We start from the raw sequence: 72089 nt of genomic DNA, 5'->3' as shown, positions 1-72089 counted from the left end.
CACCACTACACAGCGATCCAACATGTCTCTAAACACCTTGTTAATGAATGATTGAAACATAGAGGGTGCATTTGTCAGGCTGTAGGGAATTACCCTGTATTCGTAGTGCCCGGTGCTGGTGCTGAAGGTGATCTTCCATTCATCCCTCTCTCTGATGCGCACCAGGTTGTAGGCACTGCGTAAATCCAATTTAGTAAAGTACTTAGCACCGTGCATCTGTTAGATCACAGTGGGTATGAGAGGCAGGGGATAACTGAATTTAACAGTAGCCTTATTCGCTAATCGCTAATCGATACAGGGGCGGAGACCTCCCTCCTTCTTCATGAAAAAGAAGCTGGAGGCGGCCGGAGAGGTAGACGGATGGATGAATCCTTGGGCCAGTGCCTCCTGGACATAGGCCTCCATGGCTTTGGTCTCTGCATGCGAGATATGGTATATGTGCCCCCGCGGGAGGGTAGAATCAGACTGTAGGTTGATAGTGCAGTCCCATGGGCGATGAGGGGGCAGGCACATGGCATGAGTCTTCGAAAAGGCCACCTGTAGGTCCCGGTACTCCTCCGGGATAGGGACGTGGGTGGCCTGGTCCGGACTTTCCACGGAGGTGGCACAGATTGACACTGAAAGACACCTCCCTTGACACTCCTGCGATCAACCAATCTCCTCTCTGTCCACGATATACTGGGGTTATGCAACTGTAGCCAGGGGAAACCTAAAACTACGGGGTGTGCAGGAAAGTCTAAGATGAGGAAAGTGATGCTTTCATGGTGGGTGGGAGGAACTGTGAGGGAAATGGGAATCGTGGTCTGGCACACCTGTCCTGTTCCTAGGGGATGGTTGTCTAGGGCAAGAACTGGGATAAGGGGCTGTAAAGGGACTAGAGGAATGCGTAATGATACTGACCGGTCTAGGAAATTGCCTGCAGCACCTGAGTCCACTAGGGCAGGACTCAGTGGGGGGGCCAGGATAGTCAGGGAAGGTGACAGAGAGGAAGACGAGCTGGGTGGTCACATCCTCACCTACCTGGGAAGGTGCAGGAGCGCTCCTCGGCCTGGTTCTCCTTCTGGGACAGGTGTTCCAGGGGTGGTCCAACTTCCCACAGTAGGAGCAGAGGCCCTGTGTGTGTCGTGTGTGTCGTGCCCACCTCCATGGGCTCTGTCTCTCTGGAGGTTCCTGGGAGAGACCCGAACCCCCAGGATGGGCGAGAACGGGCACGCAGGAGATTATCCAGGTGATGGCCATGGCGATGAGCTGGTCCAGCATGAGGTCCTCATCGCGACAGGCCAGCTCGGTCTGGACGTCCGCCTGTAGCCCGCTGCGGAAAACCGTCAACAGGGCCTGGTCATTCCAGCCAGTGGATGCAGCCACCGTCCGGAAATCCAGAGCGTACTCCGACGCTGTCCTGGACCCCCGGTCCGTCCCTCTCCCAGACGGCGTGCGCCCACTCCAGAGCGCGGCCTGTCAGCACCGAGATCAGCAAGGCCACCTTGTCCCTCTCGGAGGCTGTCCCTGCATGACAGGCCAGGTGGAGGTCACACTGCAGGAGAAACCCCCTACAATGAGCTGGGGTGCTGTCAAATCGCTCCGGGAGGGGCAGGTGGACGTTGCTGATTGGACCGGGTGACGTAGATGGTGGTGGGGTGGCTGGAACGACCACGGGGAGATGGGAAGGTGGTGGTGTAGCCTGCATTTGTCATACGGCCCGGAGCACCTCGTCCATAGCAGTCTCGAGGCGCTCAAGGCAAAAATTGTGGTTGCGGGATGTCCTGCTGCTTCCTGTTTTCTTGGGTCGGTCATTCTGTCACTTGTCTAGAGAGGAGTAGGCAGGAGGCAGTCACAGGTTTAGAACTACTGAGTTTATTTAAGCATCATAGATCAAAGCGGGACGAAACCCAAATGCTGTTGTACTCAAAATATATCTTCATGAACAAAAAGGCTCAGGGTGAACCCAAAGTGAAAAATATAAAGTACTCATGAAATAGTAGGAGAGATTCCTCTCAAGAAAACAAGTAACATTTGCAATGACGTACAAAGACAAATGGGAGTATATATATACAGTGATAGAGTGGGGATTGGAACCAGGTGTGTGTAATGATGACTAGACATGTCCGGGGTTGATGAGCCAGCAGTAGGTTCGGCAGCAGCTAGAAGCCGGCGACGCCGAACGCCTGAGCTGGACAGGAGGGGGAGCCAAAGCGAAGGCTGGTGTGACAAGACCTATGAGCACCAGCCTGACCCAACTCGACCCATCTTCTTTCTATAAGCATGTTCACAACATCTTCTTGGTGATAACATTCCTTCAGTCCATATATAACATAAAATCAGTAATTCTCGCAAGTTGAGTAATAAACATAGAAACAATAGATGGTTAAATATCGATACAGGAGGCTAAACAGAGGCTGAAATTGTTGCTGGTCCTTGTTTTCATCATCACTAAATGTTTTCCACAAACATAACCAAGTGGGTATGGCCCAGATACATTAATGAATAGAGAAGCAGTGAAACCATATTGAGATGAATGACCAAGCAAGCAGCCCAGTGTTAATTGCGACATCAAACAAACATGTTTTAATTGTCCAGAGTTCCAGCCTGGTGATAAGTGGACACTGAGTTGGCCCTATCTCTAGATTGGTCTGTTTGTTTCTTTTAATTAGAGCTCAAGACCCTACAGTAAGGAGCCCACACTGGAGAGCCTCTTTCATTGGTTGGAAATGAAACACACACCTGGCATCAATTGAAACTTGAATCATCATATTAATCTAATATATAATATTGAAATGTGAATCTAATATCATATTAATCTAATAATCTGATATAATCTAATATCTTCTGTTTATTATCTATCCTGATTGCCTAGTCACTTTTACCCCTACCTACAGGTACTGTACATATTACCTCAATTACCTCAACTACCTCATACCCCTGCACACTGACTCGGAACCGGTATTCATTGTATATAGGCTCGTTATTGTTATTTTATTGTGTTACTTTTTCCTCTTTTTTTTGTTGCAAAACGTTCTTACTTTGTAACGCTGCATTGTTAGGAAAGGGCTCGTAAAGTAATCATTTCGCATGTGACAAATAAAATTGTATCACCTTGTGTCTTGTTTTTCAGTTTCCTGTGTGTGTGAGTGTGTGTGAGAGAGAGAGAGAGAGAGAGAGAGAGAGAGAGAGAGAGAGAGAGAGAGAGAGAGAGAGAGAGTAGGAAAAAGGAGACTTCTCAGTAAAACAACAGGTCACTCCTTGGGATCAAATCCTCTCCTCAGCCTACATCCTCTTGAGTCTGACATCAAATGAGAAAGTAGGCAGCTGAGAGTAACAGGAAGTGATGTTTACCAATGCATGCTTGTTATTGGATGTTTCTTCCATGTAATCCACTGCTTAGGCCTTATTTTGAAATCAAGAGGGGTGGTAATTATCACACATACGGTCACCTATCTTGAAAATGGTAATTTATGATTAGCGTCATTATGCGCGGGTGTCATTTTACAAAAGCCTCCCTACTGGGACACAAAAGACTCATTCAATGCCATAGCTCCATTGAGTGAGGGAGAATTATAGCACACACATTAATTCATTAATATGGACCAGGATTTATTAGATAATTATAAACCTGCACAGTTTTAATTCCACTTAATGAGGAGCTGCATGGTGGGTTTCCTACTTGGAGTGAATATTGGATTGTTAAAGAGCACCCTTCTTTCTCAGAGATTTGGGTCTGGTGTTCTTAACATTTTCAATAATGAGGATCAGCCTGAAGGAGCAATTTTCAGTGAACTATTGTACAGTGCCTTTGGAAAGTATTCAACCCCCTTGACTTTTTCCACATTTTGTTACGTCACAGGCTTATTCTAAAATATATATTTTATTTTATTTAAAAAATACATAACATCCTGTTTCCATTGATCATCCTTGAGATGTTTATACAACTTGATTGGAGTCCACCTGAGGTAAATTCAATTGATTGGAAATGATTTGGAAAGGCACACACCTGTTTATATAAGGTCCCACAGTTGACAGTGAATGTTGGAGCAAAAAACAAGCCATGAGGTTGAAGGAATTGTCTGTAGAGCGCCGAGACAGGATTGTGTCGAGGCACAGATCTGGGGAAGGGTACCAAAAGATGTCTGCAGCATTGAAGGTCCCCAAGAACACAGTGGCCTCTATCATTTTTAAATGGAAGAAGTTTGGATCCACCAAGACTCTTCCTAGAGCTGGCCGTACGGCCAAACTGAGCAATCGGGGAAGAAGGGCCTTGGTCTTGGAGATGACCAAGAACCCGATGGTCAACCTGACAGAGCTCCAGAGTTCCTCTGTGGAGATGGGAGAACCTTACAGAATGACAACCATCTCTGCAGCACTCCACCAATCAGGCCTTTATGGTAGAGTGGCCAGACGGAATCCACTCCTCAGTAAAAGGCTCATGACAGTCCGCTTGGAGTTTGCCAAAAGGCACCTGAAGACTCTCAGACCATGAGAAACAAGATTCTTTGGTCTGATGAAACCAAGATTGAACTCTTTGCCTGAATGTCAAGCATCAATTCTAGAAGAAACCTGGCACCATCCCTACGGTGAAGCATGGTGGTGGCAGCATCATTCTGTGGGGATGTTTTTCAGCTGCAGGGACTTGGAGACTAGTCAGGATTGAGGCAAAGATGAACGGAGTACAGAGAGATTCTTGATGAAAACCTGCTCCAGAGAGCTCAGGACCTCAGACTGGGGCGAAGGTTCACCTTCCAACAGGACAGCGACTCTAAGCACACAGCCAAGACAACACGGGAGTGGCTTCTGGACAAGTCTCAATGTCCTTGAGTGGCCCAGCCACAGCCCGAACTTGAACCCGATCGAACATCTCTGGAGAGACCTGAAAATAGCTGTGCAGCAACACTCCCTATCCAACCTGACAGAGGTTGAGAGGATCTGCAGAAAAGAATTGGAGAAACTCCAAATACAGGTGTGTCAAGCTTGTAGCGTCATACCCAAGAAGACTCAAGGCTGTAATCGCTGCCAAAGGTGCTTCAACAAAGTACAGAGTAAAGGGTCTGAATACTCATGTAAATGTGATAGTTTTTTAAATATAAATTAGCAAAAATGTATAAAATCCTGTTTTTGCTTTGTCATTAAGGGGTATTGTGTGTAGATTGATGAGGGGAAAAAACTATTTAATCAATTTTAGAATAAGGCTGTAACGTAACAAAATGTGGAAAAAGTCAAGGGGAATACTTTCTGAAGGCACTGTATACTAATCAGTAGAAGTTGATGCCTAATTGGTTATTTATAAGACATTCCGGATTCAAAATATAGCTAGTAACATTAGATTGCATTTTAAAAGTACAATTGACCAACGAAACCTGACACCAAGTTCACTTTACATGTTTTCCTTATCCAGCTCCATTTCCTGTTTACTTGTCATGTTTTGTGATGGCGTCCTGGCACTGGTAGAAAATATCAGCATTATATATCATCCAGTCAAATCCTTTTTCCCATAGACAACAATATCTATCATGATAACTGACGCCATGCTCCATAGCTCTGTTTTTGTGAAGAGGTAATTGAGTCGCTAAAGTTTAATTGTTCAATTACTATTAGCGGTGAGCAAAGGGGCACGGATGCCCCCCTCTACACTTTACCTACTATATTTGTAATGGTACGCAATTAGAGGAAGGACCCTTTTGCTAAACTAATCCTGGTCCAGGCTGCTATCGCTAATGAAAAGCCATCATTACCCAGCCCACAGCAGTTGTTAGTGGCATATTATGGGTCACTCAAAGGGCTAGGCTAGCTAGCAGCATTGCATTAAGACAAATGGCATATCTACTCATGCCATACACAAGAGGGGGGATGGGGTAGCCATCATTCTCATTTAATCTATAAAGCTCACATGGTGAAATTTGATTTATCAATCATCTTTTCGATTTTGAGTACCGTGACGCTATTGTGCTTATGTACTTTGATAAATGGAAATCATTGTGCTCCCGCTAACACAAATAGGTGTTTACATTTGGGAGGAAAGGTCTCAAAATCCAATGTTTTTTTCAAATGCATAGTTTGGTCTAGCATAGAGTATGGATCAAATCAAATTGTATTTTTTATTTTATATAGCCCTTCGTACATCAGCTGATATCTCAAAGTGCTGTACAGAAACCCAGCCTAAAACCCCAAACAGCAAGCAATGCAGGTGTAGAAGCACGGATCTAATCTATCCATGCATATTATCATCTTTTATCATCCTCATGGTTTAATATAACTTTGGAATTTTGCTTTATATTTTAACAACCCATCTTTTTATACTTCTAAACCCATCGTATACACTGTTCAGTCAGTGCTTTAGACATTCGTAACCACATGGTTATTGTTACAGTACAACACGTTCTGTGCTGGCACCAGTGCTCCTCTAATTGCAGTATTTATGTAGCTGAGATCCTGAGTGCCACAGAAACCTCTATCTCTGTGTTGCTCGGGGTTAGGCCAGTGGAATGCTCCGTCACGGTGATCAAGTCTCCGTTTCTGACAGTCAAAGAGCTGATGCTAAGAGGCCAGCTCATGGAAAAGCACATGCGCGAATATTCTCTCTGTGCGGGCGACTTACAAGATGCAACAATCACCAGACATTCCTCCTCCTGCGCTGTAGGGACATGCGTTAATGAGAAGTATCCCTGTCCACACGACTCTCCTGACAGCCCATCCCCAGTGGGAATTCTTGTCGCTGTCATTCAGGCATTGCTGAGAGCTATTAGCAACCCAATGAATGACTGACTGACTGAATGACTGACTGACTAACTAACTGAATGGCTGGATATATCAATTAGGAAATAGCTGACATGTCTGTGATATTGTGTGGTTTCACTGTGCTTCCAATCCCTGTGCTTTTGATTCTTTGTGCGTCTTGGTTACTTTGGTTTTGGTTTGGAAGCCCTTTGAACCTTTTTTTTTCTTCAAAAGACAGTTGTGTGTGTGGTCATTTTAAGGAGGTCCTCTGACACAAATAAGATGGGCCTAATTTATATTTTGTCGACAAAGTACTGTATCCCATATCAGCAGAGTTGCTCTGTTGTTGTTTGCATAATGTGCCGTTCAGTGTACATGTAGGTAAATAGAGATGCAATGTGAGATTACCCATGGAAGGCTAAAATAATCAGATTGTGAAACCTATGTCTTGATTTATTATACCGTAGAGGTAACTGTAATGACAACTGTGAAGGAGCAACTACTTGACTTGACCAGGAAAACTCAAACTACGTACCATAACAAGTCAGACATCAATCAGAGAGAACTACACTGAAAGTACTATAGTGTCTAGTTCACATACTACAGTAGGCCACCTACCTTCGAATAGAATCTGCTTTCTGCTACCATGGACCGTTAAGGGCTGAATACTGAACAGCGTACATATTATTGTTGTGGGCACAGAGATCTTAATAAATTAATAAAACAGATTATATATGTACTTCTATGGTTGCGGATCCATAAACAACATAGAATCACACGTCCCTTCTCTTCTGCTGTACCTATCAAAGAATAGAGAAAAAGTCAACTGTTGCCACCTAGAGGCAAACTGAAGAACTGTTAGACCTACTAGACAGCTCCAATCATCCTTGTATCATATCCAGCACGTCTGGTCTACCTGTTTTTTAAACTTAAACTGAGAGGTCACTTGGTTGTATGAACTTATTTCTTGTTATCGTTCATTTCAACTGTCATTTTGTCTGGGAGGGGGATTGAACTGGCTTCCCACAAAGTAACTGTCACTGCACATCCAGTAAATCAGTTACATGACTTTGAATGAGAATGGTAATGAATAATCAGTTGATAAAAAAAACACATTATAAAAAGAATCACTGTTGTAATTCTCACAAGGTGAGAGTAAGGTAAAAATGTAATTTGTTTAACGGCCGGCAAGCGCCCGGCCACCTAGATAATGTATGCAATATTCCCAATGAGTCGTTCATTGTTTGAAGCTGGGTAGGCAAATCTCAGGCAAATAAAGTTTGTTTTTCACAAACATTATTTCCTCATTTGGTGTCAGCATTAAGATAATAATATACTCTTTTGCATGCATATCTGATGTAGAGGCGCTCGAGGTGTTCAAATCAACATCTGCTCATTGCCTTGTCGTTCAGTCCAAAGCAGTTCATTGGAAAATATAAAAACAAGTATGAGGGAAAAATGACGCACCACACACACACACATGTATATATGTATAGTGTATATATATACACATACATACATACATACATACATATACACATATATATATTTTTTTGTTTATTTAACTAGGCAAGTCAGTGTGTGTTTGTATATGTGTGTGTATGAGTGTGTGTGTGTGTGTGTGTGTGTGTGTGTGTGTGTGTGTGTGTGTGTGTGTGTGTGTGTGTGTGTGTGTGTGTGTGTGTGTGTGTGTGTGTGTGTGCGTGTGTGTATGTGTGTGTGTGTGCGTGTGTGTATGTGTGTGTGTGTGTGTGTGTGTGTGTGTGTGTGTGTGTGTGTGTATGTATAACTGATACCATTATTTGCTCATGTAGTCCTTATTTGCATTAACACTGCAGAGCAATAAGGTATCAGTTATACTGCAAGGCCGTGTTTTCACATCCCCGTAACAGCTATTGTGAGAATCCACTTTCTATTCCATGCATCCACAGAAATCACATATTTGGGGGCTCGTCCGAGATCAAACTTGGGCTGTAACAAAGACCAATCACAGGTTCTGGTAATTAATAACAGAATGCACTAAGTCACACCTACTGTACAACAGTATGATGTGTCTCTGAAAAGAAGTCCTTTTAAATAGTGTATCCCTGTTGAAAGGTGCGGCACCTACAGATGCCCTAATCCCTTGGAAAATAAACAACACATAACCTCAGTGAAAGAGTGATGGAAATAGACCACGTTGTCTGCCTTATGTTATGGTTGTGATACTTCTGGTCAAGTATCCCATGCAAGCCTGTGGAGTTTCCTGAATGTGTAAACAAAACTCCAACTGTAACAAGGACATAATGTGTGTCATACAGACCAGGCCTGGTTGACAGGTACTCAATAAACAGTCAAACTTGTTATAATTGTGCTCATATCAGGTCCATAGCCTTGAATAGAATTATAAAAGAGAACAGGAAACCAAAAAGTAAATAAGGCAAAGACACTGACAGCCACCTGCGTTAAAATGTTTTGCTATATAACCTACAATTAGTAAATATGAATATGTTTCTCTCATGTGAAAGTGTTTCATACTATTAGCATTGTGGCGCTAGTAATTGAAGAAGCTGTCTACTTAGTTGTGATGGGGGGGTTAGGGTCTAATAGGGCAAGGGGGGTTTGATCGGGGTCTGTGTTGTTGCCAAACAAAGCCAGGGGTGTATTGGCGCGTAGACAATAGGCCTGGCCAGGGCTGAAAGGCCTTTTCTGCGGATCCCTGTTAGCTGTCTATTATCCCCAGTCTCCAGGGTGCTGGTAAATAGGGGGCATGTGTTAGGCAGACATTTATCATGTAATTACAGCTCTAGGATCAGCTTCTGATGGTGTGTGATGATTACTAATAATTACTGTGCATTTCACGCCTCCAAAAGACCCCAGATGGGGTCCCAGGGCGTCGATACAAAGAGAGAAGGCGGGGAGGGGAGGGGGGGCATGTCTTATGTCCTCCCTCCACCTTTTTAGAGGTTCTCATTAGCTAAATGAATTGAACCATATGTGTCCAGTGGCTAATTAACTGCATGAGAGGAATAAGTAAGTAGAAGAGAGAAAAAAAGAGGGAGGAGAGAAGATCAAGCGAAGATGTTTTAGTATTTTTGGGGGGTATCTGTACTTTACTAGTGTACTTTACCATTCATATTTTTGACAACTTTTACTTTTACTCCACTACATTCCTAAAGAAAATAATGTACTTTTTACTCCATACATTTTCCCTGACACCTAAAAGAATTCATTACATTTTGAATGCTTAGCAGGATAGGAAACTGGTCCAATTCACACAATTATCAAGAGAAAATCCCTGGTCATCCCTACTGCGTCTGATCTGGTGGACTCACTAAACACAAATGCTTCATTTGTAAATAATGTCAGAGTGTTGGGGTATGCCCTTGGCTAGCTGTAAAAAAATAAAACAAATAATATTTAACTCTTTAGAGACTAAGATGTTTGTTGGTGGGGTAAGCTTACATGCGGAATTGTTTTAAGATGGTCATACTATGGATAATTGAGCTATTTGATGTAGAATTTTAGGACCCTTTTAGGTATCAGAAAAAAAACTATATTCTTTTTTTGGATAAAATATAGATTTTGGCCTTTTAAAGCCCACGGAAACGCATTGAATAAGACATTCATAAATGGCAAAAAGGACAGACAAGATATAAATTATAAGAAACAAGGTTTTGAAGTGTCTGTTATAAATCTAGGAAATATAATAAAAACTCCGGAAATATATATATATATATAATAGATTTTTTATACATATTAAACCCCTTTTTTGGGGTAAGCACAAAACTACCTTCATACTTCCATTAGTTTCTTTAACCGGTACTGGTTACCTTCAGACAAGTCCAATGACAGTTGTAGGGGTCGTATAGGAAAATGGATACCAAGAGAGTCTCCCCGTTTTCGCAAGATGACCGATTTTCTGGGTGTCTCATGGTCTGACAAACACCGCTCTGGCTCTCACCTTTCACCGCAGATGCGGGAGTGCGACATCGGCATATTGAGACGCATCCAATGCAAAAAAAAAACAGATATCTCTAGCTTAAAGTGACGGATTTTGATGGGGATTTTTTTATTACGTTACTTAGATTGATGCACCGGTGCGTTAATATTAGGAATATGAAATTATTTATACTTTTACTTTTGATACTTAAGGATATTTTAGCAATTACATTTACTTTTGATACACTTTTACTCAAGTAGTATTTCACTGGGTGACTTTTGCTTTTACTTGAGTCATTTTCTATTTAGGTATCTTTACTTTGAAAATTGTGTACTTTTTCCACCAGTACACCATGTACAGTACACAAACTTTAACAAAAACGTTTTAATATTAAAATATCACAGACAATCATCCTCCTAAGGGAAGATACAAAATATATATTTTTTAAAGATATACAAAAACTTAAACAGCAATAACCATGTCGCTTTATTTCATAAGCAGCATACATTTATTGTGTGGTAAAATAACCACCCTGATCCGTTGGCATGCTTTACGGTATCCCGACTGATATACAGTCACACATTAACCATCATATCTGAAGCGCTGTCTGAATGGATGGCTCACACTGGGGTTTAAATAAAAAAGAGAAACACCCTCTTGTGAAAGCAGCCTTCTCGTTTCTGTCACAGTGTGTGAATGAGCCTGTATAGCATGGGGAGCAGTGTGGGTGAATTACAGTGGGCAAGCATTGTATTTCTGCCTCGTAGGGACCAGGGTAAATCAGAGGGGTCAAGCAGCCGCAGATGTGGCCCGGTACAGAGGCCTGGGAGATGGCTTCTGGTTGGGGAGGGTAGAGGGTTGTTGAGGGGAGTTGTATGGAGGGGTTGGGGGTGGTGGATGATGGGGGGGTTGGGAGGGTTGTTGGGGGGGCGGGGGGGGGGGGGGGGGGGGGGGGGGGGGGGGGGGGGGGGGGGGGGCGGTGTGTTGCGGTGACCCCACCATGAACTGGAGGAGACAAATCACCAGCAGGTGCAGCAGCCAGCCTGACAAACCTCTCCCTGAATGTCGCATTCAAGTTGACTTACTTTTTCATCACTGGGGGATTGTGTGAGTGAGTGCGTCCGTCCGTGCATGAGTGTTTTAAATCCAATAACCCAAAGTATCCCCTCTACATTCTCTCAATTACCTTGGCCAGAAAACAGAGGGGTTGCTAGTGAGGACCACAAGGGCTTGACTGTCACAGGTTACCTGGCAGGACAAAAACCAACAGAATCAGGAGGTGGGACCATCCTGTTTAATAGAAACAATTTGCTCTCCACTTCCCAGTGACACAGATAGCAGACCATTTGTACCTGCTGGCCTTTATTGGGAACAACAGAAAGGAAATGTACTCATCCCGGCAAAGGATAAAGTTCAGGGCTTTTTGTTACACATTGGTTACCTTAGCCTCCTTGCCCACCCCCTTCAACAAGCACAGCGGTTAAGTAGTTCAGGTACCTGGTACATTCTGTTAGATTAAAGGTCCTTGCTTCTGGCCTGAGTTGAATTGCTTCAGCTGGGGTGGAAGAGAGAAAGGGGGAGGTGGTGGGGGATGGATGAAGGCGTGGGGTGGACGACATGAATGGGCGTCTTGTGTGCGCTCAGGGGGGCGAAACGCAGTGGGACAGCGGCCGGCTTCTCTCTACACCAAGGTCCTGAAAGAGAGCCTATAGAGTAGCGGCGATGCCTCCACCCCCCACTCCCCTCCGTCCTCTCTATCCCCATCCCCAGGTTGGAGAGAAGCTGTGTATTTCTTTGCAACAAGGCGTGGGTTAAAGGGGTTAAGGAAGGATGCCTATGTTTCACAAGGTTGATTTCAAAGGCCTTTTGAACTACAGGAAACACATGCTGTTGCCCCTATGGAACATGGAACTAAAGAGGACACACCACAGAGAGGCAGGAGGTAGTCGTGTAACTGTGTACCAGCGTGCACCTGCTCTACCCACACTTTCACTCATTCGCAGAGGGTGGGGGGCAAGACCCCAGGGGCAACAGAACTGATGGTGATTGACATCTGACATTGGTAGTCTTTTGTATTAGATTCAATGCTGATGCATTTGATATGGTAACAAGTTGTGAACAAATTGGATGAATGTCTTGAACATGCTACTATTGATTCTACGACCCTATGCACGTTTCTCTGTTTATCTCTCAACATCAGTCATTCTTTCCAGGTAAAACACACAATTAAACAGAGCGCACACACACCAAACTATCCAAATTAATGTTTGGGTGATGATTCATCTTAATGCAACATTTTCTGGTTTAGGGACTACTCAATGGATGGTAGAAACATTTGGATGAAAGTCAATGTTTGCGGTGAATGTTTGGTTTAGAATGAATAAGATTAGAGTGGTTGTTTGGGTTTATACATCAATCAGTCATCATCAATCATCCAACTTTGGTAATCTTGTTGCTGGAGAGAAACCGATGAAGACCTCTGTCCCTCCATCTCTCTTCAGCTCCCCCCCCCCCTCCCCCACCCGCCCGCCCAGCCTTGTCCTCCCGTTCAACCTAAGATTGGTCGAGTAGCACCGTTGGTCAGAGTTTGAGCGGGCCTGACTACCACCAGCTCATTCCTAAGGTCAGGGGTCAAGTGCAAGTGTTGAAAGTGAACTCTGCCCCTGGGATCAGATTCCTATCTGGAGAAAACAGCTCAAAGATGGGACAGATTGTTCGCTAGAGATTCAGGAGATTAAACGTTTTAGATCTTAAAATGACAAAGCACTAAATAAAACATGGTGAAAATATATGAAAAAGTACCACAACTGAGCGATAGGACTGTATGGACTATGCAAAGGTAGAGCTCACTGAAGAAAGATGTCTCCTTCCCCGACAGTAACCACACGCCACTCTCAGCGTGACATGAAGTAAATGTTCAGTAATCCACGTGTTAATCTTCTGCCGCGCTCAGCGCAGCTTAAAAGAAACCGATACTCCTGCGACTACTTTAGGAGGCGATTGTGTTACCTTCACAATTCAGCTCCCCCCTTCCTGTTTTTACCTTTGGAATGCCCGATGAAGCTAGCCCTACTGTGTGTTTCCACCTGTTCTGGAGAGGAGGGAAAGGGGGAGAGGATGGAGGGGGCACAGTACCGTTAAAAATACTTTGAGACACTTCTCTCAAGGCTTCTCTCAAGACACAGAATTATCTCAGAAAGTCTACATACCCTACATACTGTATATAGTCTACACGTGTTTATGTAAGTGTTCTAATAGAACAACACTAACAGAGGACAGTGCAATAACTTGTTCACTTCCTTGACTGCAAATGGCAATGCACTTTATTTAGTGTCATACTGATTGCACAAGGCCAAAGCGGGTACCACCAAAACGTTAAACACTTTATGTACTCTCTTCTTCACCCCTCTCCATCCACCCACGATATGACCACTCCATAGAGATGGAGACAATGAGGAGTGACTGGAGCCATTCACAATCTGATTTTCTTAATAAACTGTCATGGAGAGTCCATAACAGGTGAACCAATATGACATTTGAATATGACAGCATTTGTGTATACAGGAATGAAAGGGCGGATTGAGGAATCAAATAAACGTTGGTTGAACAGCACATGGGGAGATTGAGGCAGTTGATAATAAACTGGCTTTCAAGGAAACAAATGACACACAGATAGTGATATCATTGATCAATATTCTGAAGAAGAAAAAAACACTTACTTTGAATGTCAGCAAACTTTAGCCATATTAGCTATTAGCATAGTGGCTATTCCAGTTCCTTCTCACTGATACTGTAAAACTGTGTTTTAACTGTTCAACTTCCAAAAGTCAAAAGTTGCCACCTGCAAAATGATCAACTATAACTATGGCATCAGTGGCATGTTTCTCAACCCCTAAAGTATTGAACTGTTGAATACTACACAACAACCAGTGCACAACCCACTGACATTAGACAAGCTTGGTATAGCTTCAATCATGGGTGTGGCAACAGCTTCTGTGCTTTCAATTTATTTATTTTTTATATAAAAAGGTAAGAGTTATTGGCCACCAGTTTACTTAAAATACTTTCTAAAAGATACCTTACTTCAGGGGGGTTCAGATAGGTACTTGTATACTGTGACATGTTATTTGTTACCAGGGAGTTCCTTCAGAGCCTCTTTCACCATCCGGCAGGCAACATAGCAGAGCACTGCCCCCTAGCCAACAGGAGGGTACTGTACTATCAATCCCATCTGGGAAAAGAGGTTATAATAACACCTTTAGCCCTGTTTATACCTGGTGCTAACATGAGACCGTTGTCCTGATTTTGTCTTCATTCTGAATGTGCCCACATTTCCAGATATGTGACTACATATGGTATTAAAATGTGTCTGTTATCCGTCCACTGTGTCTGCATTGTGACCAGATTTCCTGGTCCCTTCCTTTATGCAAATTATTTCACAGCTATTTTTTCAAAATAATATTTATTTATTTATTGTAAGATACATATTGATGTAAGCAGTCAATGTGGCCACCTGTCAATGATTTCAGAGAGCGGAATAATGATGATTTAAAATGTTTTTTTTCTGTCCAGATCTGTCTGCACTTGTAAGATATCCAGACAAAATGCGTGTCTGACTACCTCTGGAGGTGAGCAGGGTGATCTGATCACAAATCAGATCTTAATGTGTTTCTTGATTGTCTACACCTGTCTAAAAATGTGGGCACAATCAGAATGTGGAAAAGATCAGGACAAAGGATGCAAGTTAGAACCAGGTATAAACAGGGCTTATGTGCAGGTTGATCTGTTAGAATTGGGAGATCTATGTCAATGCTTCACAGACCATTCCAATATTGCAATCATATAATCCTACAGTGTCAAATACTTTAAATACTTAGAATTTTGGAAAATGTTCATATATCTTTATACAGATGACCTACCAATGACTAGTAAAGCTGTAGGGCGCTCCAAATTAATTGCAGGCTTTCAGACACAAGGCTGTGGTTGTGGTTGTCACCAAACAATAACATATTTATTTTCTTACTCTAAATGATGTTTCATTCCGCACGGGGGAGGCAATTTGTCTGTCATTGCCTTCCAAAGAAGTGTCCCAATTTCCCCCGCCCCCTACCCCATTAAACTGACAGCACCCTTATTAACCACAAGTGAAACGAGCTGCCTATGAATTTGGCCACTGTTTCGGCCGGGCAGGGCGAGCCTCAGTGATAGCAGCATTGACGTCGAGATTTCTTTTTCAGTAATTAATTTGATAAATATATTAATTATAACCTGGGGATGACAGTCCAATCAGATTGCTAGGCGCCCAGACCACGGGGGCCCCTATGTAGTGATAAGTCGTCTCAGGTTCCTAGAGCTGTCAACCCTGGGGCTCGGCCCTCTTATCAGCTCCAGGCCCATTCTAAGGGTAATTTCCTGTGTGTCATAATTAAATGGTGGCTTTCTGATGGCGAGTGACTCCCCCTTAAAACAGGATCCTCTTGGGTTTCATGCAGGGGGGATAATTTAGGATGGAGAGCACCCACTGACTGGATCATGTCACATGTGTACTACTGCCTAAACTAACGCCAGAGTGGCGTTTCTTTCTTTCTAGTCCTGGCAAGAAAAAAAATGTTGGGGGAAGTTCTCTTCCGTGCTGTTGAACCAATCCAGTAAATGTGGAGGAGGAGTTAAGATGGATCGTCATCTTAGCCCTGTTTATACCTGGTTCTTACTTGCGTCCTTTGTCCTGATCTTGTCCACATTCTGATTGTGCCCACATGTTTTGACAGGTGTTGACAATCAAAAGACACATTGTGATTCGATTGTGTTCAGATCATCCTGCTCACCTCCAGAGGTAGTCAGATGTGAATTGTGTTCACTGGCAACCCGTCATTCACTACTGTTTTGAGCCCAACCTATTGCCTTTTTTTGCGTGTTATTTTGGCATTAATATGTGTCACATATCAGTTTGCAAACAATGTAAAAAATATATAATTGAGTTAATAAAGTCACATACAAACATGGTCTCTCTTTTGCTTTCTTGAGTAAGGCAGCTACAAAATGCAGGTGTTTCAGCCTAGCTCAGTGCTTTCTGTGGTAGTGGGGCAGCCAGCGGAAAATACAGAGCATAGGGGTTGGTAATGTTCTCTAGTTGTGCCGTGATTGGATCAGTGTTCTGTCACTCATGGGGACACTGCCTCACTGCAAAATCTATGGGTAGAGCTCGAAAATTCAAGCCCCTTGGGTGCTGCCGTAGATTTACATTAGAAGTGACCATCCAAGAAGGCTCAAGGTTATTGGCCACAGATAAAATGACGTCAAAAATCATTGAAGAGAAATTATAGATAAAATGTATCGGTGCTCTTCGGCCATTTGACATAAAAGTTTCATAAGTTGGAAATCGCAAATTCAACAATGAGTGGTTTGGAAGGAATCAGTGGCTAACTGCAAGCATTGCAAAGCAATCACTAGCCTGCTATTCAGTGGACAGGGTGTGAGGCCCAAGTCTGGGTTTAAGGGTCTCTTTTCCAAGCTAAAAAGGATAAACATTCACACGCAACACCATGGGCCAGAAAAGGTTGAATACATTGGCCATGACTTCTGCTGTGTTCAAAACAACTGGAAACTCGAAACTGGGAAAACTCAGACTTCAGTGAGTTCAAGACAACTGGAACTCTGGAAAAAAATGGTCTCCGACTGGGAAAATACGCTTTGAACGGTCATCCAACTCGGAATTCCAAGTCGGGAACTCGGGCCTCTTTCTAGAGCGCCGACCTGAAGATCACTGACGTCATGATTCAACCTTTTTTCCCCCAGAGTTCCCAGTTGTCACCCTAAATCTAGAGAATACCAGACTTTGATGACAAAGTTTCATGACAAAATTTGCCCATAAGAAGGACCGCCGAGCCACCTTCCTGTTCAAGTGAGCACAGCACAACAATGTGAGTCCAAAAATGTATTGTATGCTGCAGCAAAAATGATGTAATATACCTAGGAGATACAGTGCATTCGGGAAGTATTTAAACCCCTTCACTTTTTCCACATTTTATTACGTTACAGCCTTATTCTAAAATGGATCAATTGTTTTTTCCCTCATCAATCTACTCACAATAACCCACAATGACAAAGCAAAAACTGGTTTTTCTAAAAAAAAATCAAATTGATAAAATATTTAAAAAAAGGAAATATTACATTTACATAAGTATTCAGACCCTTTACTCTGTACCTTGTTGAAGCACCTTTGGCAGCAATTACAGCCTCAAGTCTTTTTGGGTATGATGCTACAAGCTTGGCACACCTGTATTTGAGGAGTGTTGCCCATTCTTCTCTGCAGATCCGCTCAAGCTCTGTCAGGTTGGATGGGGAGTGTCGCTGCACAACTATTTTCGGATCTCTCCGGAGATGTTAAGACCGGGCTGTGGCTTGGCCACTGAAGGACATTCATACGCTTGTCCCAAAGCCACCCCTGCATTGTCTTGGCTGTGTGCTTAGGGTTGTATTCCTGTTGGAAGATGAACCTTCGCCCCCAGTCGGAGGTCCTGGACGCTCTGGAACAGGTTTTCATTAAGGATATCTCTGTACTTTGCTCCGTTCATCTTTCCCTCTATCCTGACTAGTCTCCCAGTCCCTGCCACTGAAAAACATCCCCACAGCATGATGCTGCCACCACCATGCTTCACCGTAGGAATGGTGCCAGGTTTCCACCAGACGTGACGCTTGGCATTCAGGCCAAAGAGTTCAATCTTGGTTTCATCAGACCAGAGAATATTGTTTCTCATGGTCTGAGAGTCCTTTAGGTGCCTTTTAGCAAACTCCAAGCAGGCTGTCATGTGCCTTTTATTGAGGAGTGGCTTCCGTCTGGCCACTCTACCATAAAGGCCTGATTGGTGAAGGGCTGCAGAGATGGTTGTCCTTCTGGAAGGTTTTCCCATCTCCACAGATAACTCTGGAGCTCTGTCAGAGTGATCATTGGGTTCTTGGTCATCTCCCTGACCAAGGCCCTTTCCCTCCGATTGCTCAGTTTGGCCGGTACGGCCAGCTTTAGGAAGAGTCTTGGTGGTTCCAAACTTTTTCCATTTAAGAATGATGACGGTCACTGTATTCTTGGGGACCTTCAATGCTGCAGACATTTTTTGGTACCCTTCCCCAGATCTGTGCCTCGACACAATCCTGTCTCGGAGCTCTACCAATAATTCCTTCCACCTCATGGCTTGGTTTTTTCTCCGACATGCACTATCAACTGTGGGAACTTGTATAAACAGGTGTGTGCTTTTCCAAATCATGTCCAATCAATTGAATTTACCACAGGTGGACTCCAATCAAGTTGTATAAAAATCTCAGTGATGATCAATGGAAACAGGAGTAACCTGAGCTCAATTTCGAGTCTCATAGCAAAGGGTCTGAATACTTATGTAAATAAGGTATTTCTGTTTTTTATTTTTAATACATTTGCTTTGTCATTATGGGTTATTGTGTGTGAATTGATGAGGGTAAAAAAAAAATGTTACATTTTAGAATAAGGCTGTAACGTAACAAAATGTGGGAAAAGTCAAGGGGGCTGAATACTTTCCGAATGCACTGTATGTGCACAATAACTAAGAAAGCAATACTAAGTGTATGTTGTGTAGTAAGCTGTTAGTAGCCCATGTATCTCACCCTAATACTTTGGTCCCTTTCCCCCTCATAACATAGCCTACTGTTCTCACTTGGTGGTGCACACGTAGTCTATAGCCTGTTTTAGAGAAATGTCATCATCGAATATTGTAAGAGCTTTCATTTTCTGCTTATATGCCCCCTTTATTTATCCTACGGTTCTGACTTTGTGTACAGGGAGAATATTGTAAGAACGGCCAATATTCTGAATTCTGTCGCTGTACATTTCAAAAGTGCTGAACAAGTAGTCATATTGACTACGTCCGTCTTAGCTTCTTTCATTAATGACTTAATTGAAATTACGGATTGCCTCTTATCCGCTCATCTTTCCCTTATGCCATAGTTTGTACAAATCAATTGTCAGTAGAACCCACATTTGTTTAAGCAAGTCAGCCATATTAGCTATGTTTTTTTTAAGCAGTAAATGAGGCTGAATGAATTGTTCTGCTGCCAGACAAGGCTCCGCTGCTAGCCAGGTGTAGCAGTGGTAAGGATTCACTCCATGGTGCTGAAAAGAAAGCTCTGCCGTTGGGACAGCTTTATGTAGGCCCTAACAGTTTGTGGGCATCGTTTGTCACCGTTATAGCGCAGTTAATGGATTGTTTCGTTTTGTGTTGTGTAGTGGCTTTGCTGGCATGCATCTAAAACTTTTTTTTCCCCACTAAGATTTACATGCTAAAATCGCCACAGATTGTGTCTGGATATCTTACAATTGCAGACAGATCTGGACAGAGAAATCATTTAAATCATAATTAATTATTCAATACGTATCTTACAATAAATAAATATTATTTTGAAAGAATAGGTGTGAAATAATTTGCATAAAGGAAGGGACCAGGAAATCTGGTCACAATGCAGACACGGTGGACGGATAACAGACACATTTTAATACCATTTGTAGACATATTTCTGGAAATGTGGGCACAACTAGAATGTAGACAAGATCAGGCCAAGTACCCATGTTAGCACCAGGTATAAACATGGCTCTTGTTAACGTCCAAAAGCGGAAGTCGCATTTCCATTTCCCCTGAAAACCCTATGCATCCAGTTGTTTCTGACCCGCAGAGGGTGCCTGCTGCCCAACAGGTTATGAAAGTAGACTTCATACACTTTGAGAATAGGATACGAGGTCCTCCAATCCAAGTGATTCTGGGATATGTATAAGATTTTAAAAAATTGCTTTGTATGTAGTATCACATTAACTTTTTTTTCCATTCGCAAATACACTTGCTTAAAACATTCGCCAGGGACCTTGTTACCTCACTCAACAGGCTATGTAATATCATTGGACATTGTCTATATTAATTGGATATATATAGAACTACTGTAAATGCGGCTTACTTTGTAAAAATGTAATATTTGTATAGAGGCTCAGTTCTCTATAAAAAGTGGCCCTCTCTTTATGAAGTGGCCCCCAGGAGCCCTCCACCCATCCTCTCTGTCAGTGGGGCTTGTCTGACAACCGTCTGGACTTTAAAAAGGGGTGATAACTTAATTTCTACTCATGTCAACACTAGCACAGGGGCCAAGATGAAACTGTGGCTCTTTTGTGCATCTGTCATAACGTCCTACTTATTGCGGCCTCAAGAATGACAAATATTTAAGTGGCTTTGATGTCCGGGATCATGTTGAACTGCTCTGATGGCCCGCATATACTGGACTCCAGGGGCCCTCATCTCCTCCCTGCCAACCCACTAACACACATGCACACAAGCCCTGTGTATGATTGGAATATGTTATGTAAAATAAACCGACGGAAATTTCTGTCACTTACAGTATATACAAATATAGAGCCATAGGTCCAACCCAGGTTGTCAGTGTTATCGTGTGTGTGTGTGTGTGTGTGTGTGTGTGTGTGTGTGTGTGTGTGTGTGTGTGTGTGTGTGTGTGTGTGTGTGTGTGTGTGTGTGTGTGTGTGTGTGTGTGTGTGTGTGTGTGTGTGTGTGTGTGAGTGAGTGCGCTTCCCTTCAGCCAGTGGCCATGGCCTGAGTCGAACACAAGTGGAAGTCTTGTGTAGGAGCAACCCTGGGCCTGGGGGCGTTGACAGCAGCTTATATCTGCCAATCTCACTGTGGATATTGTTGCAGTACTGGCAGACAGACAGCCAGGGCTTGTGGATAGACAGATCCCCTCAGTCAGCGGGTTATCATTTCCAATTAAACCATGGCCCTTTCATCTAAACGTACAGTCAACTCCCTGGCAACTCAGAAATGACCTCTCATTGTATCCAGAGGCCAGATGATTGGCAGATCTTTTAAGCATTATAGTTGTAGAATATTTTATTATCTTGACATCAAATAGTTTAGAACTTGGGGGCTGTGGTGGCTAAGGTCTATACTGCATGAAGAAATATACATTTGATTGACACACTGATATTTCCTGTGAAACCTCAGTTATAATACAACAGCCTTCTTGTCTAATTTTGGTCTGACAGCACCAATAAGGACACCAGTGTCCCTATCAGCTACAGTATAAATAAGAGGAATGCTCACTGAATTCAATAAGTCTCTGTTGAAAACAGCCTCACAACATTTCATTTCCCTTCTTAAGATGGCCCCTGCGGCAAAGCAATGGCATCCGGATGAGCAAACTATATAAATGCAGATTAACCCCCCAAGTCATCATTGCCCAATCAATCATCAAGTGTGTGTGTGTGTGTGTGTGCGTGTGTGTGTGTGTGTGTGTGTGTGTGTGTGTGTGTGTGTGTGTGTGTGTGTGTGTGTGTGTGTGTGTGTGTGTGTGTGTGTGTGTGTGTGTGTGTGTGTGTGTGTGTGTGTGTGTGTGTGTGTGAACTCATCTTATCATGAAATGATTCCTATCAATATCCCATTTCAACATGTGAGAGGACTGAGGTAGTCAAGTACAGGCATGCTCAGTACATGGCCATTCACCTAGACTCTCAATTTGTTGGCACTGGAAACTGAATAACTCCATACTTTTTAACTGGAATCAACTACAGTACATTGTCAAAATGTGCCGATACAGAATAACAAACCACAAGTGCATGTGTTGTATTTAAAAAGTGTAAAAGGTTATGTATATTCGTGAGGCAAGGACCAATCAAATAACATTGACGCAGTACTCTGCTGTTAAGGCAGGACAAGTTACAGTGCAGAACGAGCTGCAACTGATACCCCCACCAGCAAATCCAGTCCAACTGTTCTGGCATGTGAATACACTTTGCGATCTGTCTTGTTTTACAAAGAGAGGTTTTAAGTGCAATTCAACTCACAATTTCCTCCTTTAACCCTACAGTGAGATATCCTGCAGCCTTCTAGAAATGTACCCCCTCTAACCCACACCAACTTCCTGCTCAAAGACACAAAAGTGGACACTATTAAAGCAGTCAAGAATTCCGATAAGTGCGGCATTAAACCCAATGTCAGACTTACTCCTTTCCCATTTTCTTAATCTGCTTTAAATCGGACAATAATACTTTATTTATTCAGAGTGGAAGGAAGGTACAATTGTCCAATGGTGAGATGTGGTTGCGCTTTAAAGAGTGCAATTCATGCAGAAACTAATCCTTTGGAAGAGAGGGATAGAGGAGAGGGAGAGAGAGGAGGGGGGGGGGGGGGGGCAGGTGGGGGGAGAGGGGCGGGTGAGAGGGAGAAGGTAGGGGTAGCATAAATAAAGCGAGAGAGAAAGTTACCTTTACCTGAAGTACTGTAAAAGTACACCCTCAGAAATTCTAAGCTAATCTGCTTATTTCGAATGGTTTAGAAATTCTATGAAAGATTAGGTAAACAGTGTATTTGATTAATGGGAAGAGAAGTCAATTGGCCATGGAGCGTGAAGTAAAACCCTCAGTTCACAATGCTCCATTCATACAGCACATCCTACCCCTCACTGGAGGGATAATAACACTATGGATGTTTGCTTCAGAACTTTTTTTATACTCTCCTCTCCTCAAAATACGATGTAACACATTTTTGAAGGACTGATAGTTATAGTGGGAATCTTGAACAAGTGCCAGAACAAGTAGTTATGTAACCCAGACCTACCTCCTCTCCCCAGGCCTACCTCCTCTCCCCAAGCCTACCTCCTCTCCCCAGCCCTACCTCCTCGCCCCAGGCCTACCTCCTCTCCCCAAGCCTACCTCCTCTCCCCAGGCCTACCTCCTCTCCCCAAGCCTACCTCCTCTCCCCAAGCCTACCTCCTCTCCCCAAGCCTACCTCCTCTCCCCAGGCCTACCTCCTCTCCCCAAGCCTACCTCCTCTCCCCAGGCCTACCTCCTCTCCCCAAGCCTACCTCCTCTCCCCAAGCCTACCTCATCTCCCAAGCACTACCTCATCTCCACAGCCCTACCTCATCTCCCCTGCTTTAAAGTTAGGTAACCTAGGTCTACCTCATCTCCCCTATAGCTCAGTAAAGGATAGATAACCCAGCCCTACCTCCTCTCTGCTGGCTCAGTTAAGCAGTAAAGTTGAGGTAACCCAGGTATACTTCCTCTCTGATGGCTCAGTTAAGCAGTAAAGTTGAGGTAAACCAGGTATACTTCCTCTCTGATGGCTCAGTTAAGCAGTAAAGTAGAGGTAACCAAGGTGCTTGCCCTCTAACTGATTCCTTTCCACCAGACCGGGGATTTGTGGCTGCCTCTGCAATGACCCATTCAAACTTAATGTCATCTTTACTTTTGAGAGTGAAATCCCTAAGGACCAGGACGTTCATATGGCGGGAGACGAGAGGGGGTTGTCGGCTAGCATGACTGGCCTTTTCAAAGGCGCCTTTCACCTCCTGGGCCAAGCAGGGAATGTTTGGGCACGCTCTCACACACATACACACTGTTGCAGACACACACTCACTCACGCACACAAAGACATTGCTGAGGAATGCATGTTTCAAGTGGGAAGCCTTTTAATTGCTGTATACAGTAAACATGGTAATAGGTTTGTCTTGGTTGCAGCATTTCACTTTCATGCATTGAGTGCATTCTTTGCAGAGAGGCTACACAGACTCTAAACCTCTTATTGACCTTGAAAAATGATACTACAGCTTTTCTCATCAATGAATTAACATTCTGTCACACCTAAAAAGCATTAAAATGTTATTACTATTCATATTCTATTTCATTGTACTCAATAACACACACACACACACTTTCACATGCCTGGAAGTCACAGTCCACAGGATGCCACAGAGTCCACAGTAGCTGCTAAACCCTCTCTGTAGCCTGAGGCAGTGTAAGGCAGAGTAAACCCTCTCTGTAGCCTGAGGCAGTGTAAGGCAGAGTAAACCCTCTCTGTAGCCTGAGGCAGTGTAAGGCAGAGTAAACCCTCTCTGTAGCCTGAGGCAGTGTAAGGCAGAGTAAACCCTCTCTGTAGCCTGAGGCAGTGTAAGGCAGAGTAAACCCTCTCTGTAGCCTGAGGCAGTGTAAGGCAGAGTAAACCCTCTCCTATCCTCCCTGCTATCTTTCACCTGCTTATTTACTACTCTACAATCCCTCCGGTCCACTCACCCTCCCTCCTTCCATCCGTCCTTCCTCAAATCCATCACATAATCCTCTTTAAGGACATTACCTGCTAATATATCCAGTCATAAGGTATAAAAGCTCAGCTATTTCTTTTCCGCCATAGGCAGTTTGCTAAAGAGCCCATTTAGGAAGGCAAGCGACCAGGGGATATCACTGTTTTGAACCTAAACACCGCTGAGTTATCTGTCTGAGTGTGTGTCAGGGGCGGAATGCTCCAAGTCTCCAGGACTATTGGATAAGAAAGGGGATTCTGGTGGTACAGATACGGTAGTGCAATAGGCTATATGGCATTAGACTTGATAGAGTCTCCTCTGGGGTAAAGTTCACTATGACCCAGGATCTAGAACCTGCTTAAAGAAGTGTTCAATTAATGCTGTGTTTCAGGCAGGAAGAGCAGAAACCCTGGTGGGGAAGACACAGACAAGCTGCATGCAAATACATATCAGATAAAAAACCAAACAGACTTAAAAATCACTATGACAACAACCTAATGGTTCTGTCCTCATAGTTGTAAATAGAGCATTTTTACCTAACAGAGTGTGATCTTAATGGACCTGTCAAAGATCACTTGTTTAGTTTCTCAGAGGCCAAACAGCTGTTCATTGAGCCACAAATAAAGTGATATGCACGATAATGTAAGGAAAACCCACTAGTACATGTTGACAGGTACATCAAGGCTGTTTGGAGAGTAAAGAGTGCTCTCTGCTGGTTGGAATAGGGAATGACAGTTACAAGGAGTTGAGTGTTGGGTTCTGATACTCGTAAACACCATTGCTGTTCTTGTCTCCTTTCTTTCCTTCTCGGCAACTGATCTGAGAGGGACTGAATAGATGACAGGATAATAGGGAAACCCATTGAAGATGTCCTGGTCCAGTTATGTCCAGTTATGTCCAGCAACGGAAACCCAACGGAAGTAAACAGAGCATACGGAACAGGAAGGCGCCTACCTGAATTTGTCCAATAGAAACTCTCGTTTTCGTTGCAAAACGTTTTCCGGTTGGAGTAAACGTTTTGCAACAGACGAAACATTTTATTACAGAATCGGTGTAATGAATACACCCCTGCTCTCAGTACTGCCACACTGGTTTCCCTTTCTTGTCTCGTTGTCCACCGCTCCCTGTGAGAGATACAGCCAAAACCACAACAGGTCCGCTAGTTTTTCAAATGTTTCATTGATTATGTTGAGGCAGCAGGGGGAGCCACTGTTTCACTAATAATCAACGATAACCATACCTGAAGCACTCCAGGAATGTTAAGGTTGAACACTATTGCAGACGATACATTAGTGCATACATTAATTTCAGCAGCGTTATTTAGCCATTGTCAATCAGTCATTCAAATCCTCATTCAGACCCACCATAGAAACACAGTATTAGACAGTATGCACTCAGCCTCTCTAGTTACGAATTAGAGTTGGCAGCACAGGTTCAAAAGTGGTATGGCAAAATGTGTAGGTATCTTTTCTGGGGCCTGGAGTTTTTCCTTATCTCATGACCTGGTCAGGTAAAACTCTGGGTCCTATTCCCAGGTTATGACAAAATATTATTATTATAGATAGCTTCCCTTTTCATCTGTGCTATGACTGGGCTGGGGTTTTTCTTGTTGGGTCATGTGTATTCAAAACCCTCCTGGCCTAACGTGGATCAAACCCTTTCAAATGACCACAAACCTTGTTATTATTCATTCTGCATCTGATATCAAAAGAGCCAGAGAGACAACAACTTCAATGGACAACATACTCTGTAATTTAGTGAACTACTGTAGCAGGGCTTGGCATTATGCAAATAATATTTTTAATGTCTTTCAATATTAATTTCACTCTATACAGACACATGTTAAGCAGTGGACTTTGAAAAATAAAAAAGACAGACATGTTTACATTTTTATGAAATAAAACCTATTATTTGTTAATCTGATTACGGGGCTCTTTTGCAATTATTCATTGTGTAAGGCAGGGTTACATTTAACACTATACACAGTAGACTCTAACAAAGCAGGGTTACATTTAACACCATACACAGTAGACTCTAACAAAGCAGGGTTACATTTAACACTATGCACAGTATACTTTTTTATGTGTAAGTCATGAAACCACTAATGTAGTTGTCCTGGTCTCCATCTGACCCATCAGAGGCTGGTTCCCTGGCGCTCACTGTAGGAACTGATTGCCTGTAAAATCCCCCTTTTCATGAAGAAGATTTTATTGAATGTCACTCATTCTATTGCACTCTATTCTAACCAAACCCGCATGACTATTTCTTATCAGTAGGTGTCACTATGCACTAGCTAGTAGAAAAAGACTGACGCCACTGGCTGCCTGTCTCTGTATATGTGAAAGTTATGGTGGTGCTAGAATCCACCAATCCTCTCTTCTGCATTTGCCATCCATCTATTATGGTTGGACAAATATGTTCATATTGTCTGTGTAGACTGTTCTGTGGCAGAATAATTGTTTTAAACTTTTAAGACAGTGACATTTTCGCCACAAACATTTGTGAATAATCACCAAATCAAAACGTATTGGTCACATAAACATATTTAGCAGATGTTATTGCGGGTTTAGCGAAATGCTTGTGTTCCTAGCTCCAACAGTGCAGTAGTATCTAACAATTCACAACAATACTCACAAATCTAAAAGTAAAAGAATGGAATTAAGAAATATATAAATATTAGATCGAGCAATGTCGGAGTTGCATTGACTAAAATACAGTAGAATAGAACACAGTATATACATATGAGATGAGTAAAGCAGTATGTAAACATTATTTAAACGTTATTAAAGTGACTAGTGTTCCATTATTAAAGTGGCCAGTGATTCCAAGTCTATGTATATAGGGCAGCGGCCTCTAAGGTGCAGGGTTGCGTAACCAGGTGGACCCGGCTAGTGATGGCTATTAAACAGTCTGACGGCCTTCAGATAGAAGCTGATTTTCAGTTTCTCGATTCCAGCTTTGATGCACCTGTACTGACCTCAACTTCTAGATGATAGTGGGGTGAACAGGCCGTGGCTTGGGTGGTTGATGTCCTTGATGATCTTTTTGGCCTTCCTGTGACATTGGCTGCTGTAGGTGTCCTGGAGGGCAGGTAGTTTGCCCCCGGTGATGCATTGGGCAGACCGCACCACCCTCTGGAGAGCCCTGCAGTTGCGACCGGTGCAGTTGCCATACCAGCCGGTGATACAGCCTGACAGGATGCTCTCAATTGTGCATCTGTAAAAGTTTGTGAGGGTTTTAGGGGCCAAGCCAAATTTATTCAGCCACCTAAGATTGAAGAGGTGCTGTTGTGCCTTCTTCACCACGCTGTATGTGTGGGTGAACCATTTCAGATAATTTGTGATGTGTACGCCGAGGAACTTGAAGCTTTCCCCCTTCTCCAATGCGGTCCCGTCGATGTGGATAGGGGCGTGCCCCCACTGCTGTTTCTTGAAGTCCACGATCAGCCCCTTTGTTTTGTTGATGTTGAGTGAGAGGTTATTTTCCTGGCACAACTCTCCCAGGGCCCTCACCTCCTCCCTGTAGGCTGTCTCGTCATTGTTGGTAATCAGGCTTACTACTGTTGCGTCGTCTGCATGATTGAGTTGATGATTGAGTTGGAGGCGTGTGTGGCCACGCAGTCATGGGTGAACAGGGAGAAAAGGAGGGGGCTGAGCACGCACCCTTGTGGGGTACCTGTGTTGAGGTTCAGTGAAGTGTTGTTTCCTACCTTTACCACCTGGGGGCGGCCCGTCAGGATGTCCAGGACCCAGTTGCACAGGGCAGGGTTCAGACCCAGGGCCACAAGCTTAATGATGAGCTTGGAGGGTACTATGGTGTTGAATGCTGAGCTATAGTCAATGAACAGCATTCTTATATAGGTATTCCTCTTGTCCAGATGGAGTAGGGCAGTATGCAGTGCGATGGCGATTGCACTGTCTGTGGATCTATTGGGACAGTAAGCAAATTGAAGTGGGTCTAGGGTGTTAGGTTTTCCAGCACAAGTACTACTGTCAATGTGTTGGTAGAACTTCGGTAGCATTTTCCTCAAATTTGCTTTGTTAAAATCCCCAGCTACAATAAATACGGCCTCGGGATATGTGGTTTCCAGTTTGCATAAGGTCCAGTGTAATTCTTTGAGGGTCGTTGTGGTATCGGCTTGAAGGGGAATATACACGGATCTTCGGAGGTAATACGGTCGGCATTTGATTGTGAGTTATTCTACATCGGGTGAACAAAAGGACTTGAGTTTCTGTATGTTATCACAATCACACCATGTGTAGTTAATCATGAAACATACACCCCCGCCTTTCTTCTTCCCAGAGAGTACCTTATTCCTGTATGCGCAATGTACTGAGAACCCAGCTGGCTGTATGGACAGGGACAGTATATCCCGAGAGAGCCATGTTTCCGTGAAACAGAGTATTTTACAATCCCTGATGTCTCTTTGGAAGGAGATCCTTGCTCTGAGCTTATCTACTTTATTATCCAGAGACTGAACATTAGCGAGTAATATACTCGAAAGCGGTGGATGGTGTGCATGCCTCCTGAGTCGGACTAGAAGTCCACTCCGAATACCTCTTCTCTGCCAGCTGTGTTTTGGAGAAGCCTCTGGAATAAGTTAAATAGCCCTGGGGGGTACAAACAAAGGATCCAATTCGGGAAAGTCGTATTCCTGGTCGTAATGCTGGTGAGTTACCGCCGCTTTGATATCCAAAAGTTATTTCCGGCTGTATGTTATAACACAAAAAACATCTGGGCTAATAGTATAACCAGCAGTGGAAATAAAATAATATGCCAACCAATATTACTGGACTAACAAACTGGCTGACTAACCTTTTCAGGAACTTCAGTATCTCTTGGCCTTGGGTAGCAGCAGCTGATCGTTTCACTCTCTTTATCCTGTGCCAAACACATTTATTCATGGAGTCTAACTTATTAACGTTAGCTGCTGGCTGCATGATTGCATCAACCTTACTAGCTAATGTTAGCTAGGTAGCCATCTAGCTAGTCTACTTAACCTAACGTTAGGAGTTTTGTTTACTAGCTATAGATTGGATCATTCTAGATAGTTTTAGAGGATGACTAAACTGCTTTTATTAACTGCTTTTATAAACACATACAGTACCTTGTTTTCCTTTCAAATGTGTGTTCGCTCTCTCAGGCAACCAGGCATGCAGGAGAGGAGTTTGAGTGAAGAAAGAAAGAAGTAAGAAGAAAGAAAGAAAGAAGAAAAGATTGTAGAGTCAAACATCAAGGTGCTGGTGCAACCAAACATAGTTGTTGAGAGGCATGGTTGATGAGTCTCTGTAGGCTGTAGCTAGGAGATGACTGTGACTGACAGGTGAATCCACCAATCACAGCGAGCGTAGTGGTTACCATGTGAAATCCCAGGGACAGGGATGAATTCACTAGACAAAACATAGGCAAACGGGCTGGAATTGGGGGTGGTACTATATCACCTTATCCAATAAGAAATGCCTGCTTTCTTTTCCATTGCACAATGTTTTTTTATGATGTGAACTAATCAATATGTCTGGTAAGCACGTTTGGTGCCGCTGCTTTTAAAGTGGTGTGGTGGCTCCACACCACATTGAAAAGTACTGGGGCAAATGCTGTCTCGCATTTTCTGGAGGCTCTGATAAGAATGTCTGCATAAATGACAAAGTATGAATAATGAATTCGGCCAGTCTGTCTGAGAGGATAGTTGGACGGATGAGCTTGTGCCTACGCCTCAGACAGGGTGGGCGTGATGAGGAGAAGTGACAACAGAGAAGTCTAATCAGGATGAGCAGGCAGACTCACAATGTGAACATTCTTCATTTCCACAGTCACTTTGTGTGTCGGCACAGAGCTTTAAAAAAAGCTTTCACAAGGCCAACATGAGTCTGTGAAACAGCCATCCAATCAAACCTGGTTTCAAGTCAAGGCCCTTTCAAAATGGCAAATGGTTACAGTTGACAAAGAGTTCTGAGTCAGCCACCATCATAATGTTTGCCTGGCTGTAAGAACAACTGAATGAAACCAACCTCTGTGACATACAGTGCCAGTCCTTGAAGTGAATGCATTTGGCAAACAGCAAACAAGGACTGAAAATAAATTGAGCAACAATTCTGCAGGCCTTTTAGAGATATTTTGTTGAAAAGCATGAAACAATACAAGTGGTTGAAGCGCTCTCAAAATAATTGGGAGATGGGGGACAGGAGGGACGGGAGAAAACATTATCTCCATCACTCATAACCCACATGAGTCGCATACACCATCTGAATATTTGCAGTTGGGACCCACATTTCAAATAAATAATTTGTGACATGGCGGGAACATGAATATGTTAGTTTGACATGGTCTCTAGCATCATATTCAAATGTGCATTAACAAGTTTTGAAGTGTTGATGGAAAATATACATGACCCACATACCGCAGGTATATTCCCTTACAAAAAAAAACACATGAACAAATCACGTGAAAAATGTAATGTGTGAAGTCACATGATATTTCACATGACTCAGACATGTGATAGTGTAAGATTCACATGTGTGATTTTGTAACTGGCAGGATTAGAAATCAGGTCTCCCAATGTCATTCATTTTCAAGTCGCAGGCCGGGCTACCTCATCACTTGACCATGAACAACCATGACCGACTCGTGTCCATTACACTTTCACATGTGCATTTTCACATTTTAATGTCAACCAGGGCTGTCAAAATTTAATTGAGTTTATCACAGGGTTTGCTGTGATTAATCACGATTAACCACAAATTCATAATTTACATAACATCAAAGTCAACTTGTTTTGACATCACATCATTGTTTTTAGCTGTATAGATGATGTATTATGGATGTTTTCATTGTAATTTGAATGTTTTTAGACAATAACCAGGTTTCCATCCAAAGTTTTTTATGCGAGTAAGGTAGGTCGGATAAAAAATGTCACGACAGGCCTGACGGAAACAGAACATTTGTTGGTAAACTTTCCAAATTTTGACAAAACAAAATACGCTAGACAAGGTGGGATCTTTTTGTGTCTGTAAAATGTATTATACGAGAAATGGCGGTGGACACATCTTTATGCACAAATATTGACATAATAACCATCATATCGAAGTAAACTTGGAGTAAAGCAATGATATGTTGTTTGGTCCTCCCACTACAACTTGGGAAAGCATATAGTTTATTAGGCTACAGATGAAATACGTTGTGATGAACTTCACATGGTGGTGAAAGTGCACGGTGATGAGCTTGAGGCTCCTTTCCAATAAATACTGAGGGTCTTATACTGGTGACATGATGATCGATGCTTGGCTGCCATTTGACAAATAAAAATGTATCTCATCATATAGGTAGCCTACCCGTACTGTATATAAGAGCTGTTGACTAGAGTGCAGATGCCAATACCAGACTGGGCACATTTGCTATATAATGCAAAATAAATTCTGACAAAACCATCAGTAGTTAAAAACATGATGGAAACCCATTTGACTTAAATGTTTTATTTGGTACGTGAATAGTTAAGAGCAAAAGTAATTTTATGTGCACTACGTCATCACGCACAGCCTTTTAACAACAACAAGTGAATTTGATGGAAACACATCCTGGTTGGAAAAGTTGCAATGTTTTTCATGCAGATTTTACAATAGTCACATGAAAATCTGTGGCCATTTGGATGAAAACCTAGTTTATGTGATAAAAAAATGTGATCTAAAGTTACAAAAAGTTAACTTGAGTTACTTTATTAATTCTGACAGTGCTAATTGTAACATGTTAAACAGGATAAATAAGGAGACACAGAGCTCTAGCTTCTCTGTTCTTTTCACTGGGCTTCTTCCAACGGTCACTGACAAACGTATGAAGAAGAGAGGCGCTTCTTAACACCCGCACAGCCCTATGGGACTCCAGATCACGGCCGGTTGTGATACAGCCCGGGATCGAACCCGGGTCTGTAGTGACACCTCTAGCACTGCAATGCAGTGCCTTAGGGCTCCCGAGTGGCACAGCGGTCTAAGGCACAGCATCTAAGTGCTAGAGGCGTCACTACAGACCCTTGTTCGGTTCCAGGCTGTATCACAACCGGCTGTGATTGGCAGTCCCATAGGGGACACAGGGCACAATTGGCCCAGCGTCATCCAGGTTAGGGTTTGGCCGGGGTAGGCTGTCATTGTAAATAATCATTTGTTCTTAACTGACTTGTCTAGTTAAAGGTTAAGTAAATAAAATAAATAAACCGCTGCGCCACTCGGGATGGCCCAGAAAAGAAAAAAAAATGACCCACTTGAATTATTATACTCCGGTAGGCTAAGTTACCTTTTTACAGAACGGCATTACAGAATCTGCAATTCCATATGTGGAAACATTGCTACTGTGAGTTGTTTACACCACCTTTTCACGTGAGGAGACGAACACTATTTCACCACCACATGCGAACTTGCAATTCCACATATGAAAGTGAGATTTTCACGTGAATGTTTTTACATGTGAAACTGCAAATTAGATTTTCACATGTGAATGGTTTTTACATGTGAAACCGGACGTATTGCATGTGCAACTGCAATTCACATGTGAGGTGAAACATGTTTTTCTTCTCACATGTGAGAAAGGTGGTGTTAGCATGTGAACTACATGTAAATCATGTGAAAATATGGTTTACATGTTAAATTTAAGCTCAACGTGTGAAAACAGCGATTTTCACTCATTTTGACATGTTTTGTTGTTGTAAGGGCTGTCACAGTCCAGGAGTTATGTGGCTTTGTTTACAATGTGATTCAGAGGACTTACTCCAGCTGTGACGGTGAAGCTGTAGCGTTTACATCATGGGTGTGATAGGTGCATCCTACGGACAAACTCCATGACAGCCAGGTAAGCGTATGATTGGAAAACACATATATAGGAGTAGAAACACCAGGGGGAAACCAATCATATTGACACACAGTAACTACAAAAGGGTTCTCCGGCTGTCCCCATAGGAGAACTCTTTGAAGAACCCTTTTGGTTCCACGTAGAACCCTTTTGGATTCCATGTAGAACCCTTTCCACGGAGGGTTCTACATGGAACCCAAAAGGGTTCTACCTCAAATCAAAAATAGTTTTTTTTACCTCAAACCAAAAAGGGTTCGTCAAAGGGGTCAAAGGGTTCTCCTATGGGGACAGTTGAAGAACTCTTTTGGAACCCTTTTTTCTAAGAGTGTATATACTGAGGTGTTTCAAGTTTGCACTATTCCCCTTGTATTTACTGAGATCTCTAAGAGATATGTGTTGTATCCCGGCTTTAATCCGACATTTTGAACTATTAGTTGACACACAGCAAGGGGGCGACTGACCAGATTCTAGACTGTCAAAACATATTTTGAAAGACTCAGTTTCACTGATTTAAATAGTTCACTAGCCGTCTTCCAGAGGGAGAGAGGGAAGAGGGAGGGAGAGAGAGAAAGAGAGAGAGAGGGGGGGTGCCTGGAGAAAGGAGAGGGCTGCCCAAGTACAAACAAACAAAGGCTAGTGTGAAAAAAACAGCATCTGAAATTGTGCATAAGCCAGTAGGGGCTGCATAGCTTAGCCAGGCGTGTGTTCATTCTGCTACGACATGAGTCACCCATCACCAACAACCATACACACACAGAGAAAGAGAAAGAGAGAGAGAGAGAGAGAGAGAGAGAGAGAGAGAGAGAGAGAGAGAGAGAGAGAGAGAGAGAGAGAGAGACAGACAGAGAGAGAGAGAGAGAGAGACAGAGAGAGAGAGAGAGAGAGAGAGAGAGAGAGAGAGAGAGAGAGAGAGAGAGAGAGAGAGAGAGAGAGAGAGAGAGAGAGAGAGCAAGAGAGGATGACATGCTTACAAATGTATGAAGGTCTGATATAAACAATGTATTACTGATTACTGTCATATGAAACTATCAACTATCTTTTTTTTAATGAAAGAATATACCATGTACAGTTTAACCTCCCCTCCATACCAATTCGCTGCATTGTCACCCGTGATAATCTAATATGCCACTATTTCATAATGCTATCATACTGTAATTATCCCTGTAACATGCCAAAAATTATGACAGACTTAATGGCCCTAAACACCTACACCTTCACCTACACATATGCACATACACCCACACCCGCACCGAAAGAGCACTGGCATCCACCACCACACTCACTCATTAACACTTCCTCTCCTTCCATCTTCAGAAGCAGACAGCTGCTGACTACCATGCCAATATATTGTATACTGTAACATCACGCTCATTACCAGGGACAGCGCATCAAAGCAGATGGGAGAGCATGATTGGCTGGGTACAGACTGGTGACGTGTTACAGCCAGCCGGCCACGCAGGCCAGCACAGGGCATCACAGCCGGCAATCTACAGGAGAAAGACCATGATGATGGGTTCTAATTAAAAGTATGATAGGATAGGGTGTAGATAATTTGCATGTGCTGCTATCTCTGGCCAAGCCTTCACAGCTAATGGATCATATAAACTGGGTGGTTCGACCCCTGAATACTGATTGGTTGACAGCCATGGTATATCAGACCGTATACCACGGGTATGACAAAACATTTATTTTTACTGATATAATTACGTTGGTAGCCTGTTTATAATAGCAATAAGGCACCTCGGGGGTTTGTGGTACATGGCAAATATACCATGGCTAAGGGCGTTGAGTCGTGCCTAAGAACAGCCCTTAGCCGTATATTGGCCATATACCAGACGCCTTCGGGGCTTATTGCTTAAGTAGAGCACCACAAAACTCCTCCAACTACTGAATAGACATATCAGCAGAGGAGCAGTAGTGTCATATTTAGAATATGCAGTAGTACGCATCATATCAGCAAGCATGGACTTTTGTTTATACTGTACCTGTCATATGTAAAGATATTTGGATAGCTTTATGGTTCAGAAAGTTTCAAATAATAACAGCCAACAAACTTTCGCTAACCATCTAGTTGTATCTCACAATCTCTGCCTTGTCAAAAGTGTACCATTAAAAATGATTTTCTTGGTTAAACTAATTAGAAAACTATCTGTAGACAATATCAATGCCTTGCGACTACCCAGAATTCCTGGATCACTGTCTTGACCACTTTCTATTCGAAGACTGATTGTGGTCCTCTCTGGTGGTGGAGAAATCTCTTTCAATCTAATTACATCATATCAATGCTTTTAATTCAGCCCAGAAACAAATCTAATATATAAATGATTTTGTGCAAATTAGTCATTTCAACTTTCCTCTTTACTCTGGCCATTCTCATTGAGTATGTTAATTGAACTTTCCAATATAGAACAAGATGGGAGGGAGGTGTCTGACAGTGTTAAATGAGGGCCATTTGATCATGTGTGATGATTGTGTGAACAGTCTGGGGCAAAAACTAGAGGGGAAAGAGACATGGCTTACAGGCCACGTATGCATCCCATGTCATAGTATGTTTAAATTCTCAATAAATACTAAATAATTTCTCTATTGATTGAGACATGACTATGTCTGTCTGGGTCTGTCTGTTCTATTCTGTGTTTACCAGATACACAAGTCCCCCATCTGGCCCTGCCGCTGTCATTGACGTGAATCCGTTCAATCACCTATTGTCAACACCGTCAGCAGCAAAGTCGCATGTCCACTCCAGCAGCATTGCAACATGAACCATCCTCTCTTGTCTTGTGGAGAAATAACACATATTTGTAATCTCTCTACATTGTGTAATTCTCTTGTGTTATTCATTAACATTAATAGCATTCAACACTGAGCAGAAAAACAGTAGTAGCTACACTTAGATACTCTCTCATACCATCCCATTTAGTATGAATGCCAACCTATGCCTGTAGGTCATGGGATGCTATCAGAGATCTTTCTAGACAGGGGGCTGTAAATAGTGTGTGTGTGTTGTGTGTGCCTAAGAAGCCAGTATACTATCTGTGCAACGGACCATACAAATATGGATGGGGACAAGCCGAGCATTAGTCATTGGAAAAGCAGTGTTTTTGAAAGAATGGCAGCTTCAGGCTTCAGAAAGCTTTTGTAGATAATCACGCTGGCTGTTTGTCCACACAATTAATAGAAAAGAATAGAATACAACTTTATTGTCCATTGGTTAGAACATAGAACATTTTCTGCCTTTATCAACACCCCCAGATACATACAAACACATTGAGAGATACAGGGTCAGCAGAAGTGCAACACCACTGTGTGGAGAGCAATTGTGGGGGGTCAAGTGCTTTACTCATGGGCACAATGGCAGGAGATGGTGGTACATGGGATCAGAGACCAGCAGCCATCCAAGTATGATTTCAGTTATTTTCTCATTTCTGTGTTGCCCTGCCTGGGGCTTGAACCAGAAACCTTCTGGCTGCTGGACAGCCTCTCCAACCTCTAGGGCTTAAAAGCTACTGCTGCCGATTGACCATATGTTGTGTCTATAATATCTATAATTATAAATTGTGATATCAGTCATTTAAATGCTCCATACTCTTGTGGATTAACTACATCCTGGTTCACTCCTATAACGCAGTAATATGGGATTTACATCAGCTAGAGATAACACAAAGATACATTTGTTGTATAATGTTTATCGATTTGTAGGGTCTAGCACGATGTCAGTTACATGAGTTAACACTTACCGCATGATATTGAAGAAAAATACATTTTTGGTTGCTTTGGGGAGGCGATGGAGTGTGTAGCATATGGGTGTGGGTGAGGTGTGACATACGACATAAGCATCGCCAGAGACAGACCATCCGAGAGACTGCGCTGGGCGTTTGCAAAGCTGTCCATCAGTGCACTACGCAATTGCGCAATAAGCGGATGTTGTGCGAGCAGTGGCAATAAATAAATAGTTAGAAACTTAGTGCAGCCACACGTGCAGGGGTGTGTCTGTTTGTAATCACCCGTCCCTGGAGACACTGGGTTCAGCACATCGAGGATACTTGGATGCCCCTTCTTGCGACTCTCCATAGTGAGCCGGCTGTATCGTTACATGGAGACACGAGAAGGACAACGAAGAATAACCGTGGAACTGTGTCGGGTGTTTACTTGTTGGACCTCGTAGTTCCAGCACGATGCTATATGTAATTTGTTTCAGAAGCTGGACGGTGGATACAATTGTCAAAAGTGCGGATATCTGAGCGGGACGCACGCACAATGCACATTGCGGACATGGCTGTCTCTGTGTTTGTAGTAGTGATCATCGCCGTCTCGTTTCTGTCCAACGTGGTGGTACTGATCTGCTTTCTGTACAACCAGGAGATTCGAAAGCAGGTGCCCGGGTTGTTTATCCTCAACCTAACCGTCTGCAACCTGTTGCTCACCGTGTCCAATATGCCTCTAACTCTGGTCGGACTTATCAACAAAGGAAACACTGGAGGCAGCGGGTTCTGTCAAACTGTGGGTTTCCTGGACACTTTTCTCACCACCAACTCAATGCTCAGTATGGGGGCTTTGAGCATCGATCGATGGGTGGCAGTGGTTTTTCCGCTGAGCTACCACTCCAGAATACGACACCGGGACGCAGTGATAGGGCTTGGATACACGTGGATGCACTCGCTCTCGTTCTCCACGGTGGCCACTTGCTCTTCCTGGGTTGGGTACCATCACCTTTACGCATCATGTACGCTCTGCAATGCGAGAGCAAGCGGCTCCCGGACGCAGTTCATCATCTACACTGTGGTTTTACACTCTCTCACTTTTCTCTTGACCTTAATCGTGTTGTGTGTAACGTACCTGAAAGTTCTGAAAGTTGCGCGGTTTCACTGTAAACGCATCGACGTGATCACTATGCAGACCTTATTGCTGCTTGTGGATATTCACCCGAGGTAAGCCGTTGAGCCTAGTCTGAGTCATTTGCTTTTGACATTTTTTCAGATTATCCCACGAATTGTAATTGCAAAATTCCCAAAGCGATTTCAGTGGAGTTAGGATTAATTTCAGCACCACCGTTTTGGTCCAATGTTAAAGGTCTCAGATCTCAGCCCCCTTTATCAAAACTAAAATGACACAAATATATTCCAAACCAAGAGCTCTTCACATACAGATCAAAACCATTATAAATTGTGACCATTATAAAACTAGATTTTCCTGTGTTTTATATACATTCCCACCCTATCAGGTTGGAATAATACTGTGAAAATATGAAAATGATAATAAGAGCTGTTTGAAAAAGCGCGTGAAATTTCAGCCTGTCATGGTGGGATGGAGTTTTGGCCTGCCTCCCCCTCCCAACTCTGACCACTCCCAGACAGTCCTAGCTAAATTCTTGTTTGAGAAATTGCTCTTTACTAAGAAGCTATTTTTGTTTATTTTTGACCATGTACATTGAAAACAATCACATTAAGGTACTTAATTGTTACCCAGAAATTATTTGATATTGAGATAAAAACGACTGCATTGGACCTGTATGGTTTACTGCATTTGATTATCCCTTTTCAATCACCTCCACATTACATAACTCAAATAGTTAAACTAGCCTCAAATAGGTAAATTGATGCCATCTCACTGTCACTTTCTCTGTTATCTGTCTTTCTTCTTTCTCAGAGCCGTGGTCAATTCCTTGTGATTAGCGATCAATTAAACAATAAGTATTGACCTGGAATTGGACTTGATTTACATAATGGATGTGTTACAGTTTCGATATCTTGAACAATCCATTGGCATTGACCTGAGGCTGTGCTCTGATACTGTCCATAGAAGCATGCTGTTTTCTCCATCACCCTTCATTCCACTCGAGAGGCCATGTTTGAGGCTGTGCTCCTGGGTCGTCCCCTGGGTTAATAACGGTCCCCTCTGTCCTTTGGTAGTGTGCGCCAGCGATGCCTGGATGAGCGGAGACAGCGGAGGCAGAGAGCCACCAAGAAGATCATCACATTCATTGGAACATTTGTGGTGTGCTTCGCCCCTTACGTCATCACGAGGTGAGCAGGGGTTCAAATCTATCCTCAACACCCCTATGCATGTGGGATGGTGTTATATTGTGGGATTGGCTGCTGTGAACTGCGTTGACACCAATTCCCCAATGAGACCAACGAAAGTTGTCTACTTCCTGTGCAAATGGCTTGTGCTTTAGCCCACTGGGTAGAAAGATTGAATTTGCAATGTGGACGATGGGTTTTGTGTTAATGAATTTCAATCCAGTCTACAGTGGACCATAATCAATTTCTACAACCCCATCTTATTATGTTCTATCGATCCATATCTAAATCACTAACCAATCAGCTTGAGGGTGATTATGTTGTAACCCTTTTTCTTCATGAGTTTTAGGATGAAACCCCAGGGAAGGGAGAAAGAGTGTAAGAGAAAGATAATCTGTAAGAGAGTTAGCACGGGTGGACATGTCATTATGAGTGAGTCAGAGACCATGACGATACTGCTCATTACACCTGCTGCCTATTGTAGAAGTGCAGCTTCAACCCTTCAGAAGGGGATAGAACATAACCGTGGAGATGGAGATCACATCAGGGGCTATAATTATAGTGAGATCCACATTGTGAATTTGATAGCTGCTGTAAATCACAAGACCACTGACCTGAGCTCATCATTCTGAGAATAAGCCTTGTCCTTGTGAAACGCCTCCATACACTTACCTGGTAAGGACAGTGAGACAAACAAGAGCAACTCCACATCCCCTAACATTCACTATCGAATCAGAGCCATGGCATTTTGAAGCAAAATGTTGACATTTCTGAAAGCTTATTAAAGACTTTCCACAGGACATTAGCTTTTTTGACATCTGTGTTGTTTTTTCACTGGTCTATGAAACAGTCCTTTTAAGCTATCCACTGTTCATAATATAACTTATCTCTCTGTGCTTGTCGTGGCAGAATCTTCGAGCTCTTCACGCTAGGACAGATAAACCCTCACTGGGGTGTCTTGTCTAAGTGTTTGGCCTACAGCAAGGCAGCCTGCGACCCTTTTGTCTACTCACTGCTTCGGAACCAGTACAGGAAGACATGCAGCGACCTGACCAACAAGATCCTAAAGAGAAGTTCCTTTAACTCCTCCTCCCGCATGGTGGAGAACGGCAGGGCCAACGACACCATAAACATCAAACCCACCCATTGACTATGGCAGGATGGACACATTGAGGTACTTACATACAGTTGAAGTCGGAAGTTTACATACACTTAGGTTGGAGTCATTAAAACTCATTTTTCAACCACTCCACAAATTTCTTGTTAACAAACTATTGTTTTGGCAAGTATGTTAGGACATCTACTTTGTGCATGACACAAATAATTTTTCCAACAATTGTTTACAGACAGATTATTTCAGTCATAATTCACTGTATCACAATTCCAGTGGGTCAGAAGTTTACATACACTAAGTTGACTGTGCCTTTAAACAGCTTGGAAAATTCCAGAAAATAATGTCATGGCTTTAGAAGCTTCTGATAGGCTAACTGACATCATTTGAGTCAATTGGAGGTGTACCTGTGGATGTATTTCAAGGACTACCTTCAAACTCAGCACCTCTTTGCTTGACATCATGGGAAAATCAAAAGAAATCAGCCAAGACCTCAGAAAAAAGATTGTAGAACTCCACAAGTCTGGTTCATCCTTGGGAGCAATTTCCAAATACCTGAAGGTACCATGTTCATCTGTACAAACAATAGTACGCAAGTATAAACACCATGGGATCACGCAGATATTCATACCGCTCAGGAAGGAGACGCGTTCTGTCTCCTAGAGATTAACGTACTTTGGTGCGAAAAGTGCAAATCAATCCCAGAACAACAGCAAAGGACCTTGTGAAGATGCTGGAAGAAACAGGTACAAACATATCTATATCCACAGTAAAACGAGTCCTATATCGACATAACCTGAAAGGCCGCTCAGCAAGGAAGAATCCACTGCTCCAAAACCGCCATAAAAAATCCAGACTACGGTTTGCAACTGAACATGGGGACAAAGATCATACTTTTTGGAGAAATGTCCTCTGGTCTGATGAAACAAAAATAGAACTGTTTGGCCATAATGACCATCGTTATGTCTGGTGGATAAAGGGGGAGCCTTGCAAGCCGAAGAACACCATCCCAACCGTGAAGCACGGGGGTGGCAGCATCATGTTGTGGGGGTGCTTTGCTGCAGGAGGGACTGAGGCACTTCACAAAATAGATGGCATCATGAGGATGGAAAATTATGTGGATATGTTGAAGCAACATCTCAATACATCAGTCAGGAAGTTAAAGCTTGGTCACAAATGGGTCTTCCAAATGGACAATGACCCCAAGCATACTTCCAACGTTGTGGCAAAATGGCTTAAGGACAACAAAGTCAAGGTATTGGAGTGGCCATCACAAAGCCCTGACCTCAATCCTATAGAAAATTTGTGGGCAGAACTGAAAAAACGTGTGTGAGCAAGGAGGCCTACAAACCTGACTCAGACACACTAGCTCTGTCAGTAGGAATGGGCCAAAATTCACCCAACTTATTGTGAGAAGCTTGTGGAAGGCTACCTGAAAAGTTTGACCCAAGTTAAACAATTTAAAGGGAATGCTACCAAATACTAATTGAGTGTATGTAAACTTCTGACCCACTGGGAATGTGATGAAAGAAATAAAAGCTGAAATAAATCATTATCTCTACTATTATTCTGACATTTCACATTCTTAATATAAAGTGGTGATCCTAACTGACCTAAGACAGGGAATTTCTACTAGGCTTAAATGTCAGGAATTGTGAATAACTGAGTTTAAATGTATTTGGCTAAGGTGTATGTAAACTTCCGACTTCAACTGTACCTAAGTAGTGAGCCATGGTTGGAGAGTGGAGAGAGTGGAGAGAGTGGAGAGAGTGGAGAGAAAAACCTGAGAAGAGATTGTTGCTTTGTATTGATTTCGTACTTTCGCAGTTTTTTATTATTTTTTTAAAAATTTAACCCCTTTTCTCCCCAATTTTCATGGTATCCAATCGCTAGTAATTACAATCTTGTCTCATCGCTACAACTCCCGTACAGGCTCGGGAGAGACGAAGGTCGAAAGCCGTGCGTCCTCCGAAGCACAACCCAACCAAGCCGCACTGCTTCTTAACACAGCGAGCCTCCAACCCGGAAGCCAGCCGCACCAATGTGTCAGAGGAAACACCGTGCACCTGGCCCCCTTGGTTAGCGCGCACTGCGCCCGGCCCACCACAGGAGTCGCTGGAGCGCGATGAGACAAGGATATCCCTACCGGCCAAACCCTCCCTAACCCGGGCGACGCTAGGCCAATTGTGCGTCGCCCCACGGACCCCCCGGTCGCGGCCGGCTGCGACAGAGCCTGGGCGCGAACCCAGAGACTCTGGTGGCGCAGCTAGCACTGCGATGCAGTGCCCTAGACCACTGCGCCACCCGGGAGGCCTTTACTTTCGCAGTTTTGAGCAGGGTTAAGTGTTGCTCTGTTGTCTCATGATGTGACATGAGTGAGAAAACATGACTTCCTTAATTGACGGAGAGTCATGTGGGTCATGAATTACTGTTGCTAAGCCAGTTAGTCACTCGTAGTTCATTAAAGTATGTTAATTAGTTTTAAATGGTTTCATTCCAACCGAGTGGTTTTGATGGAGTGATTTCTTGTTGTAGCATTTATGACTTCAGATAAGACAAATTAGATTTTGACATATGTTGCTGCTCATTAGTGTAGCAACATCACCAGGATTCACTGTTCCTGGGCCCAATGAGTTGGTGTGCAAGGTAGCATGCCCTGACTATGACTCGCATAGCTAAGATGATGTAGCTGCATGGGCAAAATTCTACACAATTGAGTGCCTTTCAAACGCGTTATTATATCACTGTAAAAGGGATAACATGTCTCTGTATCACTATCACCTAAGTGTAGTAACATCTGGATGGATAACTATGGGAATATAAAGCATTTTATATACTTTTTTGTTGGTATGATACCTTGTGCGATATAGCTGCAAAAGTGTATACAGTGACTCGGCGACATAGTACACAGATGTAGGGTCTTAATTTGATCACTGTTTTGTTGCTGAGAATGTTCCTGCTGAGCAGGAAATGCAAACTTGTAGTTTATTCAAGGTTTTAAAAGGATTCTAAAGTTTGTAATTTCCACAAAAATTTCAGAATGGATTTGCTGTAACAAATAATGTATCAACCCATACAAGAAATGGCCATTAATTATAATCCACGTCATATTTAACATTTCCTGTTGCTGCAGGATTGTTTTCCTGCTGTAGCAAACTGGCTCAAATTTAAGACCCTACATCTGTATGATGGTAGTGTATGGTAAGCTGATGATGTGGCGTCATCAAACTGTTTCTTGAATATTATTAAATTGTATTATCACATCATTATCACATCATCATAAAACTGGATAATTTTGTATTTGAATGTGATAGTATAGCCATTATATCTATACTGTATAATGCATTTTTAAACATTCTATTTTTGCTCTACATTACTAACACCCACAGTATTACCACTTCATCTATAGAGGAGTCACCTGAGCGGTCTGTAGATTACATTTTCACTTGTAAAGTTAATGAATTTTGGTGATGTTGGCAACCAAGGTAAAGTGTATTACTTTCATTTCCTTTGAGTGTTTGATGCCCTAGACAGATGAAAATGTATATTTATTTTGTTAAAAGCAGTGTTCAATTTTGCTAAATACATTTGTGACTTTATTGAAATAAATGCTGTGCATTTCAAAAGGGAAAATGCTTCACTCAAGTTATTTGGTTGTATGCATAATGCCTTTGGAGGTATCATACTGTCCAGTAGTTCTTATTAGTTATTGTGACATGATAGTCAACTCTATTGCACACTTTTCATCATTGGCCATTGCAGTCATACAAAATAAGCTAAGGAGACTATTTTTATTGTAGCTCAATACATGTTACTGGTGAAGAAGTAGTGCCAACTACTAGTCTTGTCTTTGATTAAGTGACAAGGATATGGTTTGAGAGCTGACATCTGTGTGCATTTCACTGCTATAACAAGACAGACCCTCACAATCTGCTAGCTCAAAATGTTGGCCATCTAGTAGTATGGATATCATAAAGAGTCATCCAGTTATCCAGTCACAGACAATGTAGGAAGGATAATTTGTTTGAGGATTAATCGTTTAAAATACGTTACACCCACCTCTACCCTGCTGAAAGGATGACAGCGCAGCTACATTCTCTTACCCTGGGATTTCACAATAGAAACAGGTTGACAATTAAGGGCCATGGTAATTGCAGGGTTGTGAGGAAATAAGTGGAAAAAGAGGAAAGAGAACAGAGGAAAGGGGAAAGGGGGGGCATATCTCTAGAAGCGCTACAGTGAGCAGGCAGCTGTGACAGAGCCAAAGGATGATGGGTAATGACGGCTCATCGCCCTTCCCATCACCACCTCACAAAATGGTCTAAACTAACACAGAAATGAAAGTGAACTTCAAAAAGAGTACCACAGTATGAGTCATAATACCCATAGAACCTAGCAATCAAACAAGGAACTGGTTCCAATTGTTTTTCCACCATTCGTTTTACCCAGAGGGGATAAGGGCTGTGTTTCGTGTAGGCTTACCCTGGCATGACGTTTTGATAACCGTGTAAATCTCTCTAGGACAAGGTGAATTTTATCAATATATCCGCCTGTATTTACCCCTTGAAAATGAAATGCTAATTAGCTGCTAATGTGGCTATCATAAAGAACTACAAATGCCATAATGATCTGGACGAGACTGCCAAACAGAGGCAAAGGTAAGAATCTCTGGATTAACTATCCAATGTTAGCTAAATACAGTAATGAATAAATTGGCTACATTAATTTCAATTGACAATTCTGTGAACAGTCTTGTACAAGTTCTAAATTGACACAATACCTGTTAGCAAAGGTGTCAGCTAGAGATGACGTGCAGGAGCTTGCAGGGATTTGTAGTCTTGTATGATGTCTACTATGATGCTAATCAGTATTTTCGAATCTCAGAGTAAATAGAGCTAAATATATTAATAAAATTCCCCTTATCCGAGAGAGATTTACATGATTATCAAAACGTCACGCCAAGGCAAGCCTACATGAAAATCAGTCCTTGTTTTAAGTTTCTAAAATTCCCTATGGGAAAAATGAACCTTTTCCCTGTTTGCCTGCTAGGTTTTATGGTTATTATGATACCTCCACTGTGGGGCTCTATGGAGTTATTTCCCTTCCATTATCTCTATGGAGATGTTTCATACAGATGTAGGATCTTAATTTGATCACTCTGTTGTTGCAGGAAATTCTAACTTGTAGTGTATTCAAGGTTTGAAAAAGGTTCTGAAGTTTATAATTTCCACTTTAAAATGTCAGACTTGATTTGCCGTAACAAAAAAATGATCAACCCCTACAAAAATTGTCCGTTCATTATAATCCACATAATATTTCACATTTCTTGTTGCTTCATGATGTAGCAAACTGGCTCAAATTAAGATCCTACATCTGTATGTCATGAATCATGATGATACATTTTCACTGGAGCGTTGACAATTGAAAAGGTCACTGTAAAATCATCTGCTTCATTTTTAGTCAGCAAGTTCTTCACCTGTCAGTATTCATTGTTAACACAATGGATCTGAGGGAAAGGTTCCCCAAAAAGTTTTGATCACACTTTCTGTGAACTATCTAATAGATTCTTAATGGGAGCCATTATAAGGAGAAATTAGTTTTCAATGCTTATAGCGGACTACAACTATGACTATTATGAAACCTGTATTAATAATAGCCCATACTTTATGGCTTTGAAAAGGAACGCTATATGAAACTATGAGCTGATATCAATGTCTGTGAGAAGTCTTAAAATGTACTTTAGGTTTATAAAGGGTTATATAAATACATTCACATGAATTCAGTACACATAGGCAGTTCATTGAAACTATTAGCAAAGTACCTGCCTCCTCAAACCTTTGAGAGTCACGGAGTGAGCTTGAGATGGAAACAAACCTGCACCAGCCACGGTGAATACCTGTGACTAAATTACAGAGCGTAGGTAGATAGAGAGATAACAAGTGGAGGAGCGAGGGAGAACAGATGAGTGAGGCGGCCGACTTCACACAACCCCACCTCGTGGGAAGGCCTAGCCTCATTAGGAGAAGTAAAAGTTAGCGCAGACAGGATAAGAACAGGCATCATCTATGGCAAGTACATAAGGCTGCTCAGGAGACCTCAGACATTTTGGTTCTATCTTGTATATGTTCCCCACAAGCGTTAGTCTTATGTTTATAGAATCAGGGTTGCTTATCGTGGACAATGATCTGTGGACAATGATAACATTGTGGCACAGTCCACCTTGCCTGACACTCAAACTGAATTCTTCCGCTGCTCTATGTTCGCTACAGTACATTCTTCAGTCTGAGACTGCCATCGTTGAAGTCGTTTGTGGTGACGTCAAAATTAGGGGTGTCATACAAAACAAAGTAATCAGCGATTGGATCATCTCTAAACAATCAGGGTATCAAACGCCGCTTTACCCATGCGTGTTCTGGCTCTGGCCCAATCCAAGGTTTCTGGAACCAATCAGAATGGTTAGAATGTGTTTACGTTCTAGAAATCGTTGGGGACGTACCTACTCATTGCGGAGACAAATGTACGTCCTTGGGTGTGGCGTAGCGTTTGACCAGAGCAAGGAGTTTGGCTAGCCAGGCAACAGTCCACCAGCCATATAATGTCAGCTGACAGTACAATGAGGCTAAAGCTCATCACAGTTGAGCATATAAAAAAGAGCTGTGTGAGGCTCATTAAAGCACGCATGTTGGCCAGCATCACTGGTAAGATATTAGACCAATGCAGCTACAGTATCAACTAAATTGAGTTATGTCCCATATGGTCAAGATAGATTTTAGCAAACTGGCTAAATTTTTGATGTTATTCCTGAACTCAGAAAAGGAATACTGTATTCTACCTGTGGGAGATAAAAACTATTATAATAATTGAAAGACCTCAACACAACCCATCCAGACAATCACAGATTCTATCTTATTGGTAATTCTCAGCCACATTGTTTCAATCCCTCAACATTTCTTTAGACTCCCAATGAAAATGACACGAGCCAAGCCATTTAAGATTCAGATTTTGTTTGATAAATCACCTAGATAGCAACTTTTCCAGTATGCAGACACTCCTTTAAAACAACAATGCTGACATTAGCGTGTGTGTGTTTTCAGGTATTCTGCCTGGGGTGGTTTGATCTTCTTCAGCTGTTGTCGATAACCTAGTGGCTGCTCTCTGTGAGTCATCATCATTTCAACTCCTCTCAGTAAGGCTGCCATAACCTTTCACTATCACAATGCCTTCCTGAGCTGCACATTGTTCAGGTTTCAAAGCAATAAAAGATGGGAGAACTTAACTCAAGTTGCCCTTTAAAAACAATTAAGGAGTGAAGTGGTCCAACCTGTATTCACCTTTCAATAGAATTATTTCCGGACACCACCAGATAGATAAAGCATAATAATATAAACCCTGGGGAATATAGTGAGAGATAAGATTCAGTCTGTTACCTCAGTATTTTACAGTGCACCCTGGAAATAGTTTTGTTGTTGCTTTGTTCTCTTTCTTCGTTCACCGATTGAATAAAAACTGAGGGACTTTCAACGTTTCAGTGAGAATCTGTGGGTATGTGTGTGCCTGAGTCTGGGTTTTTCTTTGTGGGTTTTACTATAGGTTCTCTACTCTATTACAGTATGCGCGCGCGCGCGCACACACACACACACACACACACACACACACACACACACACACACACACACACACACACACACACACACACACACACACACACACACACACACACACACACACACACACACACACACACACACACACACACACACACACACACAAGAATGCATGCAAAGATGCACAAAAACAAGCAACATGAAATAAACATTGCAGAAAAGTTGTCCTGATATCTTTTTGCCTTGAGACACACATTATTCAAAACTCTATCACCCACACAAACATACTGACATATGGGAAATGTTACTTTTCACAGTAACTGTAGTGACATTTGCTGCACCAAGAAGCAAAACATAGTATTACTGCTTTACATGGGTGAGTCAGAGCCAATGCTGAGTAATCCCCCCGAATTAAACAACCAACAAGAAATTCTGGAGGAGGGAATCCTATCATATTCTGCATTTAAAAATAGATCCGAGAAATCTTCGTCCTTTCTTTGTAATTACGATACAGAGTAGACAAACATGTCAAGGAGTAGCCAGAAACCTGTCATTTCCATAGTAATGCGGAATTAATTGATATTGATCTAAACGTTTATTTCAGAGCACCACGTAGTGATAAGAACACTTGTGTATTTTTAATGAAGACTTAGGTGTTCTTAATGACAGTTTGTAAGTGGCCATATTGTGTTGACTAACTGCACCAGCAGCTGAAGATGCTTCCCTAACTGTTAATGAGTATGTGATTTATGCAGTTTGAATTTTCAACCATCTGTTTATTCATTAATCATGAACTAGAATAACAGAGGAAGGAAAGGAATTTATAATCTGGATATGCATGCATATAAATTATCTTCTGATAGTTTTATTTTTGCCCATAGAAGTTTGTTTTAAAACGTGGTCTGTTTGTTGTCTGGACTCTGACATTGTCAGGAAGGAATTATGATTATATTGAGAGAAGGGATGTTAGGAGTATGTGTTGTCGACTGTTTGGTGTTCTCATATGATCAATAAGGTTTGTATAACTGAAGACTGCCCACTGAGCTAACAGGAGTTTTCAGGTCACAGGTTTCTCATTAGATGAGCACAGTTCACTGAATCACCTCTGCTACTCTAAGGAAAGTTGTACCTGATATTTTGAGGATCTTCTTTAATGAAATTCAAATTCATACCATCGGTTATGACTGTGCCTTGTTTGTTTTTTTTGTTTTTAAAAATGTATTTCACCTTTATTTAACCAGGTAGGCCAGTTGAGAACAAGTTCTCATTTACAACTGCGACCTGGCCAAGATAAAGCAAAGCAGTGCGACACATACAACAACACAGAGTTACACATGGGATAAACAAACGTACAGTCAGTAGTGGATGTAGTTTAATGCAATGTTACTGACATGTGCCCTTGAGCAAGGCACTTAACCCTAATTGCTCCTGTAAGTCGCACTGGGTAACAGCATCTGCTAAATGATTAACACGTACATTTAACTCTAATAAGGTCCATTTAGTCTGATATAATGGTGTCTGTCTCTCAGATAAAGTTCTATCTCTGACAATGTATGACCTTCACTCTCCATTTAGCATGTTGGCCATGTTTATTACCATCGGTTAGTATACCAGGGGCATATCCAGGCTGCTACTTCCATTCATCAATGACTCGATGTAGACCTGCATGAAAACACACACTCGTACTCTACTGAAATCCATTACCCTGGAGTGTTCTACTTAGCTAATATGGAATTGTTTTAAGATGGTCATAACATGGATCATTTTGCTATTTGATTTGGAATTTTAGGAGCCCTGTAGGTACCTTTACTACTATAGCCCATGGAAATGCATTGAATAACACATTCATCAACAGCAATTAAATCAATTTTCAGCAAGCAACATTTAATGAATTTGCTTTTAAAGGGTGTTTGCTTTTTTTCTGTCAAAACAAAATCTGATTACCTTCAACTCTTATGTAAAGTGCCATCCATGCCAACAAGTCTGTTGATCCAAATACACAGAGTAGAAGATGAAAAAAGACTAAACATGGCAGAGATACGTGCACCTTGCTACTTTTAAGATGGAATAGAACATTAGAGCATACACTAGTAAAGATTACGAAAGGGATAAAAAAGTGCAAACTGTAAATGAAAGACCATATCATATTGATGTGTTTCTTAAGCCTATAGTTCTTTCTCTTCATACTCATAATGTTCTAGATGAAAGAATAGGGAATATAAATTATACAAGCAAAATACATATGTCACTCATCATATCAGTTCAGGTCGTTCTATCTCTGAGACGGCCCACTGGGCACAGACTTCATTTCAACGTCTAGTTTTGATTTACATCTGGTTGAGTTTTCAACTAATGTGACTTCATTGTGAAATCAACAAAAAAATGTCACTGTGTCATTGGATTTAGGTTAAAAGTTTTGGGGGGGATACTAAATTCATTTACGTGGATGACTTTTTGCAAATACAATCAGTTTTCCACATTGATTCAACGTCGTCACATCGTTTGTGTTGCAAAGTTGATTCAAAGCGTTTTTTCCCAGTGGGAACATGGAGATGTAACACATTCCCACCACCACTATGTTAAGCCAGAGGTTCAGAAAGGTATTTTCACCCCTCTCACTACATATTGTAGCTGTTGTAGCTGTAGAGGTGGAGGTTGTGTAATATAAATATCCAAACTGTCTCAACTCCCAGCCTTTCATCCTAAACCAAATCGAGACATTCAATCTCTATCTCTACCCTCTCAATTTAAATGTGTTTTTTGGTTTGTTTAGCTCTTTATGTGCTTTGAGATTCAAACTGAAACAGTGTGGTCTATCCCCCTTTTCATCTGCCTGAGATAGTGCTTGACCAGGAACAAAGGTGGAGACAGGGGGATAGAACCTTTCACTGTTGTGATATCATTTAGAGATCACAATTTGATGTGTGGTGTGTGTGACACCACACGCCACAATGTGATTATGTGGAATATTGGAGCATCTCTTAATGAAAGGATGACATGAACAGGATGTTGTCATATAGGATGAATATAGCTCTCTGTCATATATCTGACTTACTGTGGTCCCTTAAGATTGACATTTTCCTCCTAAGATTTCTTTAGCAGGGCTTTTGACTTGGACAGAGGATTGTAGATGGTCCAGGTCATCTACAATCCTTCGTCCAAGTCAACAGCCCTGATAAAGAAATCTTAGGAGGAAAAAGTCAATCTTAAGGAGCCACAGTAAGTCAGATATATGTCAGAGAGCACCCAATAAGAGGGATTCCTCTCCAATCAGTAGGACAAAGCAGTACCTCGGTAAAGCTGATCCATACAATAATTGTTTGGACTAACAAAAACCACTGGCTTAGAACCATAAAATCACTGTTTCGACTAACGAAAACCCCTGGCTTAGGAGAATCAATTAACTCATTTCATTAGGATATACTTCAGATGTGAAAAGACTGGCCAAGAATGGGGACATTCTGAGGAGCCCAAGCTATCAATATACCTGTGTTTGCCCCACTTAAGGTCAACATGGAAAGGAAACTCACCCGCTGCATTCCAAACAGAAGGACCATTCCAGAATGAATATTATTCAAACTAGGGACATTGTCAAGACCTGGGATAATCTATCAATCAGTTTACCATGCAGAGGGCCTTTTACAATCTTCTTCAGATAAAGCAAAGTACATTTTTGTAAGGCTCTACTACTACAGTCATACTGTAGATACAAAAATATATTTGGAAAGATAGATGTCAAATGTTTTACTGTAAGATGAAGGTTTTAACTGTATTGTTGAATGAGGAATCGTTACAATGGGGAAGAAAAACGTGAAATAAATCAAATCTAATTGTATTGTATTGGTCACATACACGTGGTTAGCAGATGTTATTGGTCACATACACGTGGTTAGCAGATGTTATTGGTCACATACACGTGGTTAGCAGATGTTATTGGTCACATACACGTGGTTAGCAGATGTTATTGGTCACATACACATGGTTAGCAGATGTTATTGGTCACATACACGTGGTTAGCAGATGTTATTGGTCACATGTTATTGCGAGTGTAGCGAAATGCTGATGCTTCTAGATCCGACAGTGCAGCAGTATCAAACAGGTAAAATCTAACAATTCCACAACAAAACCTAATATCTAACAAATCCCACAACAATACCTAATACACACAATCTAGTAAAGGAATGGGATGAGAATATATAAGTATAAAATATATGGATGAGCAGTGACAGAGCGGCTAAGATGCAATAGATAGTATAGAATAGATAGTGTAGGATACAGTATACAGTATATACATATGAGATTAGTAATGCGAGATATGTAAATATTATTAAAGTGACTAGTGTTCCATTTATTAAAGTGGCCAATGATATCAAGTCTGTAGGTAGGCAGCCGCCTCTCTGTGCTGGTGGTGGCTGTTTAACAATCTGATGGCCTTGAGATAGAAGCTGTTTTACATACAGATACACCACGACTCTACCTACATGTACATACTGCCTCAACTATCAGGCACCCCCCTCAGTTCAATAAGCCCATCACTGAGAGTGGCTTCAGAACCAAATAACGATCAGCCCAGAATTTATCCGTGCCTGTCCTATCTGTTGACACCTGTGACAGTAAATAGAGCTCTCTATGTGTGTGCCTGATCTGATCCTGGAGCAGCAGAGATGCTACAATATGTTTGATGGCTTTGCCAACTCTCCTCCTCCATCACATAGTCTTCAAATATGCACCACGCATTTTCAACAGTTTCAAAACTTTAGAGCCAGGAAACCATGGCAACTAGGGGTGTGTTTATCCCCTATCAGATTCATAGGGAGGTTGTTAATTCAGTGTCTATTAACGTCATAGCCTACTCACATCTGCTGCTGTATGATGTTGCGTGTATGTCGGTGTTTGCATATGTGCGTGTGTGTGTGTGTGTGTGTGTGTGTGTGTGTGTGTGTGTGTGTGTGTGTGTGTGTGTGTGTGTGTGTGTGTGTGTGTGTGTGTGTGTGTGTGTGTGTGTGTGTGTGCGTGCGTGTGTATGCGTATGTGTGTTTGTGTGTGTGTACGTGTGCATTGTGTGTATTGTGGAGGGGGGTTGCTGCAGGCTCAAATGTGTATCTGTAAGTCAAATTCATCATTGTCCCAAAACATCACCACATCAACAATTCAATGCAAATGACAGCAAACCAAAATGTAATTTGTGACTATTATGAATCCAATGTCTCTGTGACATACTGTATGCTCCCTTTTAACATAATGTAACAGATGTATGCTTCAGTTGGTCACATGTGAGTAATATAAATCACTATCCAGTATATGTTCTTCAGAGTTCGTGCTGAGCTGCTGTTGCAAGAAACAGTTCAAGTTGTGGAGACCCCAAGACTGGTAAACAGTACATTTGGATATTGTTCAGTCATGTACAGGTAATGGGAATGATTGAAACAAAAAAGGTGCATTCAGTGGTTGTCCTTTTCGAGTCCAGTTGAGACGTCCAATTGAGATGATAATCCGGTCACACAATTCAATGACTAGAATCCGTATCTGAAAGTGTTACTTCCTCCATCTGTACAGAGCATCTTCATTATTTTTGTTCCAGATTTGGAGAGAAGATGTGGCCAGTAGACCAGTGGAACTGGGTGAGGAGCCTTTGTACTGTAGTTCACAAGAAGAGATGATGTCTCCTGTTTGTCAGATGCAATGTCATACCGCCCCCGTTTCCCATCCCCACACATATACACACACAACATGTGTCCAATTCTCACTCCATGCCTCCGCTCTTCCAGTGTCTGCCTCCCCCAGCTCCATACTCCCTCACAGCTGGGTGATAGCGTGAGAGGGAGAAGGCTTGTCAGGAACAGGGTCTCTCCCACTAATTATCCCAGAGCGTATCTGGCTGAGTGCAGACTTCATGCACAGACTGGATCACTGAAGTCGTCAATTCATAGCTTAGTAACAGCTCTGCTATTGAGCTCTATCACAACGGAAAGGAAAGGGGGATACCTAGTCATTTGTACAACTGAATGCATTCAAATGAAATGTGTCTTCTGCATTTAACCCAACCCCTCATAGTATTATACTGTTTTCTTACCCTATGCCTTCCCAGCGGCCAAAAACGGGTTAAAATGACATCATAAAGACTTAATTCCAAACATTTTTGCCTGCTGGGTTGGTTGTTTACAATGGAAAATAGAGATTTAATCCATCTTTGTGGTGGCTCTTTCTTTCTTGTCTTTCTTTTCCTGCAGACCCATCCTCTATCTTTGAATCCAATTTAGAAATAAATCAAATCAAATCAAATTTATTTTGACACATGCGCTTACTACAACAGGTGAACAGGCGTGCAGTTAAATGCTTACTTACGAGCCCCTAACCAACAGTGCAGTTTTTTTAAATGGATAAGAGTAAGAGATAAAAGTAACAAGTAATTAAAGAGCAGCAGTAAAAAATAACAATAAATACGTGAGTTTAGGTGTAGACTCACTGTGACTGCCACATGCCATGGGGATGTTCTGTGTTGACTGACAAAACAAAATTGATTGTCTCAATTGATTGACAAAATACAATCAGAATCTGTTCCAAGAATGGTCATTTTGACATCGACGTGCTCCCCTTTACAGAGAAAGCTTTGACATACAGTATGTTACATTTCAATAACTACGGTAAAAAGGTGTGATATGTGCTACTTTCCACACACAAACAATGTGTGCTTATTTCATCACCAACCCACATTATGGAACATCCATTTGACCAGATTACCATAATAGATGAGTGTATGACAACAGACACACTTACGCCCTGTTTATACCTGGTGCTAACATGAGTCCTTTGTCCTGATCTTGTCTACATTCTGATTATGCCCACATTTCTAGAAATGTGTCTATACATGGTATTCAAATCCATCCACTGTGTCTGCAGTGCATTGAATAATGTGTGTATGTTAATGTGTATGTTGAATAATGGGTGTGTGTTAATGTGTATCTTGAATAACGGGTGTATGTTAATCTATATGTTGAATAATGGGTGTATGTTAATGTGTATGTTGAATAATGGGTGTATGTTACTGTCTTTCTTGAATAATGGGTGTGTTTTCATGTGTATCTTGAATAATGGGTGTGTGTTCATGTGTATGTTGAATAATGGGTGTGTGTTCATGTATATGTTGAATTCATGGGTGTATGTTTATGTATATGTTGAATAATGGGTGTATGTTACTGTCTTTCTTGAATAATGGGTGTGTTTTCATGTGTATCTTGAATAATGGGTGTATGTTCATGTGTATCTTGAATAATGGGTGTGTGTTAATGTATATGTTGAATAATGGGTGTATGTTAATGTATATGTTGAATAATGGGTGTATGTCAATGTATATGTTGAATAATATGTGTGTATTAATGTATATATTGAATAATGGGTGTGTGTTAATGTATATATTGAATAATGGGTGTGTGATAATGTATATATTGAATAATGGGTGTGTGATAATGTATATATTGAATAATGGGTGTGTGATAATGTATATATTGAATAATGGGTGTGTGATAATGTATGTGTGAGTTAATAATAGTGATCAGCACAGCTAAAGGCCACCATCTGTCACATGAAGGTGTGCGTGCCTGCGTGGTGGTGAGTGGGTGTACACCCCCTAGGCCAAGTGACTAACACTGAGTACTATGAACAGACAATTTGTTTTTTTCATTATATCGTTTATTATAACCCAAGTAGTTCAGGGTCATATCATTCCGTCCAATTATTTCTCATCTAAGAAAATATGCGTAGTGTGTAACCGGATTGATCCGTAAATGAATTTACACATGGCTTTACCAGTGAAACCACTGAATGAGTTAAATCATAAATTAAGCAAGCACATTGGGTGGTCTCTATGGCAACATGACCTTGAAAGTTATCTGTGTCAAAGAAGATTTGTTTCTTTGCAGTAGTGCATATACTGGACAGCCGAGTGTCCTATCATCTTAGTTATATTGCATTACAGTATGAACTGATGACAATTCATGAGGCTTGGGAAACATTTAAATTACAAGAAGATGATAATAAAATGCAGCTTTTAATTCATAGCACACATCATTTTGCTTATCAGTGTTAATATATATATATATTTTTCATGCAAAGACATGCCTGATCCTTCTTAACTCCTATAACCTTTGTGTAAATCTTGGTCTGGATTTTGAGTCATTTGAACAAACCTTGAAGTGATGCTACCTGAGCAACTATGACAGATTCCCCTCAAACACAAGTTACAATAGATACATTGTATGCATTGATACAGTACTATAAATGCATCTCATATAGGGAGCAGTAACTGAATATTTCCATTCTGTGAGCGCAGAATGAACACAGACCCAACACTGTGTAGCCAAACAGGACGAGGGGCTTCTTCTAGGCTGAAATTGAAGGCATACACACAGTTGAACCATGACAGATTGCTTCTGCTTTGGCCCAGTGGAATACAAAGATGTATCTCTTTCTATTTGTCCTTGAAAATGAGACGTGCTGCATTCAGGTGAAGTTATTGTTACTTCAAGTAATACTTAAACTCTCCAGTAGGTTTACCAAAACATTCAAAGGTAATTTTCTCAAACGTGGGGTTACAAGTTTATTAACTTTCAAAGCAGAATTACTTTCCCATTGTTCCTCAACTGTAGTGTATGATATACCATTTTCTAGCTCTGAGTCTTTACTTTTACCCAATGCAAAATGTTGTTACATAAGACCGAATCGAGCTGGTCAGTCACATATGCTTAAATCATCAGAGTTATTTTTATGCGCTCTAGAGAACAACATATACTTAGTTTAACCTGCATTCATTACTAATTTCAGATCAATAAAGTTTTTCTGTAATATAATGAAGGCAGATGGTAGTTCAGACAGAGCCTGGACAACTGTGGGGGCAATAGTATACACAACAGTATCCTAGGCATACAAGTGCAGTTTACAATTTTTTTACAGACAAGTCAATATTGTTAATGACAAACGGTAAAAAGTACAGGACCCAGAATCGACCCCTGTGGGACACCTTTTGTAATATCCAGGAAACGTGATTTAACACCATCAGTAGATACACATTGAGTTCTATCTGTCAAGTCATTTTTAAACCAGTTACATGCAGCCTGGTCTAGGCCAATTGAGGAAAGCCTCTGAATTAGCAGTGAGTGATCAACAGTATCGAAAGCCTTTGACAGGTCAATGAAGAGGTCAATGTTGCCTTCTATCCATACAGTTAACCACGTCATTTATAACTCGGGATGCAGCAGAGATAGAACTATGACCTGGTCTAAAACCTGACTGATGTACATTTAGGATACATTTCAAAGATACGAAAGATCTTATCAAGGTCACCACCTTTGTGAAGTGGGAGTACATGGGCCGCCTTCCAAACCTTGGGGAGAGTACCAGATTTAATCATCAACTTAAAATATGGGTTTATTATTATTTAACAATCAGGGGGGCAGAGAGCTGCAGTAAAAATGGATCAAGCATATCAGCCCCAATGGATTTGTTTTTACCTCAATCTTAAGCAAGGCATCTAGCACATCACAGATAGTAAATTGTTGAAATTAAAACAAAGGTTCAATAGAATATGACGGGTTAACCGTCGAATCAGCTAGAGGCTGACAGAGGGAGGAGCAGTCCATTGACTGACCAGGGTCAAATAAACAACCGTTTCTCTCAAATAAAAAGCCTGCCATGATCAAATAATGATTAGTTATGATGCAGACAGAACTTTCTTATGCAGGGAAGAAGAGGAATATGTACACTTCAGTGCATTGACTGTTTTCCAAAATGTTGAAGGATCACCAGCAGTCAGAGACACAGCTTAACAAGTAGCTTGATTTAGATTTCTTAATGGAGATAGTACATCTGTTTCTCAATTGTATGAAAGAATGCCAGTCCACTACAGAGTCAGTTTTCCTTGCTTTGGCCCAGGCCTGATTTCTCATCTGATTAAGCTCAGAAGAAAACTAAGGGTTAGATCTATCTTTGACTCTGAATTGTTTAAAAGGAGAGTGTCTATTTGCCAGAGGAATAATTATGGAGGAAACATTTTCCAGAGCCAAATCAAGGTCAGGGGTACAGTAGAATCAGAGTAGAACATGTCATGTAAAAACCCTTGAGGAGAAAACGTAAAAAATGTATCTTCTTAATTAAACAAGGATTAGTATTTTGCTGTTTTATCTCTAATACATACTATGGGACAATGATCACATGTAAATACTCCACTATGGGGGTTATTAGTAAGAATTAAATCAATAAATGAGGATTTAAACAGTTTTTTTTTAACAGTTATTTTAACATATCTGATACTTATCTGATTTTTCCCTAAAAAATCGGATATTTTATCTTCCGATTTAAACCATCTCCATATATGGATCTGAATCCTGATACAAACCCGATCCTCCATATGCGACCTCTGTCTGGACGTTCAGGTTATAAGTGTTTTTTTGTACATGACCTGATGTTGACAACCACCCCAAAATGTAAAGGAACAGTGACAGGAAATGAGTATGGCATCTGTGTGCTACATCAGTGTGAATTCGCAAATTTGATATGGGTCACATGTAAACTGTGTTTGGAACAGTGGAGGCTCCTCAGAGGAGGAAGGGGAGGACCATCCTCCTCAGGGAAATTTCATAAAAATAAAAATAGTGAAACACTATAAAACTATACTAAATATATTCAAATGTCACCAAATAATTGATTAAAATACTGTTTGCAATGAAGGTCTATAGTAACTTCAACAGCACTCTCTGGGGTAGCACCATGGTGTTGCCGGAGGACAGCTAGCTTCTGTCCTCCTCTGGGTACATTGACTTTAATGCAAAACCTAGGAGGCTCGTAGGCCTCACCCCCTTCCATAGACCTACATGGTAATTATGACCACTTCCGGAGGATGTCCTCCAACCAATCAAAGCTTTTTCAGTATGAACTGACATGTTGTCCATCCAATCATAGGATTAGGATCAGAGAATGAACCTAGTGTGTTGTATTGGGGTTGTGCCACAGAGCATTATGGGGGGTTATATGTGTTGAGAAGCTTGGTGAGTTGGTGACATTATTGGATAGAGATTGAAAAGTGATAGTTTAGTGTTTTTGGGATATTATTCAATTCAAATTAGTTTCTTCAAATTACAGGAGACGGAGGAGGTAGATTATGAATTATTTTCTTGGTTTTATAACTTTCCAGTTAGTGCAATTTATTTCAATTTGCCTTGCTAACTTCAGTAGCAAGTAGCAGTAGCTAGCTACCAGCTCAAGTGTGCGTGCATCTTTCGCCGCCGAGCTGGTAGCCTATGTGCGCTGTCCATTTGGTCAGGGTAACTAATTGGTAACGTTATGTATTTATAGTCCTTTGTGTGTCAGGAGAAAATGTCAATGTGATCAAATTTGGTTTATATACAAAATTCATCTGGCTAGGCTGCCTATATGTTTTCAATCCAAAATTATTAACTGGAATTAATCAATCAACATAATACTGATGACAGATGTGAGTACATTTTTTACAAGGCCTACAGTTGCATAGGCCTGCATGATGCAAACAAGAATAAAGCAAACTCAGCCCTGTGAGTTTTATTGTCTATCAGTTGTTGTCTCTGTGTCTGGGTAGAGGTAATCCCCCTCCTAATCTAGTTGAAATATAATTCATATGAACACGTATACGGTTTCTGCAGTTTGACAGGGTTTTTACAACTGATTAATCCCTGTCATACCGTATAGGGTCCAGGGTTTTCCTGGTTAGGTAAACAGATAAGGAAAACCTCTGGGCCACAGGGGGTAAAAATTTCCCCACCACTCTGGGACCTATGATGCCACCAGTCTGCTTGCAGTAGTCAGTTATCGTCAGGTATGTGGATGATCAGGGCTTTATTCAGGAACGTTTCTTGGGCTACTTTGATGTGTCAAGTGGGTGAGATGTTTAAAACTTCTCTAGGATAGGGGGCAGCATTTACTCATCCCCAGAAGATAAGATGTGCATATTGTTAGTAGATTTGGATAGAAAACACTATGACGTTTCCAAAACTGTTTGAATCATGTCTGTGAGTATAACAGAACTTATTTAGCAGGCGAAACCGCGAGGACAAACCATTCTTTTTTTGAGGTCCACTCTCTTTTCAATGGATTTTCATTGGGAATACAGATTTCTAATTGACCTTCTTGCAGTTCCTACCGCTTCCACTGGATGTCAACAGTCTTTAGAAATTGGTTGAGGGTTTTTCCTTTGTGTAATGAAGAAGTACGGCCATCTTGAACTAGGGTCACTGGAAGTGTCTTGTTTGTTAGAGGCGCATTACCAGAAGGCTAGCTACAGTTTCATCATCCCGTCTTCAATTTTATCGATTATTTATGTAAAAAAATACCTAAAGTTGTATTACAAAAGTAGTTTGAAATGTTTTGGCAAAGTTTACAGGTAACTTTTGAGATATTTTGTAGTCACGTTTCGCAATTTGGAACCGGTGTTTTTCTGGATCAAACGCGCCAAATAAATTGACATTTTGGATATATATCGACGGAATGAATCGAACAAAAAGACCATTTGTGATATTTATGGGACATATTGGAGTGCCAACAACAGAAGCTCGTCAAAGGTAAGGCATGAATTATATTGTTATTTCCGCGTTTTGTGTCGTGGCTGCAGGGTTGAAATATGCCTCTCTCTTTGTTTACTCTGTTGCTACCCTCAGAAAATAGCATTGTTTGCTTTCGCCAAAAAGCCTATTTGAATTCTGACATGTTGGCTGGATTCACAACTAGTGTAGCTTTAATATGGTATCTTTCATGTGTGATTTAATGAAAGTTTGATTTTTATAGTAATTGAATATGGCGCTCTGCATTTTCTCTGGCTTTTGGCCAAGTGAGACAGTAGCGTCCCGCCTAAACTCAGATTTCCGGATATAGTTATGATCTTTACCGAACAAAACATACATGTATTGTGTAACATGAAGTCCTATGAGTGTCAACTGATGAAGATCATCAAAGGTTAGTGATTAATTTTATCTCTATTTCTGCTTTTTGTTACTCCTCTCTTTGGCTGGAAAAATGGCTGTGTTTTTCTGTGGCTATGTACTGACCTAACATAATCGTTTGGTGTGCTTTCGCCATAAATCCTTTTTGAAATCAGACATGTTGGCTGGATTCACACCAAGTGTAGCTTTAATTTGGTGTCTTTCATGTGTGATTTCGTGAAAGTCTTAATTTTCCACTAACATTGTCAACTCTCTCGACATAAACTGAAGCCACGTCTCATGTGCCCGCTCATCCACTGGCACATGGAATGTTTCCTTTCCAAGCACTGTGAGTACCCCTATCAATTTTCTCTCATTACTTTATGTAGAATCAATCATATACACAAACACAATCACATTATTACACATCAATGATTTTACTCCTTGCTTGGACAAACTCATTCTTAGTTCTTTTGTCTAACTGTGTAGTGTGTTGTGTTATTTTTTTGTTGTCTTCACAGTTAAATCCTGTCCTGCACTGAAGTCAATCATCTGAGCACCTCAACTCATGCCTCATACCCTCATTCAATCACTGCTGTGGTCCCTTCCCAAAATGGTGGAAGTAGCCCTCTCACTCCCATTCCCCATAATATTGTACTATAAATGTCTTTATTAAATGCTTTAGGTAAAAATAATTACTCTTTGATGATTTTTGAAACACACTTACAGTAGACATCTCTGTGTGTTCCACGCCTATACCGTGGGTCTCCCATCCTCCTACATGTTTGAAGTCACCAGCCTCCACTTGTGTGGACAGTCAGGAAAAAAAGGATTGATATAGAAAGAAAATTCCATTTTGGTTCTTAGGGTGGCTGTCTCAACACCGTCTCAGCCTTCTGGGGACGGGCCATGAAATGTAATTAATATGGCTGACTGCTATCTGAATCACTAAAGAAGATAGAAACATTGGGTTGTTCACAGCATGCATGACCTCAAAATGTTGATGTTAACAAAGAATTGTCTCAAATTAAATTAGAATTTGGTTGATGAATAACATAGTATGCCTCCTAACCTTATAAAAAGCCTTTTTGGCACACTGTAGTCATATTCTCTGTCTATAATTTGAAAATTGTCCATTTGTTGCTGATAATTATCATTGTCATAATGTTAGCAGTATTGTTGTCATCATCATCATCGCCATAATCATCATCCCCGTCACCATCATCATCATTATACAGTATGTGTTAGGTGCATCTGTCATCCTAAACTTAACTAGATAGAAAGTCACTTTCATGCACTTTTTCATGTGCAATGAAGTTAAATCACTACTGTTGTGGTTGTATCCTCCTGATTCCTTCTTACAAGCAAAAATTAAAGCAGGAAGCACCGGTGACTCGGTCTATAAAAAAGTGGTCAGATGAAGCAGATGCTAAACTACAGGACTGTTTTGCTATCACAGACTGGAACATTTTCCGAGATTCTTCCGATGGCATTGAGGAGTACACCACATCAGTCACTGGCTTTATCAGTAAGTGCATCGAGGACGTCGTCCCCACAGTGACTGTACGTACATACCCCAACCAGAAGCCATGGATTACAGGCAATATTCGCACTGAGCTAAAGGGTAGAGCTGCCGCTTTCAAGGTGCGGAACTCTAACCCGGAAGCTTACAAGAAATCCTGCTATGCCCTGCGACGAACCATCAAACAGACAAAGCGTCAATACAGGGCTAAGATTGAATCATACAAAACCGCCACCGACGCTCGTCTTATGTGTCAGGGCTTGCAAACTATTACATAATACATACTACAGCCGCGAGCTGCCCAGTGACACGAGCCTACCAGACAAGCTAAATCACTTCTATGCTCGCTTCGAGGCAAGCAACACTGAGGCATGCATGAGAGCATCAGCTGTTCCGGACGACTGTGTGATCACGCTCTCCGTAGCCGACGTGAGTAAGACGTTTAAACAGGTCAACAAACACAAGGCTGCGGGGCCAGACGGATTACCAGGACGTGTGCTCCGGGCATGTGCTGACCAACTGGCAGGTGTCTTCACTGACATTTTCAACGTGTCCCTGATTAAGTCTGTAATACCAACATGTTTCAAGCAGACCACCATAGTCCCTGGGCCCAAGAACACAAAGGAAACCTTCCTAAATGACTACAGACCCGTAGCACTCACGTCCGTAGCCATGAAGTGCTTTGAAAGGTTGATAATGGCTCACATCAACACCATCATCCCAGAAACCCTAGACCCATTCCAATTTGCACTACAGGAAAAGGAGGACCAAGCACGCCCCCATTCTCATCGACGGGGCTGTAGTGGAGCAGGTTGAGAGCTTCAAGTTCCTTGGTGTCCACATCAACAACAAACTAGAATGGTCCAAACACACCAAGACAGTTGTGAAGAGGGCACGACAAAGCCTATTCCCCTTCAGGAAACTAAAAAGATTTGGCATGGGTCCTGAGATCCTAAAAAGGTTCTACAGCTGCAACATCGAGAGCATCCTGACTGGTTGCATCACTGCCTGGTACGGCAATTGCTTGGCCTCTGACCGCAAGGCACTACAGAGGGTAGTGCGTACGGCCCAGTACATCACTGGGGCACAGCTGCTTGCCATCCAGGTCCTCTACACCAGGCGGTGTCAGAGGAAGGCCCTAAAAATTGTCAAAGACCCCAGCCACCCCAGTCATAGACTGTTCTCTCTACTACCGCATGGCAAGTGGACAAAAAGGACAAAAAGGCTTCTCAACAGTTTTTACCCCCAAGCCATAAGGTAATCAAATGGCTACCCCGACTATTTTCATTGCGTGCCCCCCCCCAGCCCCTCTTTTACGCTGCTGCTACTCTCTGTTTATCATATATGCATAGTCACTTTAACTATACATTCATGTACATACTACCTCAATTGGGCCGACCAACCAGTGCTCCCGCACATTGGCTAACCGGGCTGTCTGCATTGTGTCCCGCCTCCCACCACCCCCTCTTTTACGCTACTGCTACTCTCTGTTCATCATATATGCATAGTCACTTTAACCATATCTGCATGTACATACTACCTCAATCAGCCTGACTAACCGGTGTCTGTATGTAGCCTCGCTACTTTTATAGCTTCGCTGCTGTATATAGCCTATCTTTTTACTGTTGTTTTATTTTTACACCTACCTATTGTTCACCTAATACCTTTTTTGCACTATTGGTTAGAGCCTGTAAGTAAGCATTTCACTGTAAGATCTACAGCGGTTGTATTCAGCGCACGTAAAAAATAAACTTCGATTTGATTTGATTTGTTTGTTGAGGTGGAAACAACTGTAAAACAAAAGAAAGCCTGATGTGTGATTAGCTGGAGTAACTATGCTGGCATTTCTCCCTCATTGTGTGGGTCACTATCCCCATGGCAACACCTCGAGCCTGCTCTGTGCTACACCACATTGCTGGTAGAGTACAGTGATAACAAGTGGAACATCCACATGATAACAGCTAAAGAAGACATGCTAAGCTGCTGCTTGGACATGGATGAGCTAAATGGATGCACTGATTTAACATGAAGCCCAGACCAGGGCCTTACACAGATCTTTTGGGTGACGTGCTCAATTTTCTTTTCTTTTTTTTGCATCATGTCCTAATCATCCAAATGTATCTCAAATGGATTGTGAAGCTCAACAAAGTCACTTATAGATGATTTGAACATGATGCACGAAACATTTTAATGTCAGTCCCATGAATGGTATGTGTGCCACAAATGGGGAAACAGTGCCAGGGAAACTAAACCAACGCATGGATTGCTGTCATACCTTGACCATAGACTGATTACAGGGTAAGGAAACCAAAGTGTAATTTTGTAATTTGGATTAAATATCCCTTTAATTAAGAAGTCCCGTTTAGACTTTTCTAGACTCATGGCTGTTGTCACGCCCTGGCCATAGAGAGGTTTTTATTCTCTATTTTGGTTAGGCCAGGGTGTGACTAGGGTGGGCATTCTAGTTTCTTTATTTCTATGTTTTCTATTTCTTTGTTTTTGGCCGAGTGTGGTTCCCAATCAGAGGCAGCCGTCTATCGTTGTCTCTGATTGGGAATCATACTTAGGCAGTCCATTTTCCCTCTTTCATTTGTGAGTTCTTATTTTTGCTTTGGTTGTTATTTTGCCCTGCAAAACGTCACGTTCTTATTTTGTTTTGTTGTTGTCGGTGTTCATTAAAGAAAGAAATAGAATGAACACGTAACACGCTGCGCTTTGGTCCACTTCTTCCCATGACGATCGTGACAGAAGAACCCACCACAAAAGGACCAAGCAGAGTGGCCAGGAGGAGAAGGGATCCTGGGCACCGGAGAGAAGGGAGTTTAGGACATCGTGGACATGGGAGGAGATCATGGCAGGCGACAAAAGCCTGCCATGGAAACAGGCGGAGGCAGATAGAGAGGAGCGGAGAGATCAGGAGTTACGGCAGAGACGGGAGCACGAGAGGCAACCCCCCCCAAAAAAACTGGGGGGGGGGCACACGGGTTGGCGAGCGTAGTTGGTCACGGTTCCAGTAAAGACTCTCAGACCATGAGAAACAGGATTTTCTGGTCTGATGAAACCAAGATTGATCTCTTTTGCCTGAATGCCAAGAGTCACATCTGGTGGAAACCTGTCACCATCACTATGGTTAAGTATGGTGGTGGCAACACAATGCTGTGGGGATGTTTTCAGCGGCAGGGACTGGGAGGCTTGTTAGGGTTGATGCAAAGATGAACGGAGCAAAGTACAGAGAGATCCTTGATGTAAAACCTGCTCCAGAGCCCGCAGGACCTCAGACTGGGGCGAACGTTCACCTTCCAAAAGGACAACGAAACTTAAGTGGCCCAGCCAGAGCCCGGACTTGAACCCAATCGAATATCTCTGGAGAGACTTGAAAATAGCTGTGCAGCAACGCTCCCCATCCAACCTGACAGACCTTGAGAGGATCTGCAGAGAGCAATGGGAGAAATTCCCCAAACACAGGTGTGCCAAGCTTGTAGCGTCATACCCAAGAAGACTCAAGGCTGTAATCGCTGCCAACGGTCTGAATACTTATGTAAATGTGATATTTCTTTTTTTTATATAAATTAGCAAACATTTCTAAAAAGCTGTTTTTGCTTTGTCACAATGAGGTAATGTGTGTAGATTAATGAGAACAAAAAAAATAATTTATTCAATTTTAGAATAAGGCTGTAACCTAACAAAATGTGGAAAAAGTCAAGGGGTCTGAATACTTTCCGAATGCACTGTATTTTCCTGATCACAGCAGATTCTTTTTTAAAGGCATACTGTACTCTATACCATCTACTGCATCTTGCCATCTTTATGTCATTCATGTATCACTAGCCACTTTAAACAATGCCACTTTTATATGTTTACATACCCTACATTACTCATCTCATATGTATATACTGTACTCTATACCATCTACTGCATCTTGCTTATGCCGTTCTGTACCGTCACTCATTCATATATCTTTATGTACATATTATTTATCCCTCTACACTTGTGTGTATAAGGTAGTTGTTGTGGAATTGTTAGGTTAGATTACTCGTTGGTTATTACTGCATTGTCGGAACTAGAAGCACAAGCATTTCGCTACGCTCGCATTAACATCTGCTAACCATGTGTATGTGACAAATAAAATTTGATTTGATTTGATTTTGTGTTGGTAATTTAAATGACTTCTGGGGAGGAATGGAACACGATTGAGGTTCAGCTCATTCTTTTGGAATGACCATGGAATGACCAGTTTATTGATGAGCAGTAATTGTGACTACTCACCCTTGATAGGAGACTGTCTTGTTTGATGACCTAATGACAACCTAATGTTTGACAACCAGTAGGAGGTGGATCACTCTTGCATTACAGTATATTTTTGTCACATACATTTTGCACTGATCATGTGATATGAAACATGTGCATTAAGAGATTGTTAAAGCAGGAGAAAGCTGTCCTAGCCCATCACACATCGGGCATGTCGTCTAAGTCCTTGACAAAATGAGAGAATGTCAAAAGAGACCTTATCAGTTTCCTTCCGCCTGTCAAAATCCAGGGGAGGATTACTGTTGATAGCACAAGGAGGGGGCAATCAACCACGCTTCACTGCTGCTGCTTCACTCACCACGCACTCACTCGCCACTGTAGGAAGACAGTCTACATTACCAGTTCTACCCAATCACACTATCCGACCGTAACCACCCTACAACTCCCTAATCAGAAAGCAAAACATGTTGCTATTCATCCTCTGCACTAATCACTTTTCATCAAAAGAGAGTTGGTTGCAAAAAATTATCTCATCTAACACCTGCGGTTATAATTGCAATCAAGGTAAACAATGCTCTTGCCAGAGAGGCATTTTCAAGCACTGCTATTTTTGAAATATGTGACTGATCTTACAAAACAGAGCACTTAACCACTTTATGTTGAGAGTCAAGCTGATCCATTGCTCGAAAAATACTACCGCATGCAACAGGGACAGTTTTTCCATAACGGTATAACACTGTTCCAGGGTATTTCTCTGTGTTTGTCTCTGTTTGGATCTATGGCATATGCTTACCTATGTGATAATGTTTTTCCCATCTACGACCTAGCAACCAGTCCCTAGAGACAAAAAGAGTGATTCCAGGGGCCAGTGATTTAACTCTGGCTCAGTGAACACTCTCCCTTTACTGGAAGCCAGAGTTGTTTTCTTTCAAACAATTCTCTCGAGATTCTATTTTAATGTTAACAATATCTATTGCCGCTAGTGGCAAACAGTTTACCAGAAGTCGTTTCTGGTGAACACAGGAGTTTGAAGACCAGTAACTGTTGACGACCAGTCAGGGGGAGAAGACAAATCAGTTGGAAATGGAAACCAAGCGATCTACCTACCAAAGTTGTCTGCTGAGTGTCTAACAAGTTATTAATTAAACTACCTAATACACTTTCAAATTGTGTTAGCCTGGTTAGCAATGTCATGTTTTATGGGATAGAATGACACATTGTGTTGGTATATCAGTTTCAACCTGTCAGCTCCACTGGCTGGCTAGCTAGCTATCTAGGGCTAGCGCTTAGCTAACTATGATATTTTTGCACAATGAGTGTGATAGCTACTAGCTAGCTAGCAAACTAATGATTTTTAGATATTTTAAAACATCTATTTTTAGGTGAAGAAGTTGCTGTCATTTAATACCAATACCCATGTCAATATGCTATTGTCACTGTTCAGTAGCATGTTAGCTAGCACAACAGCTAGCAACAATATGAGCTGACCTGATATTAAGGCAAAACTTAATTTTGCAGATGGATATCCTTCCCCTACCCATGGTGTTGGAAGAAGCTGTATTGAGAAGAGGATGCATCAACACCCTGGAAATATGTTTGTGGTGCATTCACACATAACACTTTTTGTGAGTGATAAACTAGTGTATCAACTTCAAGCTTGATATGGTAAGCAAATGCATGTATTATTCTCATAAAAGTAGCCAATACATTAATTATTTCAATAAATGTTTCATTGCTTTAAGAGAGAAAGGGAAAATGGGGAGCCCCTCTCTCGCGCGCAGGAAACATTCAGAGGACACCTGACTACTTATGAAACATCTCGCTCATTTTTCAAAATAAAAGCCTGAAACTATGTCTAAAGCCTGAGGAAGCCATTGGAAAAGGAATCTGGTTGATACCCCTTTAAATGGAGGATAGACGGGCCAGGGAACACAGATTTTTTTTTTTTTTTAAATATCACTTCCGGGTTACATTTTCTCAGGTGTTCGCCTGAAGAATAAGTATTGTTATACTCACAGACAATATTTCGACCGTTTTGGAAACTTTGGAGTGTTTTCTATCCTAATCTGTAAATTATATGCATATTCTACGATCTAGGCCAGAGAAAATGTCCGTTTACGTTGGGCACGTTATAAAAAAAAAAAAAAAAATTCTGACCCCTAGCGCTAAGAAGTTATTAAACTAGTAGTTAGCTCATCTTGATCACGTGTTCCCATATGAAGAATTATTATAGTATACTGTAGTATTATTATATTTACAGTGCATTCGGAAAGTATTCAGACCTCTTCCCTTTTTCCACATGTTATGTTATAGCCTTATTCTAAAATGGATTAAATGAAAATAACAATCCTCATTAATCTACACCCAATACCTCATAATGACAAAGTGAAATCAGGTTGTTTTTTTCAAATGTATTAAAAATAAAAAACAAAAATACCTTACTTACCTTATTTATACCTTATCTGGGGAAGGGTACCAAACATTTCTACAGCATTGATGGTCCCAGAACACAGTGTCCTCCATCATTCTTAAATGGAAGAAGTCTGGAACCACCAAGACTCTTCCTAGAGTTGGCCGCCCGACCAAACTGAGCAATCGGGGACAAGGGCCTTGGTCAGGGAGGTACCTAAAGGACTCTAAGACCATGAGAAACAAGATTCTCTGGTCTGGAGGAAACCTGGCACCATCCCTATGGTGAAGCATTGTGGTGGCAGCATCATGCTGTGGGGATGTTTTTCAGCGGCAGGGACTGGGAGACTTGTCAGGATCGAGGGAAAGATGAACTGAGCCAAGTACAGAGAGTTCCTTGATGAAAACCTGCTCCAGAGAGCTCAGGATGGTCAGACCGGTGCAAAGGTTCACCTTCCAAAAGGACAACGATCCTAAGCACACAGCCAACCCAACGCAGGAGTGGCTTCGGGACAAGTCTCTGAATGTCCTTGAGTGGCCCAGCCAGAGCCCAGACTTGAACCCGATCAAACCTCTCTGGAGAGACCTGAAAATAGCTGTTCAGCGACGCTCCCCATCCAACCTGACAGAGCTTGAGAGGATCTGCAGAGAAGAATGGGAGAAACTGCCCAAAAACAGGTGTGCCAAGCTTGTAGCGTCATACCCAAGAAGACGAGACTGTAATCGATGCCAAAGGTGCTTCAACAACGTACTGTGTAAAGAGTCTGAATACTTATGTAAATGTGATATTTCCGTTTTTTATTAGTACATTCATAAAAAATTACAAAAACCTGTTTTTGCTTTGTCATTATGGGGTATTGTGTGTTGATTAATGAGGGGGGAAAACGATTTAATCAATTTTAGAATAAGGCTGTAACGTAACAAAATGTGGAAAAAGTCAAGGGGTCTGAATACTTTCCAAATGCACTGTATATACTACAGTATTCACTGTAGTGTTTTTGAGGACTGTAGTATAGTGTATTATTTACTGTGATATTTTCTAAATTACCTTTTGTTTATTACCTTTTTAATTAAATACATTTTATATCTATTTTTGGGGCTTTCTCCTTGAGAAAACTTACTGGACAAAGACTAAACAAGCAAATTGTCCATAACCTGTAGGTCGATAGGTAGGACGGTGGTCTGACCAGTTAGGTTCAGCGCTTCTGCTCTTTTCTATAACCTGTAGAGAACACAATAGCTGGTATATACTTGGCATGTAGGTTTTTCAGTCATAGGTGGCACAAATTGGGATATGGAGGAGGGGAATGGGCATGGCATATGCAAATGTTACATTAGCATATCAATACAGTGTGTAGTATAGTATTCTACAGATTACTATGAAATTATATAGTAAGCACTTCACGGCCAAAGGATACTACAGCGTGTAGTATAGTATACTACAGTTAACTACAGAATACTATAGAATTATATAGTAAGTACAATAGTATTCTATAGTAAACTGTAGTATTTGTTATGTGGGTTGTTCCTTCTTTGTTTCTTTCTAGAAGGAACCAAGCAAAAAGACAGATTGCCAAGCCTGCCCATTAGCTACTGAGTCTACCTTTTAAGATGGCAAAATATAAAATGTTCTCAGTATCTTAATGTTGCTTTTGTTTTGTGTTTTCTGATTGTTTAAGTGCATGTATTCAACAAGCTCTGGACGAAGGACTTCCACAGGTCCGTAATCTCCAATGTTCACTCAGAAAGTCAAAAGCTCTGAACTGGGTTTGAAAGCTCATTGCTCAGTTATCACTTAGCTCACATAATTTCTGTAGTTGCCCCTTTAAACATCCTAAGGTCAACATCCCCATAGTGTTCACATTTCTCACATGTAAATGTTATAACTACTATACATAAAAATATGAAACAATTTATTGGAGAAATATTCAGTCTTTGCTCTTTTCTTCATTAGCATGCTGATGATTTCAAAGTTAATATTGTAGCACTTGGCATAATGTTTTCAATGTGAGATAAGAAAGATGTATTGGATTTATTTGCATCTGTTAATACATTGAATACATGTTGTTTAGTATTTTGTATATTAAGTAGGTTTTCTCTGTGAGAAGGAAGTTCATTTAAAGTTATATTTTATTTGGTTTATGTAGATAAGGCATTCTATTTTGGTTAATATACAAAGTAACCAAAGATATACTTTCTCATTCTCATTAACTCATTTTCATAATGAGTTTGCAGCAAACAGTAGAATGTTCACCACAAGTTTCCCAGAATTGTTTGCCAGAAGTTCACAAGTCACCACAACAGTTTACTGCTTTTTTACCGGTTCATTAGGGTAGTTAATACTGCTCGTGTGAACAGTTCCTCTGGATTCGTCTCAAATAATACAATGTAGCCCATTTAGTGCAATTTGTAGTCACCAAGCTAACAGTAGTGCACTATAAGGTATATACGCTGAGTGTACAAAACACTAGGAACACCTTCCTAATATTTAGCTGTAACCCTTTTTCCATCAGAGCATTCTCAATTTGTCGGGGCATGGACTCCACAAGGTGTCAAAAGCCTTCCACAGGAAAGCTGGCCCATGTTGACTCCAATGCTTTCCACAGTTGTGTCAGCTGGATGTCCTTTGGGTGGTGGACAATTCTTGGTGCACACGTGAAACTGTTGTGTGAAAAACC

General features: G+C 41.7%; 1 protein-coding gene across 1 annotated transcript; it reads left to right on the top strand.

Annotated features, from left to right (window-relative positions):
• Positions 1-37813: 37813 nt before the first annotated feature.
• Positions 37814-40726, top strand: LOC120017795 (G-protein coupled receptor 26-like). Its single transcript, XM_038960768.1, has 3 exons — positions 37814-38484; positions 39466-39579; positions 40486-40726. The coding sequence occupies exons 1-3, from the start codon at positions 37814-37816 to the stop codon at positions 40724-40726; spliced, it is 1026 nt and encodes a 341-aa protein (XP_038816696.1).
• Positions 40727-72089: the final 31363 nt, after the last annotated feature.

The sequence above is a fragment of the Salvelinus namaycush genome, chromosome 22, assembly GCF_016432855.1.
Source record: "Salvelinus namaycush isolate Seneca chromosome 22, SaNama_1.0, whole genome shotgun sequence".
Lineage (NCBI taxonomy): Eukaryota > Metazoa > Chordata > Actinopteri > Salmoniformes > Salmonidae > Salvelinus > Salvelinus namaycush.
The sequence above is the reverse complement of the archived record's forward strand: the minus strand, read 5'-3'. Positions and strand labels throughout refer to the sequence as shown.

What these genes read in the sequence shown, in the direction of transcription:
- LOC120017795 (XM_038960768.1), top strand. Translation starts at nt 37,814, where the DNA reads ATGCACATTGCGGACATGGCTGTCTCTGTGTTTGTAGTAGTGATCATC. An exon ending in CTTGTGGATATTCACCCGAG is followed by an intron (nt 38,485 to 39,465) that starts GTAAGCCGTTGA and finishes GTCCTTTGGTAG; the next exon opens with TGTGCGCCAGCGATGCCTGG. An exon ending in GCCCCTTACGTCATCACGAG is followed by an intron (nt 39,580 to 40,485) that starts GTGAGCAGGGGT and finishes TTGTCGTGGCAG; the next exon opens with AATCTTCGAGCTCTTCACGC.